The sequence below is a fragment of the Solanum dulcamara genome, chromosome 7 (genome assembly GCF_947179165.1).
Source record: "Solanum dulcamara chromosome 7, daSolDulc1.2, whole genome shotgun sequence".
NCBI lineage: Eukaryota > Viridiplantae > Streptophyta > Magnoliopsida > Solanales > Solanaceae > Solanum > Solanum dulcamara.
The window spans coordinates 52,707,582-52,779,670 of record NC_077243.1 but is presented as its reverse complement, the minus strand read 5'-3'; the positions used below and the strand labels follow the sequence as shown (position 1 = coordinate 52,779,670).

The window sequence follows — 72,089 nt, the reverse complement described above, 5'->3', positions numbered from 1 at the left end:
TTGTTTGTATGTATTTGGGGTAGTTTAAATACTAAAAAATTATTATCCGTTCTTCTATATATGATTGCGTAATTTTTGGTCTCCTCGCTTGTCTATTTCTTTCCTTTATGTTAATCGATGATTAGTTTCAACTTTTTTTAAATTCTTTCTGTTACCTTAATTATTTAGAATAAATAGAGACCTTATTTTCTATTTTTTAAAACCCCACATAATTATAAGATTCGGCCGGAATCTATATTTGTGGAACTCGAAAGGTCCCTAACACCTTGCTTTTGAGGTAATTTGAATCCTTACCTGAACTTTGATTGCGCAGACCTTTTAAAATTATTTTATTTTTTTAATATAGAATAGGTGGTGCCCTAACGCGCCTTTAATTCGTTAGGTGACGACTCTTTTTTTTAAATCCTAAAAATGAGTTGCCATGTCGTTGCAAACCAATTTTGAGAAAAATGGGGTGCGACAGCATGGCGACTCTACTAGGGATATACTTAGGTACTTACCATTACGTGTCTTATATTTTTATGTGGGGTTTATTTTCATTTATTTATTTTTATTTCATGCTCAATTTATTTCATTTTCCGTATTATACCTTTCCCTTTTCTCCTTATTTGGTATCATGTATGCTTAATCCCTTTCCTTTTTCCTTTAATTTGTTTCTCTTAAATTCACAATTCTTGATATATTTTTATTTACTTATTTCCTTATATGATGTTATGTTTACTTGTAATAATTTATTTTCTATTTTTTATCATTTACCTGACAAACCCTATCCCTATCCTTTATGTGTTTATCATTATTTGTTTATTTTTACTTTGCATACATTTCTTCTCGTATTTATTTATTCATTTATTTAGTTATCACTTTTCTTAAACTAATTATATGCTACTGTTTTTCATCTAATTGTTGCTTGTTACTGCTTTGATAAACTAGCATTCTGCTCATACTTCCCCACTTGGCAACCTCTTTTTTTTATCTTTCTCGTGATGTTGTGCATTTCCGCTTCTCACAAAATCCTCTTTAAAAATTTCTATATTAGAGAGTTGGCAGATGCGTGGGTATAAGCAGATAGTCTTACTATCATGGGACCACATGCCTTCTCGCATAAGAATATCTTAGTCCGTGTCTATCCGAATCTTAAAAATATTCAGCCGTACATGCATTAGCCTTAAGTGGTTTGACCCTTTTTGTCAATCCACATTATTAGTAACTACCCTACTGTCCAAAAGGGCCCCAACACCCTTTAGACAAGTTGCATATTATATGTTAAAGTGGTCACGACAAATTAATCTGAGCCAAGTTATGAAAAAATGAAATTTAGAAAATTTCTTTAACTCTAAACTCCAAATAATGTCAATGAGGCTTGGATTAACTATCGTGAATCACATATTTGTCGTCTTAGGCCTACCTCTGGCTCAATGAGACTCTTTGCATCTTAGGTCATTTATTTTTCTTAAATCAACTTTTTTTCCTTATATTATTATCAATCACTAACTTGATTTTTTTTTCTTTTTTTTTTTTTTTATTATTATTATTATATTTTCCCTCCTCAAGGTTGATTCGTGTCCATCATACTCGAACTAAAGGATTTCTTATGCCTCATAGTTCTAGTCATTGAGGTAAAGTAATATGGCTAATAACAACAGTAATAGTGACATCTTTGGTAAGACTACTCAGAAAGAGGGTTTGGAGAATTCAAGATAAGGATACACACCTGAACATAATGAGGTGGTATCAAAGTTGGAACAACAGATTATAGAGATGCAAGAACGATTATCTCATGCTCGCAATACAAATGTGTCGCTTACTGAAACCAACACTACAGTCAGAAGCCGCGCCATACTCACAAGTTTTCCTCTATCATCCCATCCTATCTCATATCCTCAAATTACCCCAAATGATATGCCTTCCCAAAATAATCAACATCCACATTATGCACATTCGTCACAATATCAACAAATTACATTCAACCAAACCTACCTAGATCCACCAAATGCCTTATATCCTCAGACCACGTCACATGTCCATGATATACCATCAACGTCCATCACTAAATACCTTATATCCCTACTTTAGAAAAACACAATCAGAATCCTATTTATGTTGATGTTGTTCCTTCCACACACTATCATATCAAATCAGAGTCCTCCCAAAAGGATATGTTGATACAAGGTATGGTAGAGTAGTTGAAGAAGTTGAATAGACGAATACAACATGTCGAAGGTAATAAGGGTATAGAAGGGTTAAATTTTGAAGACTTGTGCATAATTCATGACGTCAAATTGCCCGAAGGATACAAACCTCCTAAATTCAAAATGTTTGATGGGAGTGGATACCTGAAGGCCCATCTAAGAATCACTGTGACAAGATAGCAGGAGTTGGGAAAAATGAACAAATTCACATGAAATTATTCATTATAGTCTCACTGGAGATGCTTTGTCATGGTATATTGTCCAAGATTCAAAGAAATGGTTGAAATGGACTGATATGGCTCTTAATTTTATGAAAAGGTTTGAATTTAATATTGAAAATACACCTGATTTGTTTTATATTAAAAATTTAAAGAGGAAACCTACAGAATCATTCCGAGAATATGCTATAAGGTGGAGGTCTGAAGTTGTTAGGGTCCGTCCTCAGATAGTTGAATTGTAACTGAAAGAACTTTTTATGAGTGCCCAAGAGCCACAATAATATGAGAGAATGATGCCCATAAAGGACCGCAAACTTGATGACATCACCAAGCTAGGTATGAAAATTAAAGAAGGCATTAAAATGGCACAGTAACCGATTTGGAGGCATTAAAGGATAGTAATAACACTTCACAATTTGTTGAAATCAAAGTTGCAAAAGAAGTAAATGTTGTGTTGACAACACATGAGCCCAAAGCACCACCTATATTATCAAATGCCTTCGGCTACCTCTAAGAAACCATCAGTTTATTAAAGGCCACCTACAAGTTGACGATGCCATCAATTTGCAAGGTCTCAAACTAACCTTGACAAAAATCACCCAACCTATAATGAATTGTCCCCGTCATTAGGAATAGGCCAATGGGGAAGGATTTCGAGCCAAAAAACATCGGGTAGTAATTCGTAAAAACTTAGCCTAGGCCATACTTAGATGAATTTTGAGTCAGGTGAAGTCTAGAGTGATCATCGAATAATTGGAGTTCAAACCTCTAATTTGATTGGATATTTTGATAGCCAGCATGATACGGAGCATTTACAACTTCACAGTTTGCGTGAAGGGTATTTTTTATTACATCTTTAAAAGGGAGTGTGTTTTGAAATAGGGGCTTATAGCACAAACTCTGATCTCACTATTTAGGCATATCCCGCTAAAGAGGGATGCCAAAGAGATATAGGTCCCACCAGAGCAGGATAGTCGTGACTTAAATCGTAATAAAGTCTAGAAATGGTCTTTTTCTGAAATATCAGTTTCTTGGACTTTGAAATGCATCCTAGGGAAAAATCTATCAATTTTTCACATATTTCCACACTTAAGGTAAGGATTTTACCTCTTAAATTAATATTTTGATTCCTAGAACCTAGAAAGTATGGTGGATAATCATTGGAGGAGGGCTTGAACTGAAAACATATGGTGAAAAATAGCCCTAGGGTAAGGTTAGGATCATGAATTTGGCCTAGGGTGTAAATTGTGTTATATTTCATGATAGTTAGGCCATTGTATTGATCCTTTAAATGTATTTATTATTTTCTAGACTGAGAACGACAAGAACGAACCCGAAAAGGGAAGGCTCTTGCATTGTAGGTTTGTAGAAGCGTGAATTTAGTGATGGTGTAGTTTTCCATATGTTTCTCATATACTTGTTAAATTACTTCATGATATGCATATGTGTATATGAATAGGAAAACATGTTATATTATATGTGAAATGATTATTTGCTGGCCTATTTTTATAATGAACTTGTTTTTAGTAATATAAATGTTGTAAATACTAAATGTACTTGTGATTGTGGTATATTTGGATCAGTTGTCACATTCTGATATATATATGGATCAGGTGTAACATTTTGATACATATTTAGACCGGGTGTCATATTCTGACATATATTTGGATAGGTGTCACATTTCTACACAAAGTTGATTATTTGTCGGTCCCTTGAGAGGACCCTTGTGTAAAGTTATGGCATATGGAAGACATTGAGTTGTGATATTGCTGAATATGGTTGGACTTGAGATTAGTTGACTTATTCTATATATGTATATGCCTATTGTGTTGAATTTCTTGTTTATGATTTACTTACTGACTAACCGCGTGATCCTACCTGTACACCATTATTCTTGTGTATTGATACTACTTTTGCTCTGCCTTTTGTTGAGTATAGGGCATATTCAGCTGACTGCGAAGAGACCTCATCTAGAGGAGTGATTGTATTTTTGAGTTCAAGGGTGAGTTGTTCCTTCAGGATACCGTGGACTCTATCATTATTTCTAGTCCTTTTATTTTCTAAGAATTAGATGTTCAGATAATGGTTTATTGTTATTGGTTTCTATTTGGAGCTGTACTCTTATTCTAGACATATTAGTTTTAGAGTTTTGGTATGATGACTTTCAGTTCCTAGGGTGTGTTTATTTCCGCATAATTTGAGTTGATAACTAGTTGGTTTCTGAGTTTATGGGGACTCAACATTTATCTTTGATTTAAACCTACTTCCGCATCTTTAAGCTTGTATATACATTGCGATTAGTGTTGTTGGACTGGAAGAATGGTTCTCCCACCAGAAAGTTAGAGTGGATATGAGTCACGGCGAGTTAAGGTCATGAAAAAGTTGGTATTAGAGCCTAGGTTTGTTGATCTTGAATTACCAAAATAAGTCTAGTAGAGTCATGTGGAATGGTACGAAGATGTTTGTATTTTTCTTCGAGAGGCTACAAGATTTTAGGAAAAGTTTCATTGTCTTCTTTCCTTTATGCTATAACTTGATTCCAAATGGTATCTGGTAATCTAAATTGGTATCTAACCTCGTACACTCTATTGTTCGCAGATGATAAGCACTCTCTATAATGGTGTCAAGCCCGTAACTCCAGTGGATCCAGAAAAAGAGCCAGTCATTTGAGGGTGTGGAAGAGAAAAAGGCATGAGAGGGAGGTAACGCAGGGGTAGAAGGAGAGCAGCACCTACCAGAGTAGAGATCCATATTAAGGAAGTACTAGTAGATGAGGCCCCTCCTACTCCCTAGAATAAGTTAGAGGGAGAAGAAGAAGCTGGAGAAGAGCATGAGTAGGCTGAACAAGAGGAGAACACCCAAAATGGGGCTGTTGGTATTCCCCCTCTAGATCCAATATTAGATATCCAGATCATAGCCTTCCTAAGTAGGATGGATGGCACTAGCGCCATCCCCACCATGCCTACAACACCTTCTCCTGTTACTCATTTGTTTGCTGTCGCAGCTCAGCCAGTAGATAAGGTGGTAGGTACAGATGCATTTTTAGGCCACTAATAGGTCTTGTGGTGACTGATACTAAGCATTACATGCTCACAAAGTTCCTCAAACTCAAACCTCCAATCTTCTATGGTACTAAAAATAAAGATGCCTATGAATTTATTCTTGATTTCTATGAGATATTGCACAAGATGGGTATAGCGCATCAGCATGGAGTGGAGTTTGTGAATTTTTAACTGTAAGGTGAGGCCAAGCAGTGGTAGAGGTTTTATGTGGATTGTCATTCGTCTTTGTTGCCCCTATTCACTTGGGTTCAATTTTATGCTCTGATCCTAGAAAAGTATATGCCCCATACTCTGAGGGACAAAAAGACGGATGAGTTTATGGACCTTGAGAAGGGAGGGTTATCAATAGCTGCTTATGAGGCCAAGTTCCATGCATTGTCCAGTACACTACTTAGCTAGTCACTATAGAGAAGGAGAGGATCAGGTTATTCTTGAAGGGATTGAACCTCGAGTTCTAGGTACTTTCTATCCATATGACTTCGTCTGGTAGGATTTTCTATGAAGTAACAGACTTTATTATGAATATGGAAGGTGTGAGGAAAGATGGACAAGCCAAAGCTTTTTCTAAGAAGCCCAAGAGTACAGATAACTTCCAGGGATCATATTCCAGAGGGTCAGGTAGGTCGCTGATTGCAGCCAGGCCAAATTAGTTAGCAATGCTTGCTTTACTGATAGTTTTTCAGGTATTCCACAACAGCATCCGACCTATGAGGGACAGGGAGCATCATTCCCAGGTAGTCACTCATCTTTTAATCACAGTTATTTTAATTATGGAGAGCTAAGCCATATATGAGGGAGTACCCTCACCCCCGCAGAATAGTTTTAGCCCCCCCAGCAGGACAAAGCAGTAGTCCCAACAGCTGGAGGGAGAAATGGTAGAGAATGTCCACATATTGGGCGATGATGTAATTCGAGAGGCCATGGGGGCTAAGGTACTAGTAGTGCTGGTCGAGGAGCAGCCCAGGCAGGCAGGGAAGTAAGTCATTAGGATGATCGATCTTAGTTTTATGCATTTCAGGGTAAGACCAAGGCAGAGGTGTTTGACGCAATTATCATAGTACTATTCTTATCTGTGACCAGATGACTACTATTTTGTTTGATTTGGGTTTTACTTATTCTTATGTGTCTGTGAAATATGCCTTGGGTTTTGATACATTGTGTGATATATTGGATGCCCCCATTCTTGTTTCTACCCTTGTTGGAGAGTCAGTAATATTCACTCATGTGTATCATGCTTGTTTTGTTGTGTTTATGAGATACCAGACTTGGGTTGACCTAGTGATTTTAGACATGACAGATTTGGATGTGATCTTAGGCATGACTTGTTGTCCCCCTACTTTATTATACTTAATTGTAATGCAAGAACTATAGCTTTAGAAATCTCAGAGAGTAAAAGGTTAGAGTCAGAAGGGGTGTACAAGCCTAAGCCAGCTAAGGTCATGTCATTTTACCAGGCTAGAAAAATGGTGGGGAAGGTTTTTTTTAGCTTACTTCATCCATATCCAAAATGTGGAGGTACAGCCGCCTTCTATTGAGTCTATTCCTATAGTGTGTGACTTTTTGGAAGTTTTCCCTTCAGACTTGCCTAGTATGCCTCCTGACCAAGATATAGATTTCTGTATTGACCTAGAGCTAGGTACCCGTCCAATATCCATTCCTCCCTATCGTATGGCTTTGACGGAGTTGAGAGAGCTTAAGGCTCAGATTTAAGAGCTTCTTGATAGGGGCTTCATTCCTAGTGTTGCCCCTTGGGGTGCTCTGGTGTTGATTGTCAAGAAAAAGGATGATAGTATGAGAATGTGCATTGACTACCGACAACTGAATAAGGTCACCATCAGAAATAAATACCCTTTGCCTCATATTAATAACTTATTTGACCAGTTATAAGGTGCTTTAGTCTTCTTAAAGATTGATCTCAGGTCTGGGTATCATCAGTAGAAAATTAATCCTTAGGATGTGCCCAAAACAACTTTTAGGACCAGGTATGGGTACAATAAATTTTTAGTAATGTCCTTTGGGTTGACCAATACACCTGCAGCCTTCACGAGTTTGATGAATGGAGTATTCAAATCGTTCCTAGATTCGTTCGTGATAGTATTTGTAAATGATATATTGGTGTATTTAAAGAGTGAACAGGAATATGTAGATCACCTTTGAATTGTGTTAGGTGTTTTGGGAAGACAAAAATTATATGCAAAATTATCTAAGTGTAAATTTAGGCTGCCTTCAGATTCCTGTTTAGGCAATGTTGTTTCAAAAGAAGGGTAGTGGTGGACCCATAAAATATTAAAGTAGTTAAAAACTAGGATAGGCCTAGTTTCGTGAACGAGGTTAGAAGTTTTGTGGGACTTGCCAGTTATTATCGCCAGTTTATAAAAAATATTGCTTCTATTACCACTCACTTGACCAGGCTGACTCAAAAGGAAGTGTCTTTCGAGTGGACTGACAAGTGTGAAGAGAGCTTCCAAAATCTCAAGACTCTTCTGACCACAACACTAATTATGACCCTACCAGTTAAAGGTAAAGACTTCATTATTTATTGTAATGCTTTATATTTCGGTTTGGGTGTTGTGTTAATGCAGGATATGAATGTTGTAGCATATGCTTCGCGATAATTGAGGGTGTATAAGAGGAACTACTTGAGTCATGACGTGGAGTTAGCAGCGATAGTGTTTATACTGAAAAATTGGAGACATTATTTGTATGGTGTTAAGTGTGAAGTGTTTACTGATCACTGCAGCTTATAGCACGTGTTCACCCAAAAGGACTTGAAGTTGAGATAGCGAAGCTGGATGGAGTTGCTTAAAGACTATGGTGTCACTATCCAGTACCATCCAAGTAAGGTAAATATGGTAGTAGACACATTGAGCTAGAGACTGGTGAGCATGGACAGTTTAGCTTATTTAGGAGCTCTTAAGTGACCCCTGGCTAGAGAGATTCAAGCCTTAGAGGCCAAGTTCATGAGACTAGGCATCTTAGAGAAAGGTGGGATAATGGTCAAAGTTGATCTAAGTCTCACTTTTATAGAAGATATTAAAACCAAGAAGTTTGAGAATGTGAACTTAAATGAAATTAGAGGAAAAGTGTTGATTGGCAAGGCTCAAGACTCAACACTTGATGTAGGTGTGGTGCTTCACTTTAGGGGAAGGATTTGTGTTCCCCGGATAGATGGACTAATTCAGAAGATTTTGTCTGAATCTCACGATTCACAATACTCTATTCACTCGGGAGTGACTAAGATGTATTAAGACTTGAAACAGTTGTATTGGTGGCTAGGTATGAAGAAAGACATAATTATCTATGTCGCCAAGTGTCAAAACTGACAATAGGTGAAATATGAGCATTAAAGACCTACAGGTTTGCTTCATAGAATGCCCATTCATAAATGGAAGTGGGAGCGAATAGCCATGGATTTCGTGGTGGGACTTTCCAAGACCTTGGGAAAGTATGACTCCATTTGGGTGGTGGTTGACAGGTTAACAAAGTCAGCACACTTTATTCCGGTTGAAGTAGACTACAATACACAATAACTAGCCAGGATTTATATGGATGGGATAGTAGGGCTGCACGGGGTGCCCCTTTCTATCATTTCAAAATGTGGTACATAGTTCACTTCCAAATTTTGGGGTACGTTGCATGAAGATTTGGGTACTCAACTCACTTTTAGAATAACTTTCCATCTACAAATAGAAGGGCAATCAGAAAGGACTGTCCAAGTGCTAGAAGATATGTTGAGGGCATGTGTGATAGACTACGGGGGACGTTGGGACAAGTTCTTGCCCTTGTATGAGTTCCCCTACAACAATAGCTACCACTCCATAATTGATATGACCCCATTCGAAGCCCTTTATGAGAGTAGATACAGGTCTCCTATAGGGTGGTTCGAGGCTGGGAAAGTGGAGCCATTGGGGGTTGACTTAGTGAGGGATGCTTAGGATAAGATAAGAAACATCCAGGCTAACCTTCTAGCTGCTCAAAGTTGTCAGAAGGAGTATGCTGACCGAAAAGTAAGGGATATGACATTCGAGGCTGGTGAACAAGTACTTCTAAAAGTGTCATCCATTAAAGGGGTGGTGAGATTTGGCAAAAAGGGCAAACTCAGTCCTCGTTATATTGGCCCTTTCAAAATTCTTGACTGTGTAGGGCCAGTAGCGTACAAATTGGCCTTACAACCTTGCTTGTCTAAGGTACACCCAGTGCTCCACGCTAAAAAAGTACCATGGCTATGGAGACTATTTCGTTAAATGGGACTTGGTGTTATTAGACAAGAAATTTAAGTATGAGGAGGAGCCATTTGTAATTCTTCATTGTGATGTCCAAAAGTTTAGGAATAAGGATATCAATATGGTTAATGTGCAATGGAAATATTTTTCGATAGAGGAAGCTACTTGGGAGACTTAGAAAGTCATGCGATACAAGTATCCTCAAGTGTTAGACAAAACAGGTACTACTCTATCTTTACTTTAGCCCGGTCTTCCCTAGTTAGTCACTAGGGGACAGGTGATGGGTAAATTAGTATCTATTTTATAATTTTCTCCATCGTTAGGAATAGACCAATGGGGAAGGATTTCAGGCCAAAAAACTTTGGGTAGTAACTTTGGAAAAATTTGGCCTAGGCCAGACTTGGATAAATTCTGAGTCAAGTAAAGTCTAGAGTAGTTATGTGAATGATGGGAGGTCAAACCTCTAATTTGACTGGATAATCTAATAACCAGGATGATACAGAGCATTTATGGCTTTGCGAAATCACATTCGGGCGAGTAAAACTCCAGGAATCGAAGTTGGTGTGAAAGGTATATTTTAATACATCTTTGGAATGGGTGTTTGTGAAATAGGCACTCCGAGACAAACTCTGAGCTCACTGTTTCTGTATATCCTGGTAGATTAGGATTATACTCACCATAGCGGGGCCGCCAGAGAGGGATAGGTCCTGCTAGAGCGGGACAGTCGCGACTTAAATCATGATAAAGTCCAACAATAGTCTTTTTCTGCAAAATCAGTTTCTTGGACTTTAAGAGGAGACCTAGGGTGAATTCTATCAAGTTTCCATGGGTTTCCATGCTTAATGTAAAATTTTACTCCCTAAATTCATACTTTAATTCCTAGAACCTAGAAAGTATGGTGGGTAATCATTGGGGAAGGGTTTAAACTAAAAACCTATGGTGGAAAACAGCCCTAGGGTGAGGTTAGGATTATGGTTTAGCCTAGGGTGTGAATTGTTTTATATTTCATCATAGTTAGGTCATTGCGTTGATCCTTTATATGTATTTATTATTTTCTAGACCAAAAACGAGATGAACAAACCCGAAAAGGGGAGGCTCTTGCATTATAAGGTTGTTGAAGCGAGAATTTGATATAGGTGATGGTCTAGTTTCCTGTATGTGACTCATATACTTGTTAAATTTTTTATTATATACATGTGTGTATATGAATAGGGAAACATGCTAGATAATGTGTGAAATGATCACTTGCTGTCCTGTTTTTATGATGAACCTGTTCTTGGTGATATAAATTAGGTAAATACTGAATGTATTTGTGATTGTGGTATTTTTGTATTGGGTGTCACATTCTGACACATATTTAGATTGGGTGTCACATTCCAACACAAGTTGATACTTTGTACGGCCCTTGAGAGGACCCTTGTGTGAAGTTATGGCATAAGAAAGGCATTGAGTTGTGATATTGCTGAATATGGTTAGACTTGAGATTAGTTGACTTATTTTGTATATGTATATGCCTATTGTGTTGAATTTACTTATTTATGATCCACTTACTGGCTAACTGCGTGATCCTACCAGTACACCGTTGTTCTTGTGTACTGCTACTACTCTTGCTCTGCCTTTTGTTGAGTACAGGACATATTCAGCCGGCTGCGGAGAGACCTCATCTAGAGGAGTAATTGTATTTTTGAATTCAATGGTGAGCTGTTCCTATAGGCTGTCGTGGACTCTATCATTATTTCTAGTCCTTTTCTTTTCTAGGACTTAGATGTTCAGACAATAGTTTGTTGTTACTGGTTTCTATTTGGAGTTGTGCTCCTGTTCTACACTTGTTAGTTTTTGAGTTTTGGTACGATGACTTTCAAAATCTAGGGTGTGTTTGCTTCCGCATAATTTGGGTTGATAACTAATTAATTTTTGAGTTTATGGGGACTCGACATTTATCTTTAATTTAAACCTGCTTCTGCATCTTTAAGCTTGTGTATACATTGTGATTATTGTTGTTGGGCTGTTAGAATATTTCTCCCACCGGAGAGTTAGAGTGGGTACCAGTCACGACAAGTCTGAGTCATGACACAAGCAATATACCCCTTTGGATGAGCCCATAAATCAATTATATAAGAGACTAAGAGTTGCTGGCTATATCACTCCTATTCCCGAAATGGTGATGGAAACACATGTATAAGGGCTCGATCATACTAAGATATGTGCCTACCATTCAGGAATGAAAGGACATGCCACAGAAAAATGTCGAGCTTTGAAAGACCAAATTCAAACATTGATTGATACTAAGGTGATACATGTGAAAGATCCTTAAGCATGACCACGATTGGTTGGCATCATTCAACATGGTATCATGTTTGTTTCTCATCTGAAGTTTTCAAGTACTTTAAGCTCTATTAATTGGTCACGGATGTTGTTACTTGGAGCAAGACAATGTTTCTTTTATGATTGTCTTTCAGGTAATGTGAATTATGTTTGACCTAATTCTTGTCTAAGAGGGATACGTAGGCTCCTATGGAGTTTGGTCTTATTATAAATAAAATAATTTTATCCTCCTTTCTCAAGCATGTAACTGGGGCAGAATTTTTTAGGTGACCTTAAAAATTCCTTGATAATTCGTATAGAAGTACAAGAGCATTCTGAGTCATAAACTGAGGCCAAATTTTTTGAGAGGTCCTCAAAAATTTCATCTTGGGTTGCATCTGAAGACATCCAAATAGAGTTCAAGGACTACGGAATTGTGATTGTAACAAAAAAAAGGTTTGAATCGAGGCACGAATCAATCTTCCCTTTTTAAAACTTAGAAGTTTTCTTTGAGTGCAGGAATGACTGGTACAAATCTATCCGAGGCTAAGCATTGTCCTTTGGAAGTTGATTTGGTTAAGCTCTACCTTTCAAGAAGATACCCAAAGCTAAGAATTATCCTTTGGAAGTTGATTGGTTAAGCTCTACCCTTCAAAACGTTACCCGAGGCTAAGCACTATCCTTAGGAAGTTGATTGGTTAAGCTCTACCCTTCAAGAAGTTACCTGAGGCTAAGCATTGTCCCTTGGAAGTTGATTGGTTAAGTTCTACCTTTTCAAGAAATTACCCGAAGCTAAGCATTGTACTTTGGAAGTTGATTGGTTAAGCTCTACCCTTCAATAAGTTACCCGAGGCTAAGTATTTTCCTTTGAAAGTTGATTGGTTAAGCTCTACCCTTCAAGAAGTTACCCGAGGCTAAGCATTGTCCTTTGGAAGTTGATTGGTTAAGTTCTACCATTTCAAGAAATTACTCGAAGCTAAGAATTGTGTTTTGGAAGTTGATTGGTTAAGCTCAACCTTTCAAGAAGTTACCCGAGGCTAAGCATTGTCCTTTGGAGATGAATTGGCTAAGCTCTAACCTTCAAGAAATTACCCGAAGCTAAGCATTGTCCTTTGGTTAAGTTGTACCCTTTCAAGAAATTACCCGAAACTAAGCACCCTTTGGAAGTTGATTTGGTTAAGCTCCACCTTTCGAGATGATACCCGAGGCTAAGCACTGTCCTTTGAAAGTTGATTGATTTAAGCTCCATCTTTTCAATAAGTCACCAAGGCTAAGTATTTTTCTCTTCATGCTGAATAGGCTATAAGCCTTGTTTTCTCAAAACAGATATGCTCTCTTATCTCCTCTCGTTGTTTTTTAGTACCAATATTTTTTCGTATTAGCCTATACTTTTTTATGTTTATGAGCTAAACATTTTATTTAGTTATGTTAGAATCTGCGGGTATCAAGAGACGATTGAGAATAACTTTTCCTCCCATTTTGAAAGGATCGTTATTTATTCCTATATTTTGCAACTTATCAAAATCAAGATATATACTTTTCATCTTCATACAACCTATGCTTCAAATCTTATCGACTCAAACTCCTATCACTTCTCTTCAAATCCCGTATCGTCTTTTCATCTTTAGGAACTCAGTTCGTTCCTAAATCCAAAACTACACACGACTTGATTCTCGTATAAGCAGAGATATGTAAGTGACTTAAAATCAAAGTCTCGGCCGCACCATTTTTACAAACCCATACCATTTCATCTAGTCACACCATGACCATTTCGCTAGTCGGTCAAAATTGGCTACTCAGTCAACATCTTTGTCCATCAACTCATTCTTCATCATCGAGCAAAAGAGGGGCAGTTGTTGACACCCAATTTTGACCGAACTAAAACCCATTTTGGACTGTTATTGGATTGAGTAAGTATTTTTAAAAACTTATCTATTTTATTTTTATCCAATTAATTACATATCTTGGTATTCATAATTTATAAAATTTTATTATTATTATTATTATTATTATTTTATTTATTCATTTTTATGGTTTTTTAAATTTAGATTAATGATTTTATGATTTTATATAATTTTTAAAGTTTAATTGTTTATTTAGTATGTAATATGTATACATTATATTATACATTATGAAATATATTTCTTTTATATAAATAGTTATTATTTATTTACTTATTTAATATGTGTAGAATTTTTATTAATTAAATAGAAATTCATTTCTTTGTCCTCCAAATTATTTGAATTATAACCTTCTCTATTAAATTTTATTTTAATTCTAGTCAAATTGCCTACAATTCATTTCAATTCTAGCCTATTTGATTCAATTTCTATGTCAATTGTAGACAAGCTATACCCAATCCATTTCAATTTCGTTAGATTTAAAAATCTCAAATCTATCTTTTAATCTCGGACATTCATTCTTCTTGATCCAATGACTGAGATTTATTCCTCCTATTATTCATTTTAAATTATCTAAAATCCTAAATCCCTAATTTTTCTCCTTCTTCTAAAAAAAGAACCTCCCCCTCACTGTCTCTCTCCCTCACGCTATTCCTCTCTCAAAAGGAGCAGCCACCACCTCTCCTCCTCTTTCCAATGGCGGACCTAGGAATTTTATGAAGGGAGTTCAAAAAAAATTAAACAAGCTAATTATATCCATAAATAAATGGGTTGGGTCAAATATACTTGTTTTGCAAGAAGCAGAGGTCTTTCTACAAGCTTTTCAGTTTCTTTTGAATTCTCTTTAGCTCCTAAAAGTGCACATGGAGAGCAAACATAAACTTTTATATTTAAAAAGAATTAAAATAAACACCATCTCAAAATGAAAGCACTCTTCCTCCACAAAAAAATGACATAATAGCATCATTAGAAATACTATCAAATGTCTTAATAATAGCATCATTAGAAATACTATCAAATATATCTTTTTCTAAATAAGGCACCAAACAACCACTAAAAAAATCATCACTCATTTGGCTCCGCAAGTCATTCTTGATAAACTTCATTGCCAAAAAAGTTCTTTCAACGGAGGCAGTGGAAACTGATAGAAGTAGAGCAAGTTTTACTAAACGGAATACCAAAGGATAAGTAAAATGTTTCTTTTTGTGAACTAATCTTTTGAAAAGATCACAAAGCCCATTTATATTGGAGAAACTTTCATCAACATCATGAACATCAACAATATAACTTGCAAGTTGATTCTGAAAAGCACTCATATTAGATTCATCAAAGTCATCTGGATATAATTCCGCCATTCTCATTACTTTTTTGATGTCAAAACTTGAAAATGAGTTAATTGGATTCAAGCAAGCAATTCCATGGAGCAAATCGGTAGTCACCTCATCAAAACAATTATTAAGTTCTTGAAGTTGCCAATCAATAATATTGAAAAACACTTCAACCTACTAATGATGTGAGATTGTATAGGTAGCAAGCTTTCATTGTGATCTTAAAGAGCTAATATATGGATCCTCAAAGTTAGGTATCAAAACATCATGTTGGATACAAAATGTAGATACCTTAGCAATAAGAGAGTCTCATTCATCATCCCTTAAAACTTGCAACCTTCTCTTTGCTACTTCAACAAGTATCATGGCATTTGCAATATCTTGCTCCATTTTTTGTAAGCATTTATTAAGCTCATTTGTAATTCCTAAGACATCTCTCATCAAATGCAATATGAAAGCAACCTCATATGTTCGGCAAGCTTCGAGATATCCCATTTCCTTAGTTCTTTCATCCAAATTTCATGCATCAAGAGCAAGTGACTCAAGAACATCAAGAATAGAGCCAAACATAATAATAAAATTATTAAAGGATTTATAATGAGAACCCCAACGAGTGTCACAAGCTCTTGAAAGATCAAGTTGTTGATTCAAGCCCCTACCAGTTGTAAGTTCACCCATAGCTAATGCCTCTTTAATTATTTCTTTTTGAGAATCACATAATTCATCCATATATTTAAAAGATGATCCCAATATATTTAAAATATTTGAGACCAATACTACAAGTTTTCCCACTTCAACATACGTTTTAGAGACCCCAACAAGAGTTAGTTGAAGTTGATGAGCAAAACAATGGATGGAATGAGCCGATCTACTCTATCGCCTAATCAACATTTTAAGGCCAGTGATCTCACCTTGCATATTTCTTGCCCCATCATAACATTGTCCACGCACACTTGATGGACTCAAAGAATGTTGAGCAAGTAAATTAACAATTGCCTCCTTTAGAGATGAAACACTAGTATCTTGAACATGAACAATGTCAATAAGTTGCTCCATCACAAATCTCTTTCTATCAATTTATCAAAATACAATAGCCATTTGCTCCTTGCGTGACACATCAAAGGATTCATCAACTAGCAAGACAAAGTAATCATCATTTAATTCATCAATAATAACTTTAACGGTCTCTATTTTATATACTCACAATATCTTTTTGAATCTTTAGAGAAGTCATTTGATCATTTTGAGGAGCATGTTCTAGTACGTATTCACAAATTTTATCACATTTGTTTTCATACCATGAGAGAATTTCAAGAAAGTTGCCCTTATTAAGTGATGATTTAGATTCATCATGACCTCGAAATGCAAATCCCTAAGTTATGAGAAGTTTTACTACATCAACCGAAGCATTTAACCGAATACAATATCCATACTTAAGTTGATTAGATTGCCTCTCAAATGAAAATTGAATAGACTTCCGTTGTCATAATAAATCTTGACATTTCTTTTTTGATTGATTATGTATGCTATTTGGTAGACCAATATATTTGTCAAGACTACTATTTTTATTCCAACTCTTAAACCCAACACTTGAAAATAATTCACCTCCTCCTTGATGAATGCTATGGTCTTTAAATAGATAACAATACAAACAATAGACTGCATCTTTACTAACACTATACTCCAACCAATCATGATATACATCATCAAACCATTCATGATTAAAATGACGTATTGATGCAAAAATATTTATTTGAGGATACTCATATGCACCGCTAAACGAGGTTGGTAGGGACCATTCAAAAGGTATGCTCTTCTAATAATATCACAATGATTTGGATGATGGTTCAACATTGCGATTCTTTCACCAGGATCAAACTTTAAAGAAGACAAATCAAATTCTTGAGAAGAATGTGATGATACTTCCGAATGATTAACATTTTCTTCTTGGTTAGATTGACTATGACTTTGAGAGGCTAAACTTGATTTTGAAACTTTGGTGAAATACTTCTTCATTGAAGCTTGAGACTGAATCGTAAAGACTAAGAGCACATAAATAAGACAATAAATACCATTATACCAAAGCCAAAGCCATACAGATTTCTGGAAAAAAAAATCTAAAAATTTTAAGAACAAAAAAAATGAAGAAAAACTAAGAACTTATAGGCAGTGGCTGAGAGAAATGGACAGCAGCAGGCGTAGACAGCGGGCAGCGATGGGAGATGGTGGAGAATGGACAGTAGATCAGTAGCCAGCATCAAAGAGCAGCAGGGCTTAGCAGCAAATTTGAAAGAGAAGAGAAGAGTTGGAGGGAAAATGAAATAATGAATCCCTAGAAAAAGAAAAAGAGGAGTTTCTTATTTGTTGACTTTTCAATTAAAGATTGAAAATTTTAAAAAAAATTAATATGTTAAGAAGTCATTTTTCAATTTATATTTAATTTAAAAAAGGTCAAAAACTAAGCCTAAAAATGTACCTAAAATCAGAAAAAAAATGTGCTTATACGAATTCGAACCCGCAAGCTGTGACAAACTAAGGCGAAATATTGAACCCCCTTGCCACTGAGCTAGTCCTTTGTCTTATGCTCAGTGGGTTCAATATTAAATATATACACATAAATTAAAAAATTATTTTATATATACAGTGTAATTTTTTAACGAAGGGGGTTCGGATGAACCCCTGAACTGCACGTGGGTCCGCCCCTTCCTCTTTCTCACTGCATCACCACCACACACCCTCACCCTCTCTTCCATCGTCGTCCCCGCCTTCACCAGAGAAATCATACACCACTGCCGCACACCCATCTCCCCTTTCTCTCTTCTTCTCCGACCCCTATGCTCTCTCTCCGGTCGAAACCCCATGAACGTCGCCCAAACCTTCATCATCCCACCTCCTCTCGCCATCCTCTTCTCTCCTCCAAGACAGCACCGCTCTTCTCTCTCTATGCTACCACTGCCTTGGCGAAGACCCCACTCCACCGACAAACGACTGCTCCACCTCGAGTGGTGGAGACCACCAGTGACCTCCTCATATTGTTTATTTGTCAAAGAACCATTAGCAAAAACTCACTGCTGCCGACCTCTCCTCTTCTTTCTTATCTCTCGATCTCCCCTCGTCTCTCTGTCAGCCTCATTCTTCGGTGAAGACGGTGAAGTCATACTAGCTCCAACAAAAACCAGATGCCAACCAGCAACATTGGCCAGAGATGACGACGATATCCATGGTTCAAACTAGAATTGACTTGATGTGTCAAGGTCAAACTATTTTATTTGTTTTCTATTGAGAAAGCTCTGAAGTTCATCTCTGATATGATCTTTTCATATTTTGTTCTCAATTGGTTGCCTATTTTGTTTACTTGACAGATTCTAAGACTCGATTTGATGTGAATTTAGTATTACTTGTCCACTCACTTGTGTGAAATCACCCTTAAATGCTGTTAATTTTGTTTGAATAATAGGATAATGTTGTGACTGATTTTTTACCATACTTGTTTTACATGTTCAAGTTCTATGCTCGCATTAGTGTTCGAAATATTGATTCGGAGAAAAGGTTATTATTGAAAATCATATACTACAGATGCTTGGATTTCTTTGAATCAATTATACAATGAATTCACTTATTGCATTTCCTTTCTAGCTCAAGTTAGATTCACGAGAACTTCCTTTATACTCCTATAGTGTTCTACAAAGAAAATCCCAAATGATGTTATGTGGGATCGTTGATTTTTAGCCATCGATTCATAACAACTGTTTATTTTGAGTAAGCTAAGAATCATAGCGCATTTTGCTTGATTAAACGGTATGTGGAAAAGTTTTGATACTTCTATTATTGCTTAATTGATGCAATATTTGACCGACTACTTGATTTTAAGCATATCTTTGTTTGATCCTATACGTTTTGACTAACTGTTGGCCTTTCCTAGTAGACAACTTGGTCACTTATATATTCTTGGCAAGCTAAAAATTATTTAAGTAAAATTTCATATAACTTGTTGCTTTCCTTACGATCTGAGCTCTTTGTTACTTGCTTTATTATTGGTAAACATTGATTTAGTCTCATAATTTATTGACTTGATTATCTTACTTACCTATTTAGAGTAAAAATGAATTTAATTGATTCGACTAATCCATGTTAGGAAAGTTCATCGATTATCTCTCTTCTTCAAATAACCCGGATTGTTCAAATTATATATAATAAATTTTATATTTTCTTACTTAGCTTGTACAGATTTCTAGTTGTTTTTATGGTAAACTTTAATATAGTCAAAATTTATATATTACTTTATGGCCTGAATAGTGGGGATCCTTTAGTTTATGGCAAATTTTATTCAATCTCTGCTTAATTGATTCTTCTCACTTGATTATGGAAAATAACCTTCTTGATTGATTAATAGAATATTACTCTCCCATGACTTTACTCTATATTCTCTATTATATAATCTGCATACATTTTGATCATTCTTGGACACTTGATCACTCATCACTGATCACTGAAAAAGGCTCCTTCCAAGCTCCATTTTCTCTCTAAAGTAATATACACTAGAAATTGAGGAACACTTCATATCTTTTTCTTGACACCACTGGATACAACACTGGCAAGACATCACTTTACCTGTTTACAATAAAAATCTCTCAATTTCCCTTCCTTTTGCATCAATTTAAGAACTTTCATCTCTTGACTGAAAAGGATAAACAATTTCTTTCTTTATGGCCCCATTCTCCATTAATTAAATAGATTTGACAGCCTTGTCCTTATATCCTCCTCTATGCGAGCATTACTCGGAATCTATAAGATTCTTATGATCTGGACGTGTTGGGGATTGGATAGTGCTGCTAACGCTGTTGTATATCAAGTGTTACTATTTTTCTCCTGTTCTTTCTTGAAGACTGTTTCTGCTTGACCAACTGGTTATTCTCTCATCGAAGTAACTTCAGTTTTTTATGTTGTTAGTTTGTTGTACTTTTATTTTTGGCCATAGTTATATATTTGGAAAGTTCGATTGTCCTATGCATTTAGTGGAAAGCAAGCAGGTATGTCTTCCTCTATATGAAGGTGTTTTAATTCTCTATTTGGAATATGAACATCCTGTGTACTATGTTTTGGTGTATTTACAGAAGTTGATGATTGGAATTCCTTCCTGGCCTAAATATTATATATCTTTTATTTTGCATAGTTTGTGTTTGGGTTTCCTTTTGTGCTTACAAGGAATCAAACTTCAGGTTCAAAGAAGAAGAGTTGCTTGGGATAGGGGTGTTTCTAGAACAAAGCCAGATTCGTTTAAGATTTTTATTTAAAAATATATTGTTTTGTTTTTCTGTTGGTTTGTAATAATCTAGTAAACATATGCTCTATATAATAATAAAATAAACTGGGGACAATCTAAGGGGGAGGAAAACTATGTGCTACTTGTATTTTTATTTTCACCTTAATTTGTGTGTATGTGCTATAAGAGTTATTTGTTTGCTCATAGACATCATGTTTAGATTAATTTTAAATATGATTTTAACTTATTTTTGCGGATATTTGTTTGCTTAATTAAAATCGGCCTAAAATTAGTAAAACTAGTTCAATCTTAATATTGTCCATTATCATGTGTAGCCTAACTTTTATGTGTTTATCCTTCTCTAGTTTAAAGTAAAGTCACCTTCTCATGTCTTTAAAATGAGTGTTTAATGATTAGTTTATATTAGAACATATCTTTAATTAGAAGCCATGCCAATAGGATTTAATTATATTTTTAGCATGTTAAAATTATATAGAAATCATGCTTATATATTCAATTATATTTTGAGCATATTATGTTATAGAAACCATGTCAATAGTTTTTCATATATTTTTCAGTATATCAATTCGTATAGAAATCATGCCTATAAGATCATAAATATTTTGAATATGTCACATTACCTAGAAATCATTTTTCATAGGATTTATTTAATATTCTTTTAGCATGCTAAAATTATCTAGAAACCATGTCAGTAGAACTTAACGAATATCTCTATATTTTATAAAATTATGTCTATGGGTTTTAATAATAATTTCAGCATGTCATTTAGATGTAAAAATTATTGTTTTATGAAGAAATAATTCTCATAGATTAAAATTGACCTTGCCGATTCAAATAATGTCCAAAATAGTGTGATGTTATATATTCTTATCAATCTAGAAATCATGCCTATAGGATGTAATAAATAATTATCACCATGTTAATTTATATAGAAATCATGTCTATAGGATTTTAATAAATGTTTATGATGACCCCGCAGTCTCTAAAGTAGATGACCTCGTAGTGAGATCACGTACATGAACAAAATAAGACAAATAAAACCCTTATCCATCAGACGACGAGCACGAATATAAGAGATTCCCCCTAAGAATACGAACTAGGATTACCCTTCCACACAAGGCTAGGCGAATTGGGATAAGATAAGGTCACGTTCTTTGCATAACAATTTAATATAGCATGATAAGAAGATAACCAGTCCATACATAATATCACATCAAAATCAAGCATGTCTAATAAAATCAAGTCTGCATGGGTCTTTCTACCCGAAAATATCACCAAACACCCCCGATATACCCGATCCACCACTAAGGACTCACTTACTGTGGTAAAATCAATAATAGGCACAATAAAAGGCTCACACACTGTTATACCCCGTACTTTTGTACCTTGGAAGATTCTTAAGCTTCTTAAGTTTCTTAAAAGGCTCTTAAGTTTCTTGAAAGTTTCTTAAGCTTCTTGGGAGTCACCATGTGAGCCGGATAATCTATAATGCTACCATACAACTCTGAGGAAGGGAGAATGTGATACCCCATAGTAGGAAAGATTGGAAATATGGTTATAAGAATCTAGAAGAAGTTGGAGGCCAAGTAATGAGTCATAGGACACGACTTACTTACGTAAGCTACCAACTTGAAAATCTTACATTCATAAGCTATTTGAGTTCATACCAAGCTTACGTAGCAACGATTATATAGATTTATAAAGTAAGAAGAGATTACGAATCCACGGGGGAAAAGAGAGTGACATGTGGCTGCAGCTAGAAGTGCCATGTGGTAGAAGCTGAAGCAAAGGGTGGACCCCACCTTCCACGTGGCATCCCATGGTGGGAGGAGGAGTGTGTTGGACATATAAGGGCTTGACACGTGTCATCACTTAGGAGCTGACATGTGTCACCCCCTAAGGTGTCCTGTATATATATGTTTTATGAATCATTATATTCATCTTTATCCTTTAGTTCATCCTTATTAAGAAAATTCTAGAAAGAAATAGAGAAGAGAAACCTTAAGCTTGAGAGAGGGAGCCATGGATTTGGAGACAAAAAGGTAAGATCTCTGATTTCGTTCTGTGAATTACTTATCTAGGGTATACCATGAGGGTATGAAAGTGTTAGTAATGTAAATTTATGGTTTGGAGCAGCACCAAAAGGATAACAAACAGCCACGAAGTTTCAGTCGGCTAAAAGATCTTCCGAGGCAAGTTTTGGCGAGTTTCGGGTAAGGTAAGGCTTTACCTTTCAAATAGGAGTTTATTATGTTTTTATGCAGTATAATACATGTATTAAATGAGGCTGGAAGTGGACAAATTGTATAAGAATGCTTGACGTTAGAAATAAACTAAATTGAAATTGTTAGAGTTAAATCGAAGTCGAGTAGCGTGTTGTGATTGTGGTGCTGCGGTTGCATCTGGGTTGGTTGTGTGTTGCAGGGCTGGAAAGTGTTCTCAAAAGGGTGTGGGTTCTTATGGTTGCATCCACATGACCCTCCATTTCATATGGTTAAAGGTTTTATGAAACAAAGATTAAAAACTCTATTTTGGTATCGTAGTTTTGAGCGAGTTGGTTGGAGGTTGTATTGTGTAATGTTGAAGTGATTTACTTGTATATACATCTGCTGGTTGTTTTTGGTAATATAGCTTCCAAGATTAGAATTGAGATAGGGAAAGTTACAGGGGAGATGCTGCCCAATTTCAGCCAACTTCAGAACTAGTGATAAACTAGTCGAGGAAAATGGATAAGGAAATGATTCCTTTGGATACTTGGTTGTAGAGTTGGAAATTGGAAAGTGAAAGGTTATTAACCTTAGTATTGATTTTATGTTAAATAGGTTCAAAAGATGACGAGGCAAATGTGGTTAAGGGTAATCCATAAGAGGTATGTAAAGCTACCTTCTTTCTCTTGGCATGTTTTTTGCATAAGTATGTAAAACTACCCTTTTTCTCTCTTGATATGTATTTGACATAAGTTATGATTTTATGAGTAAATGTTTATGGTATCGAGTCCCTTGATGGTCCAAGTATGATATATGTTACTATCTAAAGATCGGGCCGAACGTTCCTCGACATATGTTACTATCTAAGAATAGGGCCGAACGTTCTTCGGCATATGTTACTATATAAGGATCGGGTCGTACGTTCCACGGCACATATGTATATGACAACTACATGAGTGAAAGTAGAGAGTATGTAAAGTAGTCCCTTTTTTCTTTTGGCATATCTTAGAATTAAGTAAGGAATAATATGAGCTTTGGGGGTAATTCCATTGATAAGTCTCGAGGGTGATTCATGATTCTGTTCTTAGAGATTCTCTGATAATTAATGTTCTTGACTTTTATAAATTATTTGGTATCATCTTGATTCACCCCTATGGTTTCTAAGGCTCTTTTGATATAACCAATAGTGTTATTTGAGGGATGATTGATATGACTATCATCCTGATTTTCAAATGAAAATTCATTTTTATTACTTCATTGAGTCTTTGACAATGTTTTAAATTGCATATGGTTACTCACTATTCTACTCGTATATACTGTAACCCCTCTTATCACCGAGTCCCAAGATGGGTATGTAATCGTGGGCAGTTCACTGCATTATCCACTGAGTCCCTCACTAAAGGGCCGGGTACGCTATACGAGGACATAATAATACAATGACATGAACAACTCATTGAGTCCCTCACTAAAGGTTCGGGTATGCTATACGAGAACAAGATAATGAAATGACATGAACAACTCATCGAGCCCCTCACTAGAGGGTCGGGTACGTATGTATATATGTATGTATGATGATGTTATGTGATAAGGTGATGATGGCGTCGGGCCCTATGATAGTCCTACAGATATGATTCACCGAGTCCCGGAAGGGGCCGGCTATATTGTATTATATGAGCATGCATTTTTTTTGTATGATTCACAAGTACAGGTACAGTGGTTCCTTAAGTAACACCGACATCTCCTGACTCTCTATTTTAGAAATGCTCTCAGTTATACTATGTTATACTTTACATACTTAGTACATATATCGTACTGACCCTTCTTTCTTAGGGGGCTGCAATTTATGCCCGCATGTATAGATACATACTTTGGGGATCCACTAGCATAAGAGTCCCACTCAGCAGTTCAGAAGCGTTTCATTGTGTCGGAGCCTAGATTTTGGTACTAACTCTCAATGTATATATTTAGTTGTTTACAGGTACGGCGGGGGCCCTGTCCCACCTTATATTAGTTTTCTTACTCTTAGAGGTCGGTGGACATGTATGTGGGTTGTATATGTATGTATGTACAGTTGTACCTATAAGATGGATTTTTTGGGATGTCCCCTTCGTCATGAAAGCCTTATCGGCTCGTGCGGGTTTTATTATAGGACGATTCTATATGTTATGATAGCCTTGTCGGCTTATATGTTATCGTTCCTGTTGATATATTATAACTCAAACAGGGGACAAATTTACTTATAGTTAGTAGGGGTATATATGAGTTTCCAGTTCGGGCATCGGTCATGGCCAATGGGGTTGGGTCGTAACAGAAGTTGTATCAGAGTGGTCCTTCCTTGGAATGTCCACAGACCGTGTCTAGTAGAGTCTTATTTATTGGTGTGTTGTGCACCACATCTATAAACAGGAGGCTACAGGACAGTTAGGATGTTATCTTTCTTTCTTGTCTTAGATCGAGCGATATAGTTGTTCTATTAGGATAATCCCTCCCTAATGGACTACTAAGTGTACGGTCATACCTCTAAGGGAAGCTTATTTCTGACCTCCCTTCTTGTAGGTGGGTACCGGCTGATGTGAAAAATGAAAAGGTTAGCTCTGGATAGTGGAGAGGGTGCAGAGAAGGCCCCAGGGTACATAGGGACCCCAGGCTCCAGGACCAAGCAGGCAAAGTCCTAGTTACTCGATTAAGACCGATCCTTCAGAAGACCCTAATTATGCTATTGAGACCGATCCTTTGGAAGACTCCGAGTATGCTATTGATACCAATCCCTCGGAGGGCCCAACGATTAATTTCCTGGAGCATTTGATGACCATGGAAGTGGTTCCAAAAGCCACACCAGCGGTTCTTATGATAGAGCACTATGTCAGGCCGGCTCCTACGGTAAGTGTTATGGCATATTTGAGCCCTCTATCTTGGTCATCGATAAAGAAGGGGTTACCTTCTTATCTATGTCTTCTGGATTCAAGAGAGGAAGATGACGAGGGGCAGACAAGTAGATGGAAAACGGATAAACATGGGGAGCACACTTCACCTCCTAGGTCACCGGGTCGAACTGGGGACTAATCGATCACAGGTATAGGAGAGTGATAAGTATAGTTTTTGTTGGCTATATGGGGCAATTTTTTATTTTTATTTCAACCTAATGTAGGAAGCCCTGTGCGGCTAGGATATGAGATGCTATAAACATATGTATATATTGGCCCTATGAGGCATTGTGGCTATGATATGATATGATATGGATGTATATATACATCGGCCTTGCATGGCATTGTTGGTATTTCCTGAGTGCAGGTTCGGGATAGTAAGGACATAGAGGAAACTCTACCAAAATTTTCTAAAAAAAAAAGGGGAATGAACTATAAGTTTATCATACAACTTGGAAGTTGATACCAGTACCCCTGTGATGAACAAAAATGGCCATGGACTGAAAGAATAGAAGGACTACTGCAGGGAGCACTCAAGATAGACGTGATCAATTAAGTATGAGTATCGGATGAAAAAGGGAATAGATAGCTACGAACTGAAGGTGTAGTATGAAAAGGCGAGAAGATAAGACCATTATTAAATTAAAATTGACATGAGACTGAGAAGAATTGGAAGTTAACCTCAGGTACCCGACAAGGATAAAAGCTTAGGAGATATAAAGAAGTATTGTGGATATGTGATTCCACCATGGAAAATATAAAGACCCCTCAAGGATGAGGGAGGTAGCTCTGCAAAACCATTGATACATTGCGAGTCCATTAAGAGGGACAAGTGGTATCCACTGGGATGAAGATAGTGTTATAGCAGATCTAGAAACACGGGTCACTAGAGTACAAGTACTTCCGAATGGAGAAGTTGAAACGATTATGAGCGCTAGCTAATCACTGGTGGGGAAGAAAGGAATGTGGCTCTGGATAAACTACTACATTAATTATATGACTCGAGTACCAGTACTTGGACTAGATTGGGTACTAGTTATCGAGAATTCTAAGCACCCCATGGTTGTATTAAGGTTCTTACAGGGGCAACCTAAAGTATAGATGATCTAACAGAAGGTGTAGATATGGTGCAGTATGTCAAATATGTTGGAACAGAATCATATGCATATGAACAGTTAAAAATAAACAGAGGATGACATGGGTACACCTTAAAGGGGGGAAGTGGACAAGAGAAATACAAATGTGAGTAAGTCAACTATGACTATCATATGTTAATGGGAACGCATAAACTCCAAGCAAAATCCCATGCTGGCATGAGTTCGCATGGGCTAAAGGCCAGCGATAAATGGATAGAAGCCATGATATCTGAGACTATGCGGAGAACCATTAGCAGAGACCCTAATGTATGGGTGCATACAAAAAGGGGTGAACACAATAAGAGAGTAAGACAAAGCGATCTAAGGACCGTGTAAAGGGTAGTAAGGCCATGGTTGAGTAAAGATTAAGATATGGCAACAGAGTTGTTAGCCTCTGAGATGTGACATACAAGTAGCAAGGAGAAAGAATAGAAAATCTCCTACGGTAGGGAATGAGGAGATCAAAGAGTACCCGAAGGAAGGAAAAGAAAGGGGTAGGACCAGTTGTAAAGCAAGATGGACCAAGAAACGAAAATATTGCATCTATCTCATACTAGTTGTATAAAAATAGTTATGCAACCTATAAATATATATAAAGCATAATACCAAGCGGAGGAGTACGTGAGGAAAAGGGGTTATGATATTTTGGATACATTACAGAAAAATGCAAAGATAAGTTAAATCAAATGACCAAAAAGGACATGGTCATGGTTGAACTAAAGATCTACCCCGATATCGAAGATAAAAGAGGAGAGGGCAAGGAGGAACTTGAATAATAGCGAGACAACGCTAAGGTAAATCTTGGGCTAAGTTGAGTGCCTTCACACATTATTGCAAGAATTGCAATGTAACGTGTGATAGAATAATCAGAGCCAAATCTGAGGAAAAGGACCATGGAATAATCTGAACTAATGATGAAGCAACGACACAAGATTATGTACCTAGAGTTTTATAAGTAGGGTTAAGGGAGTTATAAAAAGGGCGTAAGCAAAATGAGCAGGAGTAGCTGGTTACTAACAAATGGCGCACTGGTATGCCAAAGTTCTACGACACTATACCAGTAGTGATAGACAAAACACAAAACGGCTATAAAAATCATTGTGTGAGGGAACGTCAGCACCACTCGGTAGCCAACTCTGATGGGTAAAAAGCAAAACCCAAAAGGTAAGGGTACCAGTTGATGTCAACTAAAGAAACCAAGAAGTAATACACGAGGTCGAATATTCCACAACACAACATTGGCTATAAGACTCATTTTGAACTCCATGAATGGATGATTTTATATGAAATGTCATCCGCATATTAATAATATCATCCCAGGATCCTTTAATCAAGGACTACCTGTTCAGCCGAGATTGTGTGAAATAATAGATCAAGAGAATGGTGAGACTTTACAGAGTTTTCATAGCTATTGTCTTAGATGACGGAGCCTGAGTTATAGCTAACTACTGAAGATCATCCCACAAAGAGATTGGGAAGACAAATAGGTCTTCGTACACTATTGTACCCTCAGACCAAAATATCTTGTGTACTATATTTTGGTGTATTTACAGAAGTTGATGATTGGAATTCCTTCCTATGCTGGCCTAAATATTATATATCTTTTTTTTGCACGGTTTGTGTTTGGGTTTCCTTTTGTGCTTACAAGGAATCAAACTTCAGGTTCAAAGAAGAAGAGTGGCCTGGGATAGGGGTGTTTCTAGAACAAAGCCAGATTCGTTTAAGATTTTTATTTTAAAATGTATTGTTTTGTTTTTCTGTTAGTTTGTAATAATCTTGTAAACATCTGTTCTATATAATAATAAAAAAACTGGGGACAATCTAAGGGGGAGGGGAACTATGTGCTACTTGTATTTTTATTTTCACCTTAATTTGTGTGTATGTGCTATAAGAGTTATTTGTTTTCTCATAGACATCATGTTTAGATTAATTTTAAATATAATTTTAACTTATTTCTATGTATATTTGTTTGCTTAATTAAAATCGGCCTAAAATTAGTAAAACTAGTTCAATATTAATCTTGTCCATTATCATGTGTAGCCTAACTTTTATGTGTTTATCCTTGTCTAGTTTAAAGTAAAGCCACCTTCTCGTGTCTTTAAAATGAGTGTTTAATGATTAGTTTATATTAGAACATATCTTTAATTAGAAACCATGCCAATAGGATTTAATTATATTTTTAGCATGTTAAAATTATATAGAAATCATGCTTATTTAATTCAATTATATTTTGAGCATATTATGTTATAGAAACCATGTCAATAGGTTTTTATATATTTTTCAGTATATCAATTCGTATAGAAATCATGCCTATAAGATCATAAATATTTTTAATATGCCACATTACCTAGAAATCATTTTTCATAGGATTTATTTAATATTCTTTTAGCATGCTAAAATTATCTAGAAACCATGTCAGTAGAACTTAACGAATATCTCTATATTTTATAAAATTATGTCTATAGGTTTTAATAATAATTTCAGCATGTCATTTAGATGTAAAAATTATTGTTTTATGAAGAAATAATTCTCATAGATTAAAATTGACCTTGCCGATTCAAATAATGTCCAAAATAGTGTGATGTTATATATTCTTATCAATCTAGAAATCATGCCTATAGGATGTAATAAATAATTATCACCATGTTAATTTATATAGAAATCATGCCTATAGGATTTTAATAAATGTTTATGATGACCCCGCAGTCTCTAAAGTAGATGACCTCGTAGTGAGATCACGTACATGAACAAAATAAGACAAATAAAACCCTTATTCATCAGACGATGAGGACGAATATAAGAGATTCCCCCTAAGAATACGAACTAGGATTACCCTTCCACACAAGGCTAGGCGAATTGGGATAAGATAAGGTCACATTCTTTGCATAATAATTTAATATAGCATGATAAGAAGATAACCAGTCCATACATAATATCACATCAAAATCAAGCATGTCTAATAAAATCAAGTCTGCATGGGTCTTTCTACCCGAAAATATCACCAAACACCCCCGATATACCCGATCCACCACTAAGGACTCACTTACTGTGGTAGAATCAATAATAGGCACAATAAGAGGCTCACACACTGTTATACCCCGTACTTTTGTACCTTGGAAGGTTCTTAAGCTTCTTAAATTTCTTGAAAGGCTCTTAAGTTTCTTGAAAGTTTCTTAAGCTTCTTGGGAGTCACCATGTGAGCCGGATAATCTATAATGCTACCAGACAACTCTGAGGAAGGGAGAATGTGATACCCCATAGTAGGAAAGATTGGAAATATGGTTATAAGAATCTAGAAGAAGTTGGAGGCCAAGTAATGAGTCGTAGGACACGACTTACTTACGTAAGCTACCAACTTGAAAATCTTACATTTTTAAGCTACTTGAGTTCATACCAAGCTTACGTAGCAAGGATTATATAGGTTCATAAAGTAAGACAAGATTACGAATCCATGGGGGAGAAAAGAGAGTGACATGTGGCTGCAGCTGGAAGTGCCATGTGGCAGAAGCTGAAGAAAGGGGTGGACCCCACCTTCCATGTGGCATCCCCTAGTGGGAAGAGGAGTATGTTGGCCCTATGAGGGCTTGACATATGTCATCACTTAGGGGCTGACATGTGTCACCCCCTAAGGTGGCCTGTATATATATATTTTATGAATCATTAGCTTCATCTTTATCCTTTAGTTCATCCTTATCAAGAAAATTCTAGAAAAAAATAGAGAAGAAAAACCTTAAGCTTGAGAGAGGGAGCCACGGATTTGGAGCCAAAAAGGTAAGATCTCTGATTTTGTTCTGTGAATTACTTATCTAGGGTATACCATGAGGGTATGAAAGTGTTAGTAATATAAATTTATGGTTTGGATCAGCAACAAAAGGATAACAAACAGCCACGAAGTTTCAGTCGCGCTAAAAGATCTTTCGAGGCGAGTTTTGGCGAGTTTCGGGTAAGGTAAGGCTTTACCTTTGAAATAGGAGTTTATTATGTTTTTATGCAGTATAATACATGTATTAAATGAGGCTGGAAGTGCAGAAATTGTATAAGTATGCTTGACGTTAGAAACAAACTAAATTGAAGTTGTTAGAGTTAAATCGAAGTCGAGTAGCGTGTTGTGATTGTGGTGCTGCGGTTGCATCTGGGTTGGTTGTGTTTTGAAGGGCTGTAAATTGTTCTCAAAAGGGTGTGTTTTCTTCTAGTTGCATCCACATGACCCTCCATTTCATATGGTTAAAGGTTTTATGAAACAAAGATTAAAAACTCTATTTTGGTATCGCAGTTTTGAGCGAGTTGGTTGGAGGTTGTATTGTGTAATGTTGAAGTGATTTACTTGTATATACATCTGCTGGTTGTTTTTTTAATATGTCTGCCAAGATTAGAATGGATACTGCCTGATTTCAGCTAACTTCAGAACTAGTAATAAACTAGTCGAGGAAAATGGATAAGGAAATGATTCCTCTGGATACTTGGTTGTAGAGTTGGAAATTAGAAAGTGAAAGGTTATTAACCTTAGTATTGCTTTCATGTTAAATAGGTTCAAAAGACGATGAGGTGAACGTGGTTAAGGGTAATCCATAAGAGGTATGTGAAGCTACCTTCTTTCTCTTGGCATGTTTTTGGCATAAGTATGTAAAACTACCCTTGCTCTCTCTTGATATGTCTTTGACATAAGTTATGATGTTATGATGAAATGTTTATGCTACCGAGTCCTTTGATGGGCCAAGTATGATATATGTTACCATCTAAGGATCGGGACGAACGTTCCCCAACATATGTTACTATCTAAGGATCGGGCCAAATATTCCTCGGTATATGTTACGATCTAAGGATCGGGTCGAACATCCCTCGGCATATGTTACTATATAAGGAGCAGGCCATACTTCCATGGCACATATGTATGTGACGACTACATGAGGGAAAGTAGAGAGTATGTAAAGCAGTCTGTTCTTTCTTTAGGCATATCTTAGAATTAAGTAAGGATTAATATGAGCTTTGGGGGTAATTCCATTCATAAGTCTCGAGAGTAATTCATGATTCCTGTTCTTAGAGATTCTCTGATAATTAATGTCCTTGACTTTTATAAGTTATTTGGTATCATCTTGATTCACGCCTATGGTTTCTAAGGCTCTTTTGATATAACCAATAGTGATATTTGAGGGATGACTGATATGAGTATCGTCCTGGTTTGCAAATGACAATTTGTTTTTATTACTTCATTGAGTCTTTGACAATGTTTTAAATTGCATATGGTTACTCACTATTCTACTCGTGTATACTGTAACCCCTCTTATCATCGAGTCCCAAGCCGAGTACGTAATCATGCGCAGTTCAATGCATTATCCACCGAGTCCCTCACTAAAGGGTCGGGTATGCTATACGAGGACATGATAATGCAATGACATGAACAACTCACTGAGTCCCTCACGAAAGGGCTGGGTACGCTATATGAGAATATGATAATACAATGACATGAACAACTCATCAAGCCCCTTACTAGAGGGTCAGGTACTTATGTATATATACATATGTATGATGATGTGATGTGATAAGGTGATGATGGCGTCGGGCCCTATGATGGTCCTATAGATATGGTTCACCGAGTCCCGGAAGGGGCCAGCTGTATTGTATTATTTGAGCATGCATGTTTTTTGTATGATTCACAAATACAGGTATAGTGGTTCCTTAAGTAACACCGACATCTCCTAACTCTCTTTTTTAGAAATGCTCTCAGTTATACTATGTTATGCTTTATATACTCAGTACATATGTCATACTGACCCCCCTTTCTCGAAGGGGCTGCATTTCATGCTCGCAGGTACAGATACATACTTTGGGGATCCGCCAGCGTAAGAGTCCCACTCAACAGTTCAGAAGCGCTCCATTATGTCGGAGCCTAGATTTTGGTACTAACTCTCGATGTATATAATTAGTTGTTTATAGGTATGGCGGGGGCCCTGTCCCGCCTTATATTACTGCTCTTACTCTTAGAGGTCGGTGGACATGTATGTGGGTTGTATATGTATGTATGTTCAGTTGTGCCTATAAGATGGATGTTTTGGGATGTCTCATTTGTCATGACAGCCTTGGTGCCACCTTTAGTGCCCTGTAAATTACCTCGCACATCTGGAGTAGGGGTAGAAGGAGCACGTCTGAGGAAATCTTGGGCCTTATGCCCAAACTCATCACACACAAAGCAGCCTCGAGGTCCAGAATACCGTGGAGGATAACAAAAATTATCAGTATGACCTTCGGAGCTTGAAAAATGACTATAACTGGTCTGGCCTGATCTAGATCCACATGTACCATCTGAGCCCTAAATAGTTGTCTGGCCCTATCTGCCCTGATAACCATGGGTACCTGAACTCAATTACTCCCTATCTCTGTATGAATGACCCCCAAACTGACCCTACCGAGGGAACCTCTTGGCCCCTCCCTGTCTAGTATGTCAAATTCTCTCTATTATCCTGGCGTGGTCAATAACACTTGAAAAGATACTACCAGATAACACAAGAAAGGTTGCAACCTCCTAATGATAACTAGTGAATCCCTTCACTAGCTTGTGAATCTGCTCAAACTCATTGGGGATACTAGACACAAAATAATGGGATAGCTCATGAAAGCGATCCTCGTACTCAAATACTGATAAGAAGCCCTGCTCCAATCTGCTAAACTCATCTCTGCGCTAGTCATGGAGGCTATAAGGCATGAACCTCTCAAGAAACACATCTAAAAATTGCTACCAACTCATCATAGGGGAACCAACAGGCCTATGAGCAATAATCGATCTTCACCACTCCTTGGCCACCCCTACAAGCTGATATAAAGTGTAAGCTACTCCATGTGCCTCAAGAATATCCTGGTTGAAAAACCTATCCTGACACTTAGTCAAAAAGACATAAGCCTTCTCCCCATCCGTGCCATCAAATTTGGAAGGTGCCAACCGAACAAATCTCTAAAAACAAACTCTTTTTCTCTTCTACCGATATGGAAGCACTAGCAGAAAATGGTGGAGCTGTAAATCTCAAAGGTAAGATAAAAGGCACCGAAGAAGAACTTGGAGTCTGAAATCCAACACTAGGCCTCTGAATTGGTGGCGTAGTGATAACTATGATGGGAGAGCCTGAAGTACCTAGGAGAACACCAAGAGTCAAAGCACCATCCAATATAGCCAATAGTCTAACCAATAACTCCTGAAGCATCGGAGTACTATCAGGGACCTCTGGAGGCTGTGCTGGCCTCTGCTCCTCAATCTACTGCTTATAATCATCCTCAAGCTCATACAATATCTCAGCGATGACTCTCTAGCTCGGCCACAAGCAGGTGCTTCTCCCCTCGCTTGGCCTCGGCCTTTGACTCCACTGCGTCCTCTACCTCAACCGCAAACTGGGCTCAGACAGTAGGTGCAGCCTCACCCTCAGTATCTCTGGCTCTAGTCCTCACCATCTGCGTAGAAGGAATAGATTAGAGGTATATAATACTTAATATGAATAACTCGCATGAAAGGAATCAAAAGAAGGAATTTATCCTAACAAGTATCTTATAGCCTGTCGAATATAAGTATGGACTTCTATGTACCGATCCACAAGACTTTACTAGAGACACTGCTCTTTAACTCATGAGACTGATGAACCTAGAGCTCTGATATCAATTTATCACAACCCAAAAACTGAGGTCATGATGGCACACATCCTAACACCCCACCTAATATATAAGCCTAAAAGTAAAACTCATACGAGACTCTCAAAAGGAAAGTCAGGCTACAAAATAAAGAAAAGCTAGAAATAAGGAAAATATCCCAAAATCGGGTGTCATAAGTGTAAAGAGCATCTAATACAATGATCAAATATGATATACATCATAAGTCTTCAAATAATAGTAAAGACTGGAAATAAAATCTAGAACTAATAGCGGTCTGAATTCAAAGACATGACCACCAATTTGAATAGTAAAATATCTACAATAGAGAAATCAGCTATCGCGCAGAATATCCTGATTATGATCTGCATTAAAAAGGAACACAGAAGTAGGGGTGAGTACAATTCACATGTACTCAATAGGTTTAACCAACTGAGTATAAGGAATTAATCTAAACTATGAAATAAATTAAGGAACGCTTCTACCTGCACGTAGAAAAGTCTCACTCCAGCTACGCTGCCAATTTATATAGGATGGAGTGAGTAAAGTAAACACATAAATACAGTTCAATATCATAATTAAGCAGATATATCAAATATCACAGGTATTAATGCAATGCATTATGATGATCCAATGATATGATGGTACGATGGGATCAAGGTTATCGCACAACCTGTCGTATAAACCTACCGAGCTGTGCTACCAAGAAGGACCTATGGGGGTATCGCGGACCATATACCACATCATATTCTCAATGTATCAACTACCTTACCACCCAGATCATGGCCAATGACTCATAATACTAATGTCTCATCCGCTTGCCACCTATCTCGTGGTCATGGATATAAAAGATGTCACATTTGTTTCTCAAAAAGAATTTTCACAGTTCTCAACTTCCTAATGATTAATGATAATATGCGTGAGGATGAATGCATTCAGAACATATAAGGCATGAAGGTAATATTCAACTCAACATGCAGTACAGGGTTTAAAGTTCTCAAAACTTAACATAAACATGATATTCACCCTCAATAGATAGTAATGGAAAGGAAATACCTCAAATTAAGTGTTCACCCTTTTTTCAAAAATATTTCAATACTAGGGGTGCTCAAAACCCCCAACTCAACCCCTCAGGCGGGCATTACAAGTCAAATACCTATTCACATTTCTAACTCAATTAAGTCATTGATTACACAGTCTCAACACAGATAAAATATTAAATAAGGCCCCCACACAGTCTACACAACACATATAAGACCCCACGCAGGGATCACAATATAAATTTATAGTCCCAAACTACACTACGACCCTATCCCAAAGTCTACAACATAGAATTTGACTAATCACCCCAACTTAGCTCTAAGAAGAATAGTCAAATCTACCTCAATTGTCGAAACCGTACTCGAGCGCTCTACCGGACGAACAACCTTTGAATTCAATGCCTGAAATGACAACCTACTATCAAAAATAAAACATATGCATCATAAGGAGTCCTATGACACTCATATTTATAGGTTTTGAAATTGGAGGTAAAATGATCCAAAAATTGATCATTTTTGAAAAGGGTCAAATCTAAAAAATTTATTGCAATCATGTTCTACTAGTAATAAGGAAATCATGATTGAAAAACCCATAAAAATAATTTCAAAATGAGTTAGAAATCATCATTTTCTTAAATTCGAATTAGGGAAAAAAATAAGAAATTTGGGGTTTGAAACTAAAGATTAGGAGTTGAAATCATGATATAAATGATGAAATATGAAAGATTTTAGTGAAATATTACTTACTCCACAAAATTACTCGAAGAACTCTCTCAAAAATCAACCCAAGAAGCTTATAAACTCAAAAATGTGAAAATGGTGTTTCTCCCGAAGTGAACACTGTTAAGGTAGAATTGTGCATCGCGATCACAATCCACTAATGCTCGCGATCGCGAAGGACACAAGATGAAAAGATCATCAAAATCGTGAACCATCCCTCGAAATCGTGAAGACCACTTTCCTGACTCATCTCTATCGTGTGGCCTAAAGTCACGATCGCGATGAATAAAAGTGATTGGACCAGAAACCAACAAAATCTCAAAATTAAATTCTCTGATGGGACCCTCGAGATTCGTTTGGAATCTCATATACACAAATATTATATGCACTCCTACTAAATTCAATGTTCCAGACTCAATGAAATCATTGAAATTTGAATTTTAAGTCTCCTTTACTCGAAATCTAATAAGTCACAACTAATCTAATTTCGGCACTTGAAATACCATAAATATCCTTGGAACCTCTAAAATTTACAACAGAGCCATTTCTAGCATTAGAATCACCCTCCGAAACCATTAGAATCATCAAAAATCCAATTTGAGTCTCCGAACTTGATTTATTGACCAAAGTCAAACTTAGCTCATTTAAAACTAACTTTCCAACTTGGGACCTCAAATTCACATATCAATCCCAAATATGATTTCGACGATTCCCCTAGATTAATTTGTACATTTTAGAGCTGATGGAACTGAAGTAATCCCGTTCCAAGATCCGTAACTCTAGTTAGTACCGAAACCCACTTTTTAACATCTTAACTCTATGGAACTCAATAATTTGCCCAATTCACAAACTATTAAGACTTTAACACATTCAATCATACAAATTGAACAAATAACACTCGGAGGCACTAAATATAATGGTAAAATGGTAATTTCATAAAAAAATTCAAAAATGACCCTCAAGGTCATTACAAGTGGACACCTCTTACTCTTTTATTATATTTTAGTCCTATTCTAGAGACAAAGACATTATAACTATATTTTTTTGTAATTTAGTAATATATTAGTGACTTGTACACGTGACAACTAATCTTGAGAAATTTGTGATTATTTACCTGCTTTTGATTAAGTTAAACCTTACTTTATTTCATTTACTTCTGCATTCATTTATCATTGGGTTTTAGGCTTGTTGACACCAAATTTTGGCTTGATATTTTTTAAAATTCATACCTTTAAGTATTTTCTTCGTTAAATAGTTCAAAAATGATTTTTTTACAATTTTAACTCAATTTTATCGATAATTATCCTTATTTCTAAAAAAAGGAATTAGGATTTTTAACAATTTATTTTATTTTATTTTAATTATAGCTATTTTTTATCATAGTTTGTTAATTTGTATTTTTACATATCATTTGTTATATTTGTTCATATTCATTTTAGTATTTTTATCACAGTCTAGGAATACACTTAAAATACAAATAAATATTAAACAAAATTCACAATTATACCTACCCCACTAATCACACAAAATCTTCCACACAATTTTACATATCCCACTATTACACAAAATTACCTACCTCTCTAATCACACAAAATCTTCCACACAATTTTACCTACCCCACTAATCACACAACATCTTCCACACAATTTTACCTACCCCACTAATTACATAAACTCTTCCACACAATTTTACCTACCCACTAATCACACAACATCTTCCACACAATTTTACCTACCCCACTAATCACATAAAATCTTCCACACAATTTTACCTACCCCACTAATCACAAAAAATCTCCACACAAAGCCTTTCTAATGACATTAGTCCTTAGTATGTCCCCACTTTGAGCCTTTAAGCCTTTTCTTTGAACAACTACACATTTAGCCTATACCCTTTCTGAATGCTTGTACGCATTATCTCCCTCTTGGCCTAACATTTTTGAGTGCACTCGTAACGACCAAAGCCGTCGTTAATCATGATTAAAAAGAAATTTGAAAGAATTAGGATTGACTAGGTCCTACCACCCCGCCAGAATGGGATAGTCCCACTGGGGCAGCGTCGCTAGAGCGGGAATAAGGTCGCTAGAGTGGGAAGTTGTGGGACAAAACTTAAGTTGTGAATTTTCTTTTTTGTTTTACTTCTCCTAAGTGGAGATTAGATGCGAGGATTTCTACAAAACCCTCTAAAAAGGTTGCTCTTGAATGAAGAAGAGGAGGAGAGGGAATCTCAACTTTTGAAAGGCTTCAACCCGTGGAATTCAATCTGGTCTTGCCCGTGGAACATCTAGAACAAATGATTCAGCAGTGTTATCTCTCCGTGAATGCTTAGATCCCAAGTAGGCTAGGCTTCTCTTTTCTGAGTAGTAAACATATACTTACCATGTAATATAAAAGGAAAATTAATGAGAATTCATATACTAAGTTGTGGGCCATGGGTTACGGGCAGAGATCTGATTATGATAGGGTCAGATTCGAATGTGACTTGGGTAGAAAGGTGCTGCAGTGAATTGAGAAGTTATGGATTATGATGTTTTTGTGTGCATTTGGTTAATCTATATCGGGCATAGAATCTCATACAGAAAAGTAAAACTAGTAGATTTTGAGGTCAAACCTGTAAGATTTGGTAGTGTGGACGTTGACTATTTTCGGAATTTTCTTAAATATATAATTGAGTTACTTATGATATGCATAAATATGTATAGATAAGGATAACAGGTTAGTCCTTATATAAATAAGCACTTGCTAGCCTATTTTTGAGATGAACCAAATCTTGGTAATATAAATGTTGTGAATACTAAATGTAATTGTGAATATGGTATGTTTGGATGGGTGTCACGTTCTGACATATATATGGATCGAGTGTCACATTTCGATACTTATTTGAATTGGGGGTCATGTTTTGATATATTCTTGGATCGGGTTCCATGTTCCAACATAAATATGACTGAATTGGGTCCCTTGAGAGGGCCAAGTATGTGTGCATGGATGGTCCCATGAGAGGACCTGACAATATATGTATTTTCATATAATAATAAGGTTAGTGGTAGATAAGCCATGGACTAAGAACTATAAATGAACTCTTGAGTTGAAGTGTGCTAGATATAGTGAATTATGATCATCAATACACTTATTGGTGGGTAAGAGGATGGGACCATGTTAGGCCTGTATATGATCTATATGGTATAATCATATTCTATATTTATACACTTAGAAGTTGAGGTTTCTAGTTGCCAAAGAGTATTACCATTGAGATTTCCATGAATAACTAAGGTAGAGATAGTAGCTATCTAAAACTCAAGTAAGTTGGAGCATGTGGTTGTGAGACGTATATGCTTTATGTTGTGAGACAATTAGACCACCTAGTGAGGGTTGGGTGAAATCATTAAACGGTTAAGGTTGCTAGGTGGGTACTATTGGGGTGATGGAATAATAGTAAGGTTGGTCCTTAACCCATAGGTTTTAAGTTGTAACTAGGGTGGTAGTGAAACTGTGTCGTTTAGGATGGTGAATACCCTACATATGAGAATAAGAAGTGCACTTATTGGGCTGGGGTGACCAAATTGAGGAAGTTTAAGTATTATGATATCTCTTATTTCTCTGTTCATATATTATGTGGTGGGTATTAGATTGAACAATGATTCCTACCAGTACGTGTTGTTTGTACTGATACTAGCCATGATATGCCACTTGGCATAATCTGGTTGAAGGGTCAGTTATGTCTCTTAGGTAAAGATGAAGGCGATCCTCCAGCAACTTCTATTTTTCTCTTATCTTGGTGGAAGTTGAGTCATTGGTCTTTTATTTTATTTCTACTCTTAGTAGCTCTTGTACCTGTTTAGACCAATTTCCTTAGAAGATTTTGTATAATTGTATAAGTTGGTCTTTAATATAGTTTTCTTTAAAATTTTGGTTTTCAAGTTTGTTTTAAATTCTGCAACTGTTCTTATATAAGGGGTTAAGGGTTCTCCTGCACAGGGTCATAAAGTGGGTGCCCGCACGATTCGGTGGGTTGGGTCGTGACAGCACTAAAGGTGTGTGAGATACAAAAGAAGATTCAAAGTTCAAAGTTATCAAAGTCAAAAAATTGAAAAGTCCTTCAAATTTTAGGATGCAAGAATGACTTTAGAAGAAAAGAAAGTTGAAAATTTCCAACAAGTTCAAGCAAGTAAAATTGCAACAAAGAAGAACACTCCAAACAATTAGTCGAAATAAGAAAAGGGTTAGACAAGTTTAAACTTCAAAAGAAGTCCAAAAGTACACAAGAAAGGGACAACATTGAGGATCTAGCGCTAAAGGCGTAACAAATGTTAAAAACACAAATTCAGTGCAATGCTCAAAAAGGAATTAAGTTACTTTATCCTAAATGACTATCCTACTCTTCCCTAAGCCTACGTTATAAGTCGATAACAAGCTCTACATGATTTCAGTTTAAATGATTCACATTAGTGGAGATTTACATGAAGGCCAAGCCTTTGATATCACAATTGCATTCATTGAATATTCTTTTGACTGTGAGTGTACTTTACATAATATCTTCAAATAAAAACACTTAAAATGTGTCCAAATTAAGACCTTTATTTTGGTGAGAGCACTTGAAGGATGATGTTAAGCCTAGTTCAAAGCCTTTGTTTGAAGCAAGATGAACAAATCTTGTCGTCACTTAAGTACATTTGAAGTACCATATGAAACCATAGGAATTACCTCAAAGTCAATGTCGATTGAATGAGAAAGCATTGGTGAGAAATTTCTATGCAATACTATTGTTGGTCTTAACTATAGTTAACATATGTTTCCTTGTTCAAAAAATAAAAATGGGTTGATACCCACCTTTGAATACTTGTCAAAGGAATTCTTTTTGACCATTTACTATTAATATTGAATTTTTTGGTTCGTCATACCCTTTAACATGACACCTTTTAAAAGTTGATTTGTTATTTTATACAAAATGATACTTTTTAAAATTGGTTTGTCATGCCATTTAAAATGATATCTTTTTAAAAAAAATTGGTTTGTCATGCCATTCAAATTGACACTTGTTTTAATTGGTTTATCATGACCTTTCAAAATGACACTTTTCGATTACTTATTTCTTTTAAATTGACATTTTTTGTAAAATTCATGATGTTATTTTCAAAGTAAAATATTGGATCACTACCTTATTCATTGCATCTAAGGCCACGTTTACTTAGTTTATATTGCATTTATGTTGTTGTTGCTACTAACATTGTTACTGCAGATTTTGTGATACACCATTCACACCAAATTCAAATTAGGTCATCCTCTTTCAAGGGACATATTGGATTGTCACATCACTTCAAGTGACATTTCAAGTTTAAATTAGGTCGCCCACCTTTCAAGAGATGCGTTGTGTTGTCACATCCCTCCAAGTGACATTTTAAATTCAAATTGGGTCGTCCGCCTTTCAAGGGACACATTAGGTTATCACACCCCTTCAAGTGACATTTCAAATTTAAATTGGGTCGTCCACCTTTCAAGGGACACATTGGGTTGTCACATCCCTTCAAGTGAAGTTTCAAGTTCAAATCGGGTCGTCCGCCTTTCAAGGGATACTTTGGATTGTCTCAACCCTTCAAGTTCAAATTAGGTCATCCTTCTTTCAAAGGACACATTGGATTGTCACATCCCTTCAAGTGACATTTCAAGTTTAAATTGGGTCGTCAGCCTTTCAAGGGACATATTGGGTTATCACATCCCTTCAAGTGACATTTCAAATTTAAATTGGGTTGTCCACCTTTCAAGGGACAGATTAGGTTGTCACATCCCTTCAAGTGATGTTTCAAGTTTAAATTAGATCATCCGCCTTTCAAGGGATACGTTAGGTTGTCATATCCCTTTGAGTGACATTTCAAATTTAAATTATTTCAAGTTCAAATTGGGTCATTCGCCTTTCAAGAGACACGTTGGGATGTCACCTCCCTTAAAAGTGATTTCAAGTTCAAATTAGGCCGTCCGCCTTTCAAGGGACACATTGGAATGTCACCTCCCTAAAAAGTGACATTTCAAGTTCAAATTAGGTCATCCACCTTTCAAAAAGACACATTGGGACATCACCTCCCTAAAAAGTGACATTTCAAGTTCAAATTAGGTTTTGCGCCTTTCAAGGGACACATTGGGATGTCATCTCCCTAAAAAGTGACATTTCAAGTTAAAATTAGGTCATCCGTCTTTCAAGGGACACATTGGGACGTCATATCCCTAAAAAGTGACATTTCAAGTACAAATTGGATCGTCCGCCTTTCAAGTGACTAATTGGGACGTCACCTCCCTAAAAAGTGACACATTGGGACGTCACCTCCATATAAAGTGACATCTCTAATTCAAATTCTCCCTACAAAGTGACATCTCAAATTCGGATTGGGTCGTCCGCCTTTTAAGGGGCACGTTGGGATGTCATCTCCCTACAAAGTGACATCTCATATTTAAGTTGGGTTGTTTGCCTTACAAAAGATAAGTTAAGTTGTTACGTCGTTCAAAGTGACATGCTATGTGGATAGTCTTCCTTTCAAAGGTACACAACTTTTCAATGGGCATTTTTGGAAGTAAAGTCGAAGATATGTGAATGTTTTGAGTCTTTGATCAATTCTTCCCTTTTAGTTTATTATTTTTAGCCCCATTGACGGGTGTAGAGTATTGTACAAAAGCTCTATTAATGTCTCATATCATTTTGTTAAAAGTTTATCAAACCAAAATTGGGTTCGTCAACTTTGTTTGTCTATGATCTCTTTCATCAATCCTAAACAAACAAAGAGGAAAGTTGTTGACATCAAATTTTGGCTTGATATTTTTTAAAATTCATACTTTTAAGTATTTTCTTCGTTAAATAGTTCAAAAACGATTTTTTTACAATTTTAACTCAATTTTATCGATAATTATCCTATTTCTAAAAAAAGAAATTAGGACTTTTATCAATTTATTTTATTTAATTTCAATTATAGCTATTTTTTATCACAGTTCATTAATTTGTATTTTTACATGTCATTTGTTATATTTGTTCATATTCATTTTAGTATTTTCAGCACAGTTTAAAAATATATTAAAATACAGATAAATATTAAAATTTTCCCACAATTATACCTACCCCACTAATCACACAAAATCTTTCACACAATTTTACCTACCTCATTAATCACACAAAATTTTCCACATAATTTTACCTACTCCATTAATCATACAAAATCTTCCACATAATTTTACATACCCCACTAATCACACAAAATCTTTCACACAATTTTATCTACCCCACTAATCGCACAAAAAATTTCACATAATTTTACCTACCCCACTAATCACACAAAATTTTCCACATAATTTCACTTACCCCGCTCTCTCCCTCACCCTCACTATAAATGACATCCATTTCTCCATCAAAACCAACCAACAACCACCAAATCCACTAAAATCCTCTTCTTTTCCAGTAAAACACACTCCATTTTCGGCGAGGCTTGAGCTTTCACTCTCAAATCTAACTAGACATAGATGTTGCTTCACTTTGTTTTATGATTTTGCTATTCTTGTTTCTATGTTTTGTTACATTTTAATGTATATTTCATTCCATTTCGGATGTGGCCGGAGGGGTTCAAATTGCGGCCATTATTTTCTGTGTTTTCATGTTCTCCGGTCATTATTCATGATTCTCCATTAAGTTTTGTTTACTATTTTGTTTGGGTCATTTTTGTTCCGATATTTTTAGTTAATTTGGATGTACGTAATGTAATTTTTTTACCTTAATTTTGTTTGTTTCCTTTTTGAACTATTTATAGGTCCCATTGGCCAATCAAAAAATATCTCTGTGATTTTCAAAGCCTCCTTATTTTAAAAGACGAAAATTTTAATTTAAGTTTATATTATTATATATTACAAGTTGAAATTGGCCGATGAATAAATTATGATCGATTTCTAAAGCCTTCCGAGTTCATAAGATAAGCTTTATTTTTGAATTATTATTATTATTATTATTATTATTATTGTTGTTGTTGTTGTCATTGTTGTTATTATTGTTGTTATTAGTATTATTATTGTTGTTGTTGTGGTTATTATTATTATTTCTATTATTATTATTATTGTTGTTGTTGTTGTTGTTATTATTGTTATTATTATTGCTATTATTATTTCTATTGTTATTATTATTTCTATTATTATTGTTATTGTTGTTGTCATTGTTGTTGTCGTTGTTGTTGTCGTTGTTGTTGTTGTTGTTGTTGTCGTTGTCGTTGTCGTTGTTGTTGTTGTTGTCGTTGTTGTTGTCTTTGTCGTTGTTGTCGTCGTTGTTGTTGTCGTCGTTGTTGTTGTCGTCGTCGTTGTTGTCATCGTTGTTGTCGTCGTCGTTGTTGTCGTCGTTGTCGTCGTCGTTGTCGTCGTTGTTGTCGTTGTTATTGTTGTCGTTGTTGTTGTCGTTGTCATTGTCGTTGTCATTGTCGTCGTCGTTGTCGTCGTTATTGTCATCGTCGTTGTTGTCCTTGTTGTTGTCGTTGTTTTTGTCGTTGTCATTGTCGTTGTCATTGTCGTTGTCATTGTCGTTGTCATTGTCGTTGTCGTTGTCATTGTTGTTGTTGTTGTTGTTGTTGTTGTCATTTTTGTCATCATTGTTGTCGTCGTCGTTGTCGTCGTTGTTGTCGTTGTTGTTGTCATTGTTGTCGTCGTTGTTGTCATCGTTGTTATCGTTGTTGTTGTTGTTGCTGTTATTCTTTATCTCCTACTAACATATTCATTAAGTATTTTTACAGGTACCTAGAATTTTCTCCTTAAGAAGTTATTTGAATTAAATTTGAATCATATTTTTAATTTGTTATTATGTATATTATTGGCTTTAGACAAATATTAGGCTGTTTTTAATATTATTATTTTATTTTATTCTTTGTGTATATTTTATGTTTATACTTGTGCATTATTTTTATTTCCTACTCAATTTAAAAAATTAGTTCAGCTGGGACCCACAGTTGTGGATTCTGAAGGATGTGAATACCTTTCTTTCGGAATCACTTGAATCCCTTACCTAGAATCTATTGGTATTTCCAACTCGAAGGCCCTAGTACTATTGACTTTGCACTAGATTAAATTGAAGCCTTTTTTCGGCAAACCTACATCACAGTGCATTAGGGTCATTCACGCACTTCTGGTACTACCCACCACCGTGCACTCTTAAACATTTTATAATAATTAATTGGTTTTTTAATTATTCTAAAATTAGGTAGCGACTCCTTAAAATAATATTCTTTCTTTAAATTTCTTTTTAAACTATTAAATATTGATTTTTTTACGAGTCTCACGACGTTACGCCTTATTTGCAAACATAAGGATGTAACAAGATTGACTTGTCTCGGTGGGTTGAGACGAGTGTCATCACACCCATTTTTGGGTCATGACAACTATGACCACGTGTAATGATAATAATCCAAACCCAAAAGTTCCCCCAGATATAGATAAATCTTAGATTAATCTTGACCCCCCATTAGATGGACGGATTCCTAGCTTTAAGAACATTCTGATTTCCACTTCCCAATTAAGAACAATAAACCGACAATCAACTCAAACCATAGTTCTACAATGTAAATAGACAAGTATGTGATAACATAGGAACCACCAAATTGCTCTCCTACATAGCTGGATCAAATTGGGAAGGAGGATATAGGCAACACAATTCTTCTCTCTGAAAAAGAAAAGTAGAGAATATATCTCCCTTGGGCCTATTTTGTAATCATCAAATTGTTATGAAAAATATTGATCCACCATATATCAAAACTAGATTAGGGATCTTATGGAGACCTACAGAGGAAATCACCCTGACTGATTTGGGACATGATTATTATATAGTCAAGTTCTTTAAGGAGGAAACTATGAAAAAGGCACTTTAAAATGGTCCTTGGTTTATCAATGGCTACTTCTTACTAATAAAATTATGGCACCCCAACTTTGTTGCTTCAGAGGCTAAGAAAAACATCTCCGCAATATGGGTTGGGCTTCCCGAGCTACCAATGGAATTCTATGATCATGCCATCTTAGCTAGAGTTGGGAGAAGATTGGGAAAATTAGTCAAAACTGATGTATGCACATCTGCAGCATTAAAGGGGCGCTATGCACATATATGTGTTGAAATCCCTTTCGATGTACCGATCCAGAAACCTATTTATATTGGTCATCATAAGCAATCTATTATTTATGAAGGATTTGATATATTTTGCTTCAAATGTGGGGTCCTTGTACATAATAGAATTAACCGCATAATTAAAACAATACATACAAATGGGTGTTCTAGCATGGAAATAGAGCAATCAAAGAAAATCCACACTTTAGAAGGAACGACTACTTCTAAAGAGGTAATAACCGACGGGGGAGAGGAACAATGGTAGGTGGTGTCATTCCCAAAGAAAAGAACACCATATCACAACGTTCAACGAAAGAGATCGACGACAAGGAACCAGGTATTAGCATTTTATTGTTTGAAGCTAGTACATGTAAGTATCTTGAATCTAAGGTTTTTAAATAGAGGAAGAATTCCCAGAAAATGAACCAAAATTCTAGTCCCTCCACTAATCTCTCACAAAATCATAGTCCAACTCAAGGGATTCGAACTCAAAACCAAAAAATATTATGCCTTAAGGACGTGAACAGTAATAAAAAAGACATTATTAATTCATCATTAAAAGGATTTCCTAAAACAAACATTTCTCCCAACTCTAACTTCTCAGAAAAGGTAGATACAGTAACCTACATGAATAGAGTGACCTCTACATTGACTCCTACTTTAACCCCTAATTCCACACCTATCCTACAGGCTAGTCACCACACCAATACTTCCACCCTTTTGGGAACTGCTATATAGATATCCACCTCAGAAAAGTGAGTTGACATGGATCGATCCATATCCAGTCAATTGGCCAACTGTCACAAGGCGGCGGAGGCCAAATCTATTTTTGTATCTAAAATATCTGATACTACTTCTAAGTTTGTCTCCTATATACACAATAGACAACCTTCCAAATTCAGATGGGATTATTAATGAGATAAATTAGGAATTATTTAATACTCCTAATATTTTTATTGCCAAAAGCATACACTCCTTTTTTAGTAATAAAATAACTATCCCTATCAACTCTATATCTATAGAATTACTGACTCTACCACATAATGCCAAGAACTCTCTTTTTAGCTCAACAAAGAAGAATTACTCATAGGACACCCCTCTACTCCCAAACTCCCAAACCCAACACGAACCAAAACATACAAGCCAACATGAATCCTTTGAATTATTTCCCAAGCCCCTTCCCTCATTTTCCAATGATTCCCATAACTATAGGGGGAACTACCTTCTATGCAACACAAGCAACACCTCAAAATCTAATCCCTCAATCGTGGTTGGAGGTGGGACTCCATGGACAAGCATTGTCCTTCTTGGCGATTGTGGAGGCCAAGAGGTAGTTATAGTAGCTCAGAACCCCACCTTTCTAGCTCAAGTAGTCTCAGAGGGAATGAGGCTTGCCTAGGAAGCCTACAAAAACCAAATATGGATGTCCACATTTCTCCAACAACCTTTATCCATGAAAACTCCTCAACTCCCTTTTTACCAATTCCCAACATGGGAAATGCCACCCTTCAACCCTTTTAGTCAGACCTCAATCTAGGAATAGGTCCCTTTCACCCTTCATTTTTCCCTCAACAAGCTCAGGAGGTAGCCTTGACCCCATGGCTCAATCATATGGAAGGACAGGATGCATCACTGGTACCCAACTAGGCGGAGGAGGGACTGAACATGAACATTCCAACCATTTAGCGGCATCCTCTTAGGTACCACCTCAACCTCGTCCCTCCCCCACACCCCACTCCCCAGTTGGCATAGGTTCAAGAGTAGATCAAAATCCGAATGTTCAAGAGGTAGAAGAAGTTATGAAGATAATGAGGAAAACCAGAATGGAAATATAGGTGTTAAAGGAGGTAAAAGTAGTGTTATTCAAAGAATAATTCAAAAAAATGCATACTAATTTCCTACAAACCTAAGAAAAGCCTCAATAGATATATATTCCCCACTCTCTCAAGAGATAGGAAACTTTATTATCGTGATGAGTACAATTCTGAGGATTTGGACGCCCGCATTTGCAATACCAGCGCCAATGATAGTACCTCCAAACCTCAATAGATCAATGAATATTATCAAATGGAACTGTAGAGATTGTAACGACCCAGATTTTAGAGAAACTTTTGGTCACTAATAGACTGGCACAGATGTCACGCCCCGGGAGAGTACCCTAGACGTAACCGGCACCCGAAGGCCATTTCTGACCTCCGAGCGAACTACCTGGTCCAGTCACACATTCATTCAATCACATTCTCTTAGCGGAAACTCAATTAAAGAAATACTATTCATATATGGGGGCCGAAGGCCAAACATTTACAAACCCAACAAGGCAATAAAATAAGACTCCTCAAAATAACAGTTCGACCTCCCCACACTCTTGTCTATGAAGCCTCTATCAAAGTCTAAGAGGTGTCAATGACAAGTCCATGGCTACCAACAATCAAGGTAAAGTAAATGTCAACAAAATTGTACATGAAGGCTCAACATCCTCCGGAAACTAGGAGGACTCACCAACTAGCTGAGGGTGTAGGTAGATCTTCAACAGAGCGCCGGTTGATGATCTCTAGTACCTGTCTCTGCATCATGAAATGATGCGGGCCAAATGGCATCAGTACATGGAATGTACGAGTATGTAAAATGGCCGAATACAACGAACATCATGAAAGAATTAATCAACTCGGAAACTTAACTCAAGAGGAATAATAACTCAATCAAATGTCTTAAGTCTAAACAAGAATATGATTTAGACGGGACCAATCACATACAATTCAACTCAATCTGACTCAGAGTACTATCAAGACCTATTTGAGAGTTTCTCTTACCCGACAACCATCACTTATAAGCCAGTGAAAGTACAACAAATCGACGTTGTTGCCGCGTCTGTTCATACCTTGCCAGGGTATGAACGAATCAACCAATCATGGATCTAATCCAACCAAGTCCTATAATGTCAGGACAAACATCTCGGGGAAGCATCCGACTTTAACGGTTCAATCCCCCCTACGTTTGGCGACGTAGTTATTGGGTTCGAGTATGGACTTTACTCTTGCCCAATTTGGTGCTCGATACTCCTCCCAAGACTCCATGCTCATAAAACTCCATCCAATCAACTCAATCAAATCATATCAACAAGTCTTATTACAACCTTGTCAACTCATCAACTCTATCACGATCAAATCTTTTTCAATCATACTATCCGGTCAATCTCAGTCATATCTTTCAAATGAAATTTGAATGCACATTTATAGCAACATATAAGCAGAACCAATCATTTCCTCTATCCATTTACTCAATCTTTGAAACTCATCACAACTCCAAGGCTTTAAGTCAACAATTTAAGATAAGCAACATTTTTAAGAAAATAGCATCCTTCATCATAATCCACATAATTAAGAAGATCAATAAAACATATTTAACAACTCATCTTCATCGACTCATACTCACATAAAGGCTTAATTTAGGAACTTCTTGGCTCAACAACATCAACACATATAGAATCAAATACATAGGGGGCAAAGTTCATACAAGCATAAACCATACCAAGAAACTCCATTTCTATGGACATCTAACCTCAAAGCAAGAATAGGGCACATGGGGGGGGGACTCAACCATGTTTTAGATAGCCTTACATACCTTAGTGAAGACTTGAAGAAAACCTTGTGGTTGGGTCTTCAATGGAGGACTCAAATCTTAAAGCTCTTGGACTCTTTTTTGTTGAAAATGGAGAAGAAGAAGAAAAGAGAGAGAAGCTAGGGCTTTTTAGAGAGAGGGTAAGGCTGTAAAATGTGTTCCCAAAGGACCAAGGGTAACATATATATAATTTGGGTAAGTTCCCAAATTACCCCTCCTCAAAAGTTCTAAAAAATAGGCTAAAAACGCACCTGGCGCGATAGTGGCGCGTCGCGCCATTGCAGCGCCAGGCTGAATATGCCTAAAACCTGCACACCTCGTAGTGGTGCACCTTGCCAAAGACCAAACTACTGAGTCATGTTTCTGGCGCGATAGTAGCGCGTCGCGCCCTTACAGCGCCAAGACCATATTTTCTGGGTTCTGGAAATTTGGCCTGAAAAACCCTGCACAACTTTTAGTGGCGCGTCACGCCAATGACCAAACTACTAAGGCATGTTTATGGTGCGATAGTGGCGCGTCGCGCCCTTACAGCGCCAAGGCCATTTCCCCAGTAGTTGCAACCCAGGCCAAAAATGAAATTCCTGCCGTGCTAGTTCATCTTAGGATCGTCATATCTTTTGACTCCGAACTCCAAAATTTACGTTCTTGGTGGCGTTGGAAAGAAGACTCAACGACCTTTGATTTGATGGATCATGGGCCACCCAGATTGTCGTTTTTCAAAAGATAGGGTCGTTATAAGTCGACCCCTTATGCGAACTCCTACCCAAACTTAGCCACGATGAATCTTTTGGATTTAATTTGATCCTAGGGGTCCTTCATGACCCTACCTCACCTCTAACGCTGCTCAAATTCTCAAAGACTCATTTCGAATCATGCATACGCTCCTCAATACTCGAGTTCGACCCTACCCGTATACAAGAAGGGTTTGAATTCTAGGGGAAAATTTTGAGGGGTGTTACATTATCTCCCTCTTGGGATCATTCATCCTCGAATGACGAGTGGCCAGGAATGGACTCAGGGTACAGATCACAATCAACATCTAGTCATTCAATCAATCAAATTTTCAAACAAATATCAATCAAAACTCAAAATGCACTAATGAATTCAAGTCAAAGAAATGTCGTTACCTTCAATATTCTCCTCGGTAGGCACGAATAGATGGGGATATTTAGATTTCATGGCTTCCTCCGCTTCCCATGTGGCTTCCTCAACAAATTGGTTTCTCCACAAGACTTTGACTGAGGCGACTTCTTTGTTCCTCAGTTTGCGAACTTGGCGATCAAGAATTTGGACCGGAACCTCTTCATAAGACAAGCTATCCTTAATTCCAATGCTATCAATGGGGACTACCAACGAGGGATCGCCCAAGCATTTTTTTAACATCGAAACGTGGAATACCGGATGAATAGAGGCTAGCTCCGACGGCAACTCCAACTCATAAGCAACACTCCCAATCCGTCTCAAGATCTGGTAAGGACCAATATATCGAGGACTAAGCTTCCCCTTCTTTCTAAACCTCATGACACCCTTCATGGGTGACACTTTCAAATATACCCAATCACCCACCTCAAACTCTAAGTCTCTCCTTCTCACATCGGTGTAAGATTTTTGGCGGCTTTGGGCTGTCTTTAGCCTATCTTGGATAACTCTCACCTTCTCCATGGCTTGGTGAACAAGGCCAGGCCCAATCAACTCGGCTTCACCAACTTCAAACCACCCAATGGGAGATCTACACCTCCTCCCATACAAAGCTTCATAAGGAGCCATTTGAATGCTTGCATGATAGCTATTGTTGTATGTAAACTCTATGAGAGGTAAGTGATCATCCCAATTTCCCTTGAAGTCAAGCACACATGCCCTCAACATATCTTCCAATGTCTGGATGGTGCGCTCTGCTTGTCCATCTGTCTGGGATGGAAGGCTGTACTCAAGTTCACCCTCGAACCTAATCCCTTTTGAAAGGAGTTCCAAAATTGGGAAGTGAATTGAGCTCCTCTGTCTGAGATAATAGACAAGGTAACCCCATGCAATCTAACGATCTCCTGGATGTACAACTTTGCATAATCTTCTGTGGTATCAGTAGTCTTAACCGCCAAGAAGTGAGCTGATTTCATCATTCTATCCACAATCACCCAAATGGAATCATGTTGCTTTCGGGACTTCGGCAAGACTGTAATAAAGTCCATGTTGATCATCTCCCACTTCCATTCTGGAATTTCTATGTTTTGGGCTAAACCACATGGCCTTTGATGCTCAACCTTCACCTGTTGGCAATTCGGGCACTTGGAAACAAATTTTGCAATATCCTTCTTCATCCCACTCCACCAATAGATTTCTTTCAAGTCATGATACATTTTCGTGGAGCCTAGATGAATGGATTACCTGGAACTATGCGCTTCGACATAATTCTCTCTCGAACATCATTGACATCCGGCACACATAATCTATTTTGGTACCTCAACACACCATCTCCCCCTTTGGTGAAAACCATTACCTCTTGTTTGTGAACAATTCCCTTCAATTAGAGAAGGATGGGATCTTGGTCTTGCTTCTCCTTTACCTCTGCCACAAGTGAGGACTAGACCCATCCTGAATAGTAACTCTGCCTTCATTGTTCTCTTCCAGATAAACTCCCAATTGGGCTAATCTGTGTACCTCTTTCGCCAATTCTCTCCTTCCTTCCTCCACATGGGCAGTGCTACCCATAGACAACCTGCTAAGAGCATCAGCAACAACATTAGCTTTACCTAGATGGTAGAGGATGCTCATATCATAGTCCTTGAGTAGCTCAAGCCATCTTCTTTGCCTCAGGTTGAGTTCCTTCTGGCTAAAGACGTATTGCAAACTCTTGTGATCGGTGAATACATTGATATGCACTCCATACAGGTAGTGGCGCCATATTTTAAGTGCAAACACCACAGCCGCCAGCTCAAGGTCATGAGTTGGGTAATTCCTCTCGTGAACCTTAAGCTGTCTTGAAGCATAGGCTATCACCTTCCCCCTTTGCATCAACACACAACCCAAACCAATTCTAGATGCATCACAATAGATCACAAAACCCTCTGTACCATCGGGCAAGGTTAGAACAGGGGCAGTGGTTAGCTTAGTCTTCAATTTCTGGAAACTCTCCTCACAAGCCTCGGACCATTGGAACTTAGCCTTCTTTTGAGTCAGCTTAGTCAATGGTGATGATATGGAGGAGAATCCGTCTACGAACCTTCGATAATAGCCAGCCAAACCCAAGAAGCTCCTTACCTCTATCGGGGATGTGGGTCTGGGCCAACTCTTCACTGCCTCAATTTTCTGAGCATCAACCTGAATACCATCTCCAGATATAATGTGGCCTAGGAAGGCCACTGATGCAAGCCAAAATTCATATTTGGAGAACTTTGCATACAATACCTGGTATCTCAAAGTTTGCAAGACGACTCTAAGATGATGGGCATGCTCCTCCTCATTCTTGGAGTAAACTAGAATATCATCTATGAACACAATCACAAACATATCAAGATATGGCTTGAATACTCGGTTCATGAGATCCATAAAAGCGGCGGGGGCATTAGTCAACCCAAAGGACATGACCAAAAATTCGAAGTGGCCATAACGAGTCCGGAAAGCAGTCTTCAGAATATCATATTCTCTCACCTTCAACTTGTGGTAACCAGATCTCAAGTCTATCTTTGAGAAACACGTGGCACCCTGAAGTTGATCAAATAAATCATCTATTCTGGGGAGAGGGTATTTGCTCTTTACGGTGACCTTATTCAGTTGCCTGTAGTCAATACACATTCTAAGAGACCCATCTTTCTTCTGAACAAATAGGACCGGAGCTCCCCATGGCGAGACACTCAGTCTAATAAATCTCTTATCTAACAAGTCCTTCAACTGCTCCTTCATTTCTTTCAACTCGGCTGGGGCCATTCTATAAGGAGGAATTGAGATAGGCTGGGTATCAGGAAGAACATCAATCCCGAAGTCGATCTCCCTATCAGGAGGGACTCCAGGCAAATCTTCAGGAAAGACATCCGGAAACTCATTGACAATCGGAGCCGACTCAAGGGATGGAGACTCAATATTGTCACCTTTCACTCGGACAATGTGATAAACACACCCTTTTGAGATTAGCTTCCTGGCCCTAAGGTATGAAATAAACTTACCCTTAGGTGCAATTGGACTACCCTTCCACTCTATAATAGCCTCATTCGGGAATTTGAACGTGACAATCTGAGTTCTACAATCAATAGAGGCATAACAGACATAGAGCCAGTCCATGCCAAGGATCACGTCAAAGTCAACCATGTCCAACTCAACTAGGTCGGCCAAGGTATCCCTGTGATAAATGGACACAGTGCAATCTCTATAGACTCTCTCAGCTAAGACAGAATCACCGACAGGAGTGGCCACACTAAAAGGCTCAAGAAGACGTTCAGGAATTTTATCAAATTTACTAGCCACATAAGGAGTCACAAAAGATAGCATGGCACCCGGATCCATCAATACATAACAATCAAAAGAAGAGACTCGAATCATACCCGTCACGACGTTTGGAGAGTCCTCTTGATCTTGGCGACTACCCATGGCATATAAACGGTTTGTACCTCCGTCGGTGCCTGAAGTAGTGCCCCTTTGATTACCTCTAGTCGGTGGTGCGGTGGTAGAATGTTGGGCCCTGTTCCCCCATGCTGGATACTCCTTCTGAAAATGGTCTATTTGGCCGCATTTATAACAACCCATCATTCCCACTCTGCACTCTCCCAAGTGAAACTTACCACACTTGACGCATGGTGGCTTCCCTTGCGCACCTTGACCCAGCTAGCTTGGGATTGAGATCCCTGGGGTCTGAAATTCTGGCAGCCTTGCCCCTGCCAATCATACCTGTTTTTCGGCATCGGTGCACTGGCAGTAGATGAGGCATAGTTGGAAGGCCTCTTCTAGAAGAAGGACCTGTTGCCCTTGCCTTGCCTCTGCTCATTCTCATGGCCCGCTGATTTTGCCTTCTTGCTCAGGTGTTCTTCTCTGTCCTTTCTTTTCTCATCCTCCACTTGTTGGGCATACACCATTAATCTTAAAAGATCTATATCTGAGATCAATAATGCTGCCTTGCACTCCTTCTTCACATGCCTCCCTAATCCGGAGACGAACTTCCTCATCTTTGACCTTACATCCGGAATCATTTCTGGAGCATACCTAGATAGCTGGATGAACTTCAGGCCATACTCCTTAACTGTCATTCCCTTTTGTTTCAGATTAACAAATTCCTCCACCTTCGCTTCCCTCAATTCTCAGGGAAAGAAGTGGTCAAGAAAAGCTCCCTCAAATTCATCCCACCTAGCAGGTTCAGCATCTTTACCTCTACCTTATTCCCATTGGTTATACCAAATGTTTGCCACCTCTTTGAGTTGATAAGACACCGACTCAACCCCCTCAATTTCCGTAGCATGCATAGCTTTCAGCATTTTCCACATTTTATCAATAAAGTTTTGGGGATCTTCATCAATCTTAGAACCCGTGAATGCCGGCGGATTCATTCTCAGAAAGTCTCTAATTCTAGTGGCAGCAGATGGCTCCTAGGAACCAGAGCTGAGAGTCGGAGAACCCTGATTACCACTTCGGGCAGCCATTAGTTGCGTGAGCATTGCAATTGCCCCTCAAAATTCTGCCTCTAATATGGGTGCAGGTGGAGTAGATGGCACTTGAGGTGCCTCCGCATATCTCGCAGGTCGGCCTCTAGCCTTTGCTGGGCGTGCCTCTGACTGTGGCATCCCTGCATTATCATCATTCCTCTGGCTAGCGGTACGTTTAGGAAGCATTATCTGTAACGTACAAACGCACGAATTAGAAAGGAGTTTTATAGAGTTTAACTCTATCGCACGAGTTCAGAGTATGAGAGAAGTGAAACAATTCCTAATGCCCTATAGCCTCCTGCTTATAAGTGTGGTGCACAACATACCCACAAGCAAGACTCTACTAGACACGGCTTCATAGACTCCCTAGGACACTTGAACTCTATGCTCTGATACCATATTTGTCACGCCCCGGGAGGGTACCCTAGACATAACCGGCACCCAAAGGCTATTTCTGACCTCCGAGCGAACCACCTGGTCCAGTCACATATTCATTCAATCACATTCTCTTAGCGGAAACTCAATTAAAGAAATACTATTCATATATGGGGGCCGAAGGCCAAACATTTACAAACCCAACAAGGCAATAAAATAAGACTCCTCAAAATAACAGTTCGACCTCCCCACACTCCAATCTATGAAGCCTCTATCAAAGTCTAAGAGGTGCCAATGACAAGTCCATGGCTACCAACAATCAAGGTAAAGGAAATGTCAACAAAACTGTACATGAAGGCTCAACATCCTCTAGAAACTAGGAGGACTCACCAACTAGCTGAGGGTGTAGGTAGATCTTCAACGGAGTGCCGGTTGATGATCTCTAGTACCTGTCTCTGCATCATGAAACGATGCAGGCCAAATGGAATCAGTACATGGAATAAATGAGTATATAAAATGGTCGAATACAATGAACATCATGAAAGAATTAATCAACTCGGAAGCTCAACTCAAGAGGAATAATAACTCAATCAAATGTCCTAAGTCTAAACAAGAATATGATTTAGACGGGACCAATCACATACAATTCAACTCAATCTGACTCAGAGTACAATCAAGACCTATTTGAGAGTTTCTCTTACCCGACAACCATCACTTATGAGCCAGTGAAAGTACAACAAACCGACGTTGTTGCCACGTCTGTTCATACCTTGCCAGGGTATGAACGAATCAACCAATCATGGATCCAATCCAACCAAGTCCTATAATGTCAGGACAAACATCTCGGGGAAGCATCCGACTTTAACGGTTCAATCCCCCCTACGTTTGGCGACGTAGTTATTAGGTTCGAGTATGGACTTTACTCTTGCCCAATTCGGTGCTCGATACTCCTCCCAAGACTCCATGCTCATAAAACTCCATCCAATCAACTCAATCAAATCATATCGACAAGTCTCATTACAACCTTGTCAACTCATCAACTCTATCATGATCAAATCTTTTTCAATCATACTATCCGGTCAATCTCAGTCATATCTTTCAAAAGAAATTTGAATGCACATTTATAGCAACATATAAGCACAACCAATCATTTCCTCTATCCATTTACTCAATCTTTGAAACTCATCACAACTCCAAGGCTTTAAGTCAACAATTTAAGATAAGCAACACTTTTAAGAAAATAGCATCCTTCATCATAATCCACATAATTAAGAAGATCAATAAAACATATTTAACAACTCATCTTCATCGACTCATACTCACATAAAGGCTCAATTTAGGAACTTCTTGGCTCAAAAACATCAACACATATAGAATCAAATACATAGGGGACAAAGTTCATACAAGCATAAACCATACCAAGAAACTCCATTTCTATGGACATCTAACCTCAAAGCAAGAATAGGGCACATGGGGGGGGACTCAACCCATGTTTTAGATAGCCTTACATACCTTAGTGAAGACTTGAAGAAAACCTTGTGGTTGGGTCTTCAATGGAGGACTCAAATCTTGAAGCTCTTGAACTCTTTTTTGTTGAAAATAGAGAAGAAGAAGAAAAGAGAGAGAAGCTAGGGCTTTTTAGAGAAAGGGTGAGGCTGCAAAATGTGTTCCCAAAAGACCAAGGGTAACATATATATAATTTGGGTAAGTTCCCAAATTACCCCTCCTCAAAAGTTCTGAAAAATAGGCTAAAAACGCACCTGGCGCGATAGTGGCGCGTCGCGCCATTGCAGCGCCAGGCTGAATACGCCTAAAACCTGCACACCTCGTAGTAGCGCGCCGCGCCAGAGACCAAACTACTGAGGCATGTTTCTGGTGCGATAGTGGCGCGTCGCGCCCTTACAGCGCCAAGACCATGTTTTCTGGGTTCTGGAAATTTGGCCTGAAAAACCCTGCACAACTTTTAGTGGCGCGTCGCGCCAAGGACCAAACTACTGAGGCATGTTTATGGCGCGATAGTGGCGCATCGCGCCCTTACAGCGCCAAGGCCATTTCCCCAGCAATTGCAACCCAGGCCAGAAATGAAATTCCTGCCATGCTAGTTCATCTTAGGATCGTCATATCTTTTGACTCCGAACTCCAAAATTTACGCTCTTGGTGGCGTTGGAAAGAAGACTCAACGGCCTTTCATATGATGGGTCATAGGCCACCCAGATTTTCGTCTTTCAAAAGATAGGGTCGTTAGAAGTCGACCCCTTATGCGAACTCCTACCCAAACTTAGCCACGACGAATCGTTTGGATTGAATTTGATCCTAGGGGTCCTTCATGACCCTGTCTCACCTCTAACGCTGCTCAAATTCTCAAAGACTCATTTCGACTCATGCATACGCTCCTCAATACTCGAGTTCGACCCTACCCGTATACAAGAAGGGTTTGAATTCTAGGGGAAAATTTTGAGGGGTGTTACAACAGACCCCCACTAGTAGCTCTGGTTGAAACTAAAATGCAAGACCATCAAGTACTAATAGATGACTTCCCTTTTACTAAAATGATTCAAGTTTCATCTGTAGGTAAAGCTGGAGGCCTAGTCATCCTATGGGATGATAACCTTCTAGAAGTGGATAATGTCATAAAACGGGAAAGAAAATTCATTTTATGGTGAAGGTATGTTCTACTAACGATTTTTGGCTTTTTAGTTGTATATATACTAGTATGTATAGAAATATTCGTAATACTCTTTGGAATAATTTAAATAAAAAAAACGTATCACAGTTGTTGGCTACTAGGAGGGAATTTTAACAAACTAATGAGTAGCTCTGACAAGTCATGGGGTAAACCAGCCAACAGAAATCGTATGAATGACTTTTGGGATGCCGTAAACTATTGTGATTTGATTGATCTGGGTTACAAGGGTGGGAAATATACTTGGTTAAATAAACGTCTTAAGGAAAAAAGTAAACTTATTCTAGAACGATTTGACCTTTATTTAGCAAAAAATGAATGGCTTCAAAAATTCCCTAACACGCAAGTACACCACTTGCCGCCTACGCACTCTGACCATTTTCCTTTACTTTTGTCCCTATTCCAAAACAAAATCAAGCGTACACATAAAGTTTTTTCATTTTGAGTTAATGTGGACCACCCATCTGGACCTCAATGGCATAACTCAAGACTGTTGGGGAAGACACCGTAACATAAAAGATGTCATTCCGGATTTTGTGAATAAAGTTACCAGGTGGAACAATCAAACATTTGGTAACATATTTCATTAAAAAAATTACTCAGACGAATAGAGCGTATTCAACAGTCGCCCAACTATGAGCCAAGCTTTTTCCTACTTAATTTAGAAACATAACTTATCAAAGAATTTAACCAAGTGCTTAAATTGGAGGAGGACTTCTAGAAATTGAAATCAAGAGTTAATAGGTTAAATAATGGTGGTTCAAACACTAGATTTTTCCACACAATGACCCTAAATAGGAGGAGGAAAAACAAAATAGTAGCTCTTCAAAATGAGAATGGAACATGGGTGTATGATCTACCAAGTCTGCTTTTAATAACCTCCAAGTACTTCAAATCCCTTTTTAAAACATTAATGAAAAAAGCAGCTCTTAGTTACAGTTGGAGCTTCACTAAAACTAATGATAGTAATTCTTTAATCCATTAAGATCTATGTAGCATCCCCACAAGTGAGGAGATTAAGAGGACATTATTTTCCTTCCAACCTTATAAATCCCTGGAACCTAATAGTCTACATCCTTTCTTCTATCAAAAAAACTGGTGAATAGTAGGAGATTCAATTGCTTCACTTTGTGTCTAGGCTTTCAACGATGGAAAAATCTCAGAATACATCAACCAAACATGAATCTATCTAATACCTAAGATCAAGGAATCTAAAACTTTAAGGGATTATAGACCCATCAGTTTGTGTAATCCAACCTACAAAACAATCACAAAAATTATCACAACCCTCTTAAAGCCCTTAATAAATGATATTATAGGACCTTACCAATCAAGCTTCTTACAAAAGATACAAGCTATGGACAATGCGATAATAGTCCAGGAAGTCATCTCCCACTTCCAAAAAATAAAAGGAAAGAAAGCAAGTATGATAGTCAAATTTGGCCTATAAAAAGCTTTTGAGAAAATAGAATGGTCCTTCATTAGAGAAACTCTTTTACACTTTGGGATTCCACCTAAGCTCATCAACTTAATTATGTCTTGTATCTCACCTAGTAAAATTGCAATCCTAATAAATGGTGATCGCACTGAATACTTTGAACCCACTAGAGGAATTAGACAAGACGACCCCTTGTCCCCATATTTATTCATAATATGCATGGAAATACTCTCTCTAAGAATTAAGGAAGAGATCAAAGAAAATAATTGGTATCCAATCAAAATATCAAAAAATAAGGACCAAGTATATCTCATTTGTTTTTCGCGGATGATCTGTGTCACGACCCAATCCCGTAGGCCGTGATGGGTTCCCGAACTGGACACTCACATATACCCCTGTTAACTATAAGTAAACTTATCCCATGTTTGAATCATAATGTATCAACAGGCACAATAACATATAAGCTGATGAGACCATCGCAACATATAGGGACAACTGTAAACATATACATAAATATACAACCCATATACATGTCCACCGACCTCTAAGAGTAAGAACAGTAATATAAGGTGGGACAGGGCTCCCACCGTACCCGTGAACATATAAATATATATATTGAGGGTTAGTACAAAAATCTAGTCTCTAGCACAATGGAGCACTTCTAAACTGCTGAGCGGAACTCCTACGCTGGCGGATCTCCAAAGTGTGTATCTGTACCTGCGGATATAAAATGCAGCCCCCCGAAGAGAGGGGGGTCAGTATGAAATATGTACTGAGTATGTAAAGCCTAATTGGAAGCATATCTAAAATAGAGAGAGTCAGGGGGATAAATACATTACTTAAGAAAACACTATACCAGTACCTTGTGGATCATGAAAACATGCATGCTCATATTATACAATATAGCCGGCCCCTTCAGGGACTCGGTGAACTATATATCTATAGGGCCATCATAGGTCTCGGCGCCATCATCTCCTTACCACATCACATCATATTATCATATGCATATATATATATATATATATATATATTTATATATATATAGACATACCCGACCCTCTAGTGAGGGACTCGGTGAGTTGTTCATGTCATTGCATTATCATGTCCTCATATAGCGTACCCGGCCCTTTAGTGAAGAACTCGATGGATAATGCAGTGAACTACACACGATTACGTACCTGGCCTAGAACTCATGAAAGAGGGGTTATAGTATACATGAGTAGAGTAGTGAGTAACCATATGCAATTTAAAATTTTGTCAAAGACTCAATGAAGTAATAAACATGAATTGTCATTTGGAAATCAGGACGATAGTCTTATCAATAATCCCTCAAATATCACTATTGATCATATTAAAAGAGCTTTAGAAATCATAGGCATGAATCAAGACGATACAGAATAACTCATAAAATTCAAGGACATTAACTATCGGAGAATCTTTAAGAACAGAAATCATGAATCACCCTCGAGACTTATAAATAGAATTACCCCCAAAGCACATATTAATCCTTACTTAATTCAAAGACATGCCAAAATAAAGAATGTATGGTTTTACATACTCTCTACTTTCCCTCATGTAGTCGTCATATACATATGTGCCGAGAAACATACGGCCCGATCCTTAAATAGTAACATATACCGAGGAAAGTTTGGCCCGATCCTTATATAGTAAAATATATCATACTTGGCCCATCAAGGGACTCGTTACCATAAACATTTCATCATAATATCATAACTTATGTCAAAGACATATCAAAAGAGAAGAAGGGTAGTTTTACATACTTATGTCAAAGACATGCCAAGAGAAAGAAGGTAGCTTCATATACCTCTTATGGATTACCCTTCACCACATTCACCTCATCGTCTTTTAAACCTACTTAACATGAAAGAAATACTAAGGTTAATAACATTTCACTTTCTAATTTCCAACTCTACAACCAAGTATCCATAGGAATCGTTCCCCTATCCATTTCCCTCGACTAGTTCATTACTAGTTCCGAAGTTACCAGAAATCGGACAGCATCTTCCCTGTAACTTGCCCTATCCCAATTCTAATATTAGCAGACATATTACCAATAATAACCAAAAGCTATATACAATCAAATCACTCCAATACAATGAAATCAAAATTCTACACAACTCGCCCACAATCACGATATCAAAATAGAGTTTTTAATCTCTGTTTCATAAAACCTTTAACCATACAAAATGGAGGTTCATGTGGATACAACCAGAAGTACCCACACCCCTTTTAGAACACTTTCCATCCCTGCAACACGCAATCCAACCAACTGTAATGCAGCACCACAATCACAACACACTACTCGACTTCAATTTAACTCTAACGACTTCAATTTAGTTCATTTCTAATGTGCATCCTTATACAATTTTTCCACTTACAGCCTCATTTAAGACAACTAATATACTTCATAACAACATCATAAACTCTGATTTGACAGAGAAAACCTTACCTTGCCCAAAACGCGCCAAAATGCGCCTCGGAAGTTCTCCTAGCGCGACTGAAACTTTGTGACTGTTTGTTATCCTTTTGGTGCTGCTCCAAAGCATAAATTTACATTACTAACACCTTCATACCCTCGTGGTATACCCTAGATAATTAATTCACGGAATGAAATTGGAGAACTTACCTTTTTTCTCCCAAAATCCGTAGCTCTCTCTCTCTACCTTAAGGGTTTCTCTTCTTTTTTTTCTAGAATTTTCTTGGATAAAAATGAATTGTTTGGATAAATATGATCATTAAACATATATATATATATATAGGCCACCCTAAGTGGTGACATGTGTCAAACCCTCATAGGGCCAATGCACCACGCCTCCACTCATGGGTTGCCACGTGGCAGGTGGGGGTCCCCCCCTTGCTTCAGTTGCTGCCACATGGCACTTCCAGTTGCTGCCATGTGGCACTCTCTTTTTCTGCCATGTGTCACTTTCTTTTCCTCCTCGTGGGTTCATAATCTCGTCTTACTTTAGAAACCTATGTAATCCTTGCTATGTAAGCTTGGTATGAACTCAAGTAGCTTACGTAAGTAAGTCGAGTCCTACGACTCATTACTTGGCCTCCAACTTCTTTCGGATTATTATAACCCTATTTCTAATCTTCAATATTATGGGGTATCACATTCTCCTTTGCTTAGAGTTACTTGACAGCGTTATAGATTATCCAGCTCACATGGTAACTTCTAAGAAGCTTAAGAGCCTTTCAAGAACTTAAGAGCCTTTCAAGAAACTTAAAAGGCTTAAGAAGCTTAAGAACCTTCCAAGGTACAAATGTATGGGGTATAACATCCTTCCCCCCTTTAGAACATTCGTCCTCGAATGTTAAACAAAACCTTCTTCAAAATCTTACACAGACTATAGGGAAAATTCCTTTCTATTGCAATAACACATACTTTCATCAACTTAAGAGTTTCAGAAGTTGGAATTAACGATAGACATAGGGAATAGGTATGGATATTTGTGCTTCATTTCCTTTTCAGCTTCCTAGGTCATTTCTTCGCGATTCTCATTTCGCCACAATACTTTGACGGAAGCTACGTCCATAGTCCGCCAATCCAGGACGGCAATAGGTTGCTCTTCATAGGATAACTCATTTATGACTTGGATATCATCTGCGGGATATACTCGAGATGGATCACCAACGCACTTGCGAGGCATTGATACATGGAAAACTGTATGAACTGCTCCCAGACTCGCCGGTAGGTCTAGCTCGTAGGCAACCTTGCCTATTCGGGGAAGGATCTGGTAAGGGCCAATATATCTCGGACTCAGCTTTCCTTTCTTGCCAAACCTCATTACTCTTATCATGGGTGACACCTTTAAGAAACACCCAATCACTCACTTGAAATTCCAAAGGTCGACGTCAATTGTTTGCATATGACTTCTGTCGACTTTGGGCAGCTAATAATCTCTCCTGAATAAGTTTTACCTTCTCCCCTGCTTGTTAAACCATGTCTGGGCCTATTAGTCATGTTTCGCCAATGTAAGACTAACCAATGGCGACCTACACTTTCTGCCATACAAAGTCTTATACGGGGCCATTCGGAGACTGGAATGATAGTTAATATCGTAAGTAATCTTGACAGATAGTAGGCAATTATCCGAGCTACCTTCGGAGTTAACCGTATAGGCCCGCAACATATCTTCTAGTGTTTAGCTAGTAAACTTAGTCTGTCCATCGGTCTGAGGGTACAATGGTGTACGAAGACCTATCTGTCTTCTCAATCTCTTTGTGGGCTGATCTTTAGTAGTTAGCTGTAACTCGGGCTCTGTCGTCTGAGACAATAGCTATGGGAACTCTGTAAAGTCTCACCATTCTATTGATCTATAATTTCACACAATCTCGGCTGAACAGGTAGTCCCTGATTGAAGGAACATGGACTGATATTGTTAATCTGCGGATGACATTCCATATAAAATCATCCATCCAAGGAGTGCAAAATGAGTCTTATAGCCAAGTTCGTGTTGTGGAACCTTCGATCTCGTGTATTACTTCTTGCCTTCTTTAGATGACATCAACTAGTACCCTTACCTTTTGGGTTTTGCTTTTTGCCCATCAGAGTTGGCTATCGAGTGGTGCTAAAGTTCCCTCACACAATGACCTTCATAGCTATTCTGTGTTTTGTCTATCACTACTGGTATAGTGTTGTAGAACTTTGGCATACCAGTGTGCCATTTGTTAGTAACCAGCTACTCTAACGACTTCAATTTAGTTCATTTCTAATGTCAAGCATCCTTATACAATTTTTCCACTTACAGCCTCATTTAAGACAACTAATATACTTCATAACAACATCATAAACTCCGATTTGAAAGATAAAACCTTAACTTGCCCAAAACGCGCCAAAAAGCGCCTCGGAAGTTCTCCTAGCGCGGCTGAAACTTCATGGCTGTTTGTTATCCTTTTGGTGCTGCTCCAAAGCATCCTTTTGGTGCTGCTCCGATTTTTGACATATATTATCCGTTAAAACTTAGAGTACATGAAATTATTCTATTTTAATTAATAAAATAAAATTATGAAGAATACAATAATTTACTACATTTTTATTACTTAAAGTGGTTTTAAAAGAACAAAAACGAGAATAGAGTTCCTTAAAAGTAATATTTTTATAAAGAACAATATTTGTTTTTTAAAAAAATATACATATTTATTCAGAAAGGGGTATTTTTTATCCCAAAATATAAAACGAAGGATATAAGTGATCTATTTCACATAGTTCAGGAGTAATTTTGATCCTTTTCCGTTAAAAAAATTAGGATGTTAACTTTGGAGGGTATTTGTGATCTCTTGGGATAACGGCAAGGATATTTTTGATCCCAAAATATAACGAAGGATATAAATAATCTATTTCACATAACAATTTTGATCCTTTTCCGTATTATTTATGTTATTATTAAAAACGTGTTTTTATTAATATGAAGTGAAAGACTAGTTTTTTTTTTGGATAAAAACGAAAGCAGCAAGCGAACAATTATAGGAGCTAAAGTTCTTTCCAGGATGCTGAATAATCTTCACCAACACTACCTATATACTGGTTTCCAAATGGAAAGAAAGGGTCCTCAAGTGAATCACTTGAGCTTTGCAGATGATGTGATTATATTCACATCTACCAACAACTTTTCTCTAACACTTATCACCAAGACTCTACAGGTGTATGAAAATAATTCAGGCCAGCTTATTAACAAGGATAAAAGTCAGTTCCTGATTCCTATGAACACTCCTGCAGAAGTTATTGATAGAATCAGCAGTATCACAGGTTTTAAGTGTACACATGGTCCCATTACTTACCTGGGATGTCCACTCTACATTGGAAGACAGAGAATCATATACTATACAAGTATGGTGTCCAAAGTTCTAAGCAAAATCAGAGGATGGCAGACTAAAGTGTTAAGCTATGGAGGTAGAGCAACATCGGTAAAGTCAGTGTTGCAATCACTACCAATCCATTTGTTGTCTGCAATCAGACCTACTACTACCTCTATGAAGCAGATCAAGGCCCTTATTGTAGACTTCTTCTGGGGATGGGACAAAGAGAAGAGAAAATACCATTGGGCATCCTGGGAGACTCTCAGCTATCCTGTTGAGGAAGGGGGAATTGGCATGAAAAATATACAAGAAGTGTGCTTAGCTTTGCAATACAAACAGTGGTGGACCTTCAGGTCCAAGAAGACTTTATGGGGAGAATTTCTGAAGGCTAAGTACTGCCAAAGGGCACACCCAGTGATCAAAAAATGGGACACAGGTCATTCTATTATGTGGAAACATATGATGGCAAATAAAATTTATATTGAGCCACATATACATTGGCACATCAACTCAGGTACCTGCAGTTTTTGGTGGGATGATTGGCTGGGTATTGGCCCACTAGCTAATCACAATAACCATCTTCCAAGACTCAACAATAGTACAGTCTATGAATTCCTTGAGAATGGGGAGTGGAATGTGCAGACAATCAGACAAGAAGCCCCTCCCCAGCTGGTGCAGCAGACGCTTAACACAGACATTATGTACAAACCTCACATACCTGATCAAGCTTGCTGGAAATTGAATTCTCATGGTGGTTTTACTTGTAAATCTGCATGGGAACTAATTAGAAAAAAGAAGCCTAAGACCTTAACTGGTGGCAACACTTGGCACATCAATATTCCCTTCAAAGTTTCTTTTCTACTATGGAGAGCCCTCAGATACAAGCTTCCAACCAATGATAAAATTATCCAATTTGGAGCAGCACCAGCAACATGTTCTTGCTGTTACAGGCCTGGATTGGACAATGTAGATCATATATTTGCTTCTGGAAATTTTGCCAAGCATATTTGGCAACAATTCTCCAGTTCCTGGGGGATCCTGCAAGGGACCTGCCCATTGAGATGCATCCTGATGAAGTGGTGGACTGCCAAGTCCAATAATGATGCTCATAAACTCATGTTGCAGGCCACTCCTATCTTTGTTTGTTGGCATATATGGAAGAATAGATGTGCAAGTAAATATGGAGGAAAGAAATCTAGTGTTACTAGAGTTAAGTTCTCCATAGTCAAAGATCTCTACATGCTGATAAGCAATGCTTACCCTTACATTAAATGGCCACAGAGCTGGAAAGAGCTGGTTACTATAGTAGAGAACTGCCAACATGACATGAGAGTGACCAAAGTTATGTGGATCAGAACTCCACCTTCCACAGTGAAGTTGAATACTGATGGGAGTGCATTAGACAACCCTGGGAAAATTGGAGCAGGAGGAATATTAAGAGACCACAATGGTAACTTAATATATGCCTTTGCAACTCCATTGGGACTGGGTACTAACAACCAAGCAGAAGTGCAGGCAGCAACTATTGGCATCACTTGGTGTCTCCAACATGGCTATAGTAGAGTGATTTTGGAGGTTGATTCAGAATTATTGACTAAGTGGCTGAAACAAGACCTCAAACCACCTTGGAGCATTCACAGATATGTTGCAAAATTGCAGTCTTTGGTCCAGCATTTGGAACTATTTCATTGCAAACATATATTTAGAGAAGCAAACCATCCTGCAGATACCTTATCTAAATACAGCCACATGTTCAATTATACACAACACTTCCACAACTTCCAGCAGCTACCACAGGAAACAAAGGGCTACATCAAGATGGACAAGCTAGGAATGGCAAGTTTTAGAAGGAAAAGCCTAAAAAGAATTAAACAACCTCCGTGACTGATCTCCCTTGCACTGTGTAATAGACTTTCTATGTATAATTTAGTTTATTCTTTCTTATTCAACCTAGTTATTTCTTATTGTAAGGGGAGAGTCTCCCTTGTTTATTGCTTTCATAGAACAACCAACTTACATTTAGATGTAAGAGCTAGAGTAGTGGTGTCTGCTTTGCTTTTTTTCTGTAGGTACAAGGTTGCATTGCTGTTAGCTGAGATCAGCAATTCATTGTGCCCTTGGAGCAGCAGTAGCGTGGTGCATCAGTTGACAACTTGGAGCAGGCCTTGGAGATGCAAGATTGATGCAGAGCTACAACACTTGAACCAGCAATTGGAATTATCCTCTTGTTTGTTTAATTGTGCAGGTACTCTACACAGCAGCAGCTTCCAAGAACAGGATCTTCAATATCAACACCCTACAACAACCTGCAGAATGCAACAATAAGCCAAACATGCACCACACCATCCATAATTGCTTTTTGGTATAGCAGTGGCATGGTGCAACTTTTGACAACTTGGAGTTTGCCTTGGAGGTGCAAGAATGAGTACAACACTCATTATACAACATCCAAGAACCAACAACAACAAGAAGAGTGGTTGCAACAAGTTCAAAACTACAACAATTTCATATACACTGCAGAAATGCAACACCAAACAACAACTCAACCCACAGCTGAACCTGAAGTTATAGACTTTGAAGATGAAGCTGCAGGTAGATGGGCTACAACACAAGAAGCTACGGGCAACACCAACAGGCTGCAACACCAACAACATCCATAGCTGCTTAGCTACATTGGGACAGGAACTGAAGCTGCAGGTAGGCCATCTTTTGGTCATCAACTTCTTCAGCATTCACTCTTCAACAAGAGGAGCACTCACAGACCCTTGACATAGCAGCTGCAAGTCTGCAGGGACAATGTTCTTCCACAACTTGACAACCTCGGTATTACAAGATTAAGAAAGACAAAGATGAAAATAACTTTCCCGACCCATGCGAAATAGAAGTTTCGTATACTTGCCCTTCTTCATTTTAGCTATGTATGATATGTAGCTTACTTGAATAGGACTAGTGTAGGTTACTTTATTGTATTCACATGGAAGGGGAGAGTCTCCCTCATTTACGTTTTTCTTAGTCGAAGTGTATCGAGAGGAGTCCTCTCATAGGTTTATTGCTTTTCTAGTTATTAGATAGCACCTTTTGTATTGGGGATGAGTTAGCCGACCTTAGTAGGTTAGCTGACTTATGAACCAACATAGGATCGGAGATAAGGTTTATGTCCCCCTCCTTGTATTTTCTGTTTTGTTATTTATGTTAAGGCTTGAGGGTAACGCTCAACCCCTGACTATGCACGAGAGGTGGGAGCCTCGTGTAGGGTCTGTTCCCATAAAAAATAAAAATAAAACAATTAAACGCCGGTCACAAAACCTTTTGCTTACCATATTCAGAGCGTCTTCTGAATTCAGTCCTCACCTATTTATAGCTCAAAGAAATTCTACTCTTTAGCCTTTGCCTCTTCACTTCACAGGTTCTTCCCTTCAACACACACCTAAATATGTGTATTTATTTTTTTTGCATGTATGCTGAGAATTTGAATTTTTTGCTGTATCATTTGATCATTCTATGATGAATTGACATCTTGATTTAGAATTGAGGTTATTTCTAGTATTTTTATGGTGTAAAATGTGATTCTCTACCTCCATATACGCTTATATCTATTTCGTTTCATCTATTGTGAATTGCTAGTTCGTATAATTTTGAGAACTAGGTTTTCGAATTTCTGCAGGCGTTTTATGGTGATAGTTGGATAAAATATTAGGATACACGCACCTTGGTACAGCTTGATGATTTTTTTATTATTATTTCTGATGAGTTTTCCTTGATTCGTCCTAGTTTTCATCATGTCTTGCATTTTCTGTATTATTTATATTTTGCCTATTAATTTAATACGAATTTTGGACTTATTTTTCCTTTCAGTGTCGTGAAACCTTTGCACGCCAGATGTATTTGTTTGTGATTTTAAACTGATTCCGGCAAGCTGTTCTTCCCTGAGCATGAGCATATACGTACTATTATGCTTCTGGAACATGTCAACAAGATGCTATTTCTTGTGTTGATCAACTGTTTTTGTTCTAAGATGCTTCAACGTGTAACTATTTCGTTAATTGAATTGTCAGATGATATATGATAACAAAATGAAGATGTCAAATTTTAAGTAATATTTAGATATGTGTAACTTAATTCCTAATTTATGATTCACGGTTCTTAACATGATGCTTGTAGATTTGATCTATGGGTCAAACACTCGGTTGCATTCAAGTAGATCAGTCAACTGTTGCTGTGAAAGAACAATTTGGTAAGTTCGATGAAGTGCTGGAGCCAGGGTGTCACTGCTTGCCATGGTGTCTTGGGTATCAGGTTGCTGGTTCACTCTCATTGCGAGTGCAGCAGCTTGATGTTCACTGTGAGACAAAAACAAAGGTACTTTTACATCTATCTATCTATCTCGAATATCTAAATCCTTCTGTTCTGTTGCTTTCTATGACAATTTTAAACTTGTTAATAATTTTCCTATGCGAAATTTTTGGTCATAGATCTTTCACCAAATCAAAAAAAAAAATCTTGATCTATTTGATCTATTTGATCTATTTGTATCTTGAGAAAAGTTGTATCTTGAGATACAAAATCTTGATCTATTTGTGTCTTTTAAGTTCTACTGCATGTCTCCCTTTTGCGTCTTGCTACTTTGATCATGAAAAGACTAAGTATTGTTCTTGTTGTTCTAGGACAATGTTTTTGTTACTGTAGTAGCATCCATTCAGTACAGAGCCTTAGCAGAGAACGCAGCTGATGCACTTTACAAGCTTTCAAACACCAAAGGACAGATCCAGTCCTATGTTTTTGATGGTATGTTTTCAAATCTATATTTGTGGTTGTTTGCCATGGTAAGATGAGAAGCTTGTAGTTCTAGTAGTAGACTGATTTCACTTTTGCTATTTCTCCTCTAATCAACCCACCACATAAGAAGTATGAAAGGGTGAAAAAGGGGAAGGGGGTTGATTAATGTCATAGACTTGTAGAATAATGGGGTAAAAATCTGTGATAATGATTGGCAAGTTGTCTTTCTTTATACCACACATTGTATTTTACTTTACCTACTCTATGACACATCTTTACAAGCTTTTCTCAGCATCAGTATGTCTTCCTGTTATTATTGATATTATATGGCATGTCTTTTTGCGGGGCATTAACTTTTATAAATGGTAAGTAGATTGGGTGGTTTCTCAGCTGGTCATCTTCGGTTTTGTAAGACTTTTATATGTATGTCTTTTCTGTTTATGTTGGAGAAACTTGTATCCAACTAATGTTACTGGATTGATATGATGTTGGACTATCCCTTCTGTTTTCTTGCTATGGTAGCTCAATGAGTTTTTTTATACTGAGCTTGCATCTATCAATCTCCTTTTAGTTATAAGGGCCACTGTACCACGAATGGAGTTGGATGCTGCATTTGAGCAGAAGAACGAAATTGCTAAAGCAGTAGAGGAAGAACTTGAAAAGGTTATATGATTCTTTCCTTAAACAACCAATTAATTAATTCAGTCTCTTTACATTTTAATTATCCTAAAATTCTTGTCCTTTTTTCTATAAAAATTACAGGCTATGTCTGGTTATGGTTATGAGATTGTCCAGACCCTCATTGTGGATATAGAGCCAGATATCCACGTCAAGAGGGCAATGAATGAGATTAATGCTGGTAAGGACAAATTAAAGGGATAATTACGTCACATGTCCATTCGGCAAAAGTAATTACCAAAAAAATGGTCATTCGTTGTATAGACATGTATAGTCAGTGTATATTTCACGTATAGTCAAGCTATATTCAGTTTTTGAGTGTATCGTAATGTATATTCTATAGCTCATGTATAAGTAATCTATATTGCATAGTCAATATATACTTTCTATGACTTTTTTGGCAAACTATATTATATAGTCACTGTATATTTCTTATGATTTTGGCTATTTTTTATGTAAATAAAATATGGCTATATTTGTTTTAAACTAATTAGTTTATTGTATATATTTGAAATTGTCCCCAAATTAAAATCTGAGGATACTAATTTGTTTGTTAATTGTATGTCTAAATTGTTAAGTGCTTGCGACAATGTTGAGCTTATCATGTTTTTCGTTTTTCTTCTACCTTTTTCATGAAGGCACTTGCATTCCCTAGACAATGACCGCATTCGATATTCTTTTTCAGAAATAATTTATTGCCTAGTAGTGTATGTAATTGCTCTGATAAACCTTTTCTGGTGACAACAGCTGCAAGACTCCGTGTTGCTGCAAATGAGAAGGCTGAAGCAGAGAAAATACTGCAGATCAA

General features: G+C 37.5%; 2 protein-coding genes across 3 annotated transcripts in view; one reads left to right on the top strand and one right to left on the bottom strand.

The window, feature by feature from the left end:
• Window positions 1–33,690: 33,690 nt before the first annotated feature.
• On the bottom strand, window positions 33,691–54,773 carry LOC129894748 (uncharacterized). Its single transcript, XM_055970400.1, has 7 exons — window positions 54,687–54,773; window positions 54,282–54,471; window positions 54,006–54,131; window positions 52,953–53,663; window positions 52,540–52,631; window positions 51,511–51,720; window positions 33,691–34,020 (listed from the first exon to the last, which is right to left on the bottom strand). Exons 1-7 carry the CDS (start codon window positions 54,771–54,773, stop codon window positions 33,691–33,693), a joined length of 1,746 nt encoding a protein of 581 aa, XP_055826375.1.
• A 14,355-nt stretch (window positions 54,774–69,128) lies between these two features.
• The window catches only part of LOC129896360 (hypersensitive-induced response protein 1-like), a 3,473-nt gene continuing 512 nt past the window's right edge, over window positions 69,129–72,089 (top strand). Inside the window, exons 1-7 of one of the 2 annotated variants that reach the window (XM_055972236.1) lie at window positions 69,135–69,233; window positions 69,683–69,854; window positions 69,989–70,186; window positions 70,492–70,612; window positions 71,175–71,266; window positions 71,366–71,462; window positions 72,029–72,089. The exon at window positions 72,029–72,089 is cut by the window's right edge and continues 512 nt beyond it. In XM_055972236.1, the coding sequence (XP_055828211.1) occupies window positions 69,998–70,186; window positions 70,492–70,612; window positions 71,175–71,266; window positions 71,366–71,462; window positions 72,029–72,089 (560 nt within the window). In that variant the 5' untranslated portion in view covers window positions 69,135–69,233; window positions 69,683–69,854; window positions 69,989–69,997. Of the gene's footprint in view, window positions 69,234–69,682; window positions 69,855–69,988; window positions 70,187–70,491; window positions 70,613–71,174; window positions 71,267–71,365; window positions 71,463–72,028 lie in introns of both variants that reach the window. The other variant, XM_055972235.1, reaches the window with a different exon arrangement.

Bases quoted from the DNA above. Each gene is read 5' to 3' on its own strand.
- LOC129894748 (XM_055970400.1), bottom strand. From the start codon at position 54,773: ATGCCGAAAAACAGGTATGATTGGCAGGGGCAAGGCTGCCAGAATTTC. The intron at 52,632-52,952 runs GTACAGAGGGTT...TCTACCATCTAG, and splicing joins TGTTCTAACCTTGCCCGATG to GTAAAGCTAATGTTGTTGCT. The intron at 34,021-51,510 runs ACAGCCCAAAGC...TATAAGCAGTAG, and splicing joins TTATCCAAGATAGGCTAAAG to ATTGAGGAGCAGAGGCCAGC.